The sequence below is a fragment of the Equus caballus genome, chromosome X (assembly GCF_041296265.1).
Source record: "Equus caballus isolate H_3958 breed thoroughbred chromosome X, TB-T2T, whole genome shotgun sequence".
In the NCBI taxonomy this organism is placed as follows: Eukaryota; Metazoa; Chordata; class Mammalia; order Perissodactyla; family Equidae; genus Equus; species Equus caballus.
The window spans coordinates 140,426,085-140,498,173 of NC_091715.1; the positions used below are offsets into that span (position 1 = coordinate 140,426,085).

Sequence of the window (72,089 nt, forward strand, 5' to 3'; positions counted from 1 at the left end):
CACAAATTTACTGTTTCTTTATCCAAAAGGAATAAAAGCTGCCTGCTTTGGTAACTTTGAGGAGCCTTGTACCTTTGGGTCTCCCATACATACAAAATTTACTTTGTCTTACTCCTGTTAATCTGTCTGTCAACTACTTATTAGACCAGACAAAGGACCTAGAGGGAAGAAGGGAAAAGCTTTCCTCCCCTTCACTTTGTTCTTGACCTTAAAGAGAATGCTTCTAAATTTTCTCCATTATGTTTATTTTAGTTTACTTTTATAAGGTTAGGGGAGTTCCCTTCTATTTCTAGCTTGCTAAGATTTAAATCATAAATGGATATTGATATTAATTGCTTTCTTCCGTACCTTTTCAGAAAATCATATAATTTTTCTCCTTCAGCCCACTAATGCAATTATATTCCCATTAATGAAATTATATTCCCAAGTGTTCCTGCACTGAAACATCTCTGTACTCCTGGAACAAGGCTCACTTAACACATTGTTGAATGCAGTACACACGCGTGCACACACACACACACACACACTTGTAGGATTTTTTAAATCTATGTCCTTAAGTTAAAATGGCCTCTAACATCCTTTTCTTGTACTATCTTCTTCTGGTTGTGGTATCCACAGTATACTAGCTTCATAAAAGTGATGGGCAGCTTTTTCTGTTATTCTACTTTCTAGAACAATTTGTGTAAGATTGGGGTTATCGGTTCTTGAAATTTCGGTAATATTCACCTAAAAAAATTGCAGTCTGATGCTGGGGACAATGAAAAGTAAAGAGGGCAACTAGAAGCCGTTACGCTAACCACTCTACCATCTGTATGTCATGGTCATCTCCTACATTTCCCTTCATATATTGACTCTGCCCAAAGGCCTTTGATAGATTTTTAGTCTGACAAATAGAAACGGCAAGCAATAGGATATATTGGAGTAGATGAGGAAGCCATTTGGTGTAAACCTAATTCGGCCTCACTTTGTTTTTCCAAAGGGCCTGACATGGCCATTGAGCATGCATTGTATATATGCTTTAAACATTTACTCTGGCAAGAACAAATGCCCTTAAGATAAAGGTGCAGGGCCGGCCTGTGGCTGAGTGGTTAAGTTCGGGCACTCCGCTTTGGCAGGGCAGCATCCCACATGTCACAACCAGAAGGACCCACAACTAAAATATATACAACTATGTGCTGGGAGGATTTGGGGAGAAAAAGCAATTAAAAAAAAAGATAAAGGTGCAACTTCCCCCCACATTGGCATTTTCTTAAGCATAAGCATCTCTTCCTAGGCTAGGAACTGATTACTGGGCTCACCTCTGACCACCCAGCTCACCTGTGACCACTCAGCTCGAGACAACAGACCTGCCACCCTGCTGTGTTCACCGAGACAGCAGACCTACCTGCTGTGTCCATCAATCGCTGTGCCGACAGAGCAGTCTCGCGACTATTGTAAAAAGGACATTTCAATCATATGTGAAACGTCCTCTTTGGGGGTATATAACCAGTCTGTAGACCCCACTTCTTTGGTGCCCTTTCTTCCTTTGGGAAGAAAGGCCCCAGGCCATGGTCCTTACATTTTAGCTCAGAATAAACTCACCCAAATTTTCATTTATAGATTGGTTATGGGTTATTTTCGTCGACAAGTTAAGTTTGACAACAAGTTCCATTAACTTTCCTATCATTTTTCTGGCATCGGCAAGGGGTGAAGGTGCAGGAGGGATCCATATATAATAACTTGGTTTACGATACATGACAAATATTCCCCAAGGCTGGTTTCATGGGTGTGCAACCTGTGTAGTCACACAGGGCCCAGTTCTTAGAAGGGCCTTGTGCTTGGTTTAAGGTTCTGCTGTTGTCAACTTGAAATTCTTAATAATTTTGAACACGGAGCCCCCTATTTCCATTTTGCACTAGGCCCCACATTCTATATAGCCAGTCCTGCTATTCTTGAATACCTTTCCATTTGAGTTTTGCCTCCTGATGCTCTTCTATCCTGAAGTTATAACCCATGTGGAGGTACGTTTTCTTGGCAAGCCCTCTGCCTGAGATCTGGAGCAGGCAGCAGCTAACCTGGGCGGCCCACATATTATAGCTTGGTCTGAGGCTCTGAATTCAACCTGTCAACCCCACAGTAGGTATTATCAGTTTTCCTACTCCCCTCAAGGGAAAGTTGTACATCATTTAGACCATAAATAGACAAGAAATATTCACAAAATCCCATAATGAATAAAACGTGCCTTTATTACACTGAAGAGAAGACCTTCTTTACTGGAGAGCTTCTATTGTCTGTGACATCCAAGAGAGATCTTTTTCTCATTTTCCAAGTGACTGAACTTTACATCTATCCAGATTCTCTACCAATGTCTGGTTGGCCAGGGGCTAAGGTGGAAGAGCTTTGTTTTTGACCGTTTGGTGATTCTCGGATCAAAGTCTCAATGTGTCTGAGCTGGGGAGAATGTCCATCACCTCTGGTTCTAAAGCACTCTAATCAGTCTAAGTTCAGGTCCCGCATCACAGGTCCTTCTCACTTAGCTAATGTCTCTTCATTTGGAACAGACACAGTAGAGGCTTGAGGGAAATGATTCTGTGACTAAGGTTTGCACGTTAGTGACATACTTATGATCTACCCATCTATCTCTTGCAGGGCTTGATTATCCGTGTCAGACACAATTTAGCAGTGCATTAGACACTGGTGTTGAAGACAGCACTCTGAACAACCTTATTTCCTTCCCACTCTTGAGGTTCCTTTGGCTTTTAATCTTTAATAACAACCACCCTCAATCGCTTCAACTTTTCATCTCTGGTCCAGCATTTATTCTGGATCTCTAATTGTTTGACTGCCACTCTAAGCTCACATTCTTTCCCCTCACTAAGTGGTAATCTTTGTCAGTGCACCCTGCAACTAGCTTCTAATCTCTTAGAGAACACTGTAGATGTTCCTCTCTATTGCTCTCAAAGTATTGCTTCAGACTTATGCTTACCTTCTTCAGAGATTGCAGCTGCTTTTGCTAAAATATCAATTTTATATTCTAAAGCAATTGTTTCCTTATGTAGGTGTTTTATTATTTATTTCTACCCAGATAACTTTTTTGGTTGTTTTCACTTAGTTTCCTTGAATGCAGCTCTAAAAGTTGAGAGCAGCACTATCAGATTCTTAGGGAATAGTTTTAAAAACAACCACTTGTTTACTGAACTCTAGTGGTCATTTGTTGTAGGGTTTGCCTTTTTTTTTTTTGGAGAAAGATTAGCCCTGAGCTAACATCCACTGCCAATCCTCCTCTTTTTGCTGAGGAGGACTGGCCATGAGCTAACATCCATGCCCATTTTCCTCCACTTCATATGTGGGACGCCTGCCACAGCATGGCTTGCTGAGTGGTGCCATGTCCGCACCCGGGATCCGAACCGGCAAACCCAGGGCCACTAAAGTGGAATGCGCAAACTTAACCACTGCGCCACTGGGCCGGCCCACCTTGGAATTGCCCATTCGTCATAACAAAAGTGAAGACCACCATAAAAACTTGTTTCTAATCCAATCATCCAATTGGTATTTTATTTGCTGCACACCTACTATGTGCCAGACACTGTCCTAGGCACTTGGGATACATCATTGAACACCACATATAAAAGTCCCTGCCCTAGGAGAGCTTATATACCGGCAGGCGAAGGTAAATAATAAACAATAAGCATACTAAATAACTAAATTACATAGTATGTTCACAGACGATAAATAAATGCTCTGGCAAACGCAGAGCAGGGTAAGGTGGATATCGGGAGGGCAGGTTGAAACTTCCCTCCATCAATGCTCCTTCTACTCTCCTATCTTGAGAAATTTCTCCCCATTCTATACTACCGTTAGTTCTCTGATTCCCTTCAGAGCCAAACTTCTTCAACAAGTTGTCTACTCTCTCCGCTTTCACTTTCTCACCTCCCAATCACTCTGCAACTCAAAGTTATCTAGTTCCTGCTCCTACCTCTTTACTGAAATCGCTACTGTTAAAGACATCAGCGACTTCTGTGTTACCAAATCGAGTGGAAATGAATCAGAATTTTGATAATGTTGATCACTCCCTCCTCCTTGAAACATGCCATCCTCTTGGGTTTCATTATACTGCTCTCTCCTGCTTTTCTTCATACTTCTCAGTCTCCATGACAGCTACACTACTTAGGACTGTCGACGAAAATAATCCATATCCAATCTATAAATGAAAATTTGGGTGAGTTTATTCTGAGCTTAAATCTGAGGATTATAACCCAGGAGAGTCTTTCCACAAAGGAACAGAGCACTCCAAAGAAGTCGGGGTATAAGGGTGGTTATATACCCTCAAAGAGGATGTTTCACATAGGATTGAAATGTCCCTTTTACAATAGTCGCGAGACTGCTCTGTCGGCACAGCGATTGATGGAAATAGCAGGTAGGTCTGCTGTCTCGGTGAACACAGCAGGGTGGCAGTCTGTTGTCTCCAGCTGGGTGGTCACAGGTGAGCTGGGAGGTGAGTGCAGCAATCAGTTCCTAGCCTAAGGAAAAATGCTTATCCCTAAGGAAATGCTAATGTGGGGGAAAGTTGCACCTTTATCTCAAGGGCCTTTGTTCTGGCCATAGGAAATGTCTAAGTAGATATGCAATGCGTGCTCAATAGCCACAGTCAGGCCCTTTTGAAAAAAAAAAGTCAGGCCCAATTAGGTTTATACCAAATGGCTTCCTCATATACTCCAATATATCCTATTGCTTGCCATTTTTATTTGTCATTTCCCCCTTTTGATCTCTAATCTTTCGATAGAAAGCATTGATGATCAAAATATTGTCCCTCGGCGCCAGGGTGGTTGCTGCCTGCCCTGGGTCCATCATGTCCCTCGGTGCTAGGCTTTTATTTCATTTATTTGCCTAGTTGTCCACGTTGGGGGGAAATAGTGGACAAGCATGGAAGTATATTTATTAACAGAGGAAGCATTTCATATGTTATGTAATTAACTTAGATTATTGCATATGCGCTTTTCTATGAAACCTTGCATTTACATTGTATATGATTATAGAACAAGTACAGTAACGATAATAACAGCATTTTTGAAAGGATTAGTCTGAAATGCATTCTTAGTCATAGTCTCTAGCAGAAAAGGAAATTTGTCCGGGGTTATAAGACAGATCAACCATCTCAAGCCGTCGAGCAATCATTACTCTAGTTTGTATGCTACTCTTACAACACTGAGTAAAGAAAACAACAATTAGTTTGAATATTATGCTAGTACAAGAATTCCAAGAAGTAGTAGAAATAGGAATTCCAATCTGGATTGGAAAAGGGAACTGATACCGGAAGGGAGCTAACCAAACAACTCAAGACTGGGTGTCGGATCGCATAAGGCATCCACTTGCTTCTTCAGAGATGACACAATGGAAGATTCATGACGTATAAAAGCACAGCATTCAGTCTGAATGACTGTCTATGTACCATCTTGGGATGCAGTAAGAATATCTAAAGCCATTCTGTTTTGAATGACAGCCCTTCTCATAAAAGGCATTTCAGTATTTAATGAGACTATTCCTGCTTGACTATCGTTAAGGGCTTCTTGAGTAAATTTAGTCAGATCTTCCATATGTAATAATGACATCTTTTAGCTCCAAAGAAGGAGCAAATATGGCTGCAAATATAGCCATACCAGTGGAGCACTGAACAAGCCCATCCGGCCTTAAAGAGAGGGAGATTGGCGACAGGTTTTAACTCAGCCTGACTCCTTCCCTGCTTTTAAAGGAAACTCGGGGTGCAATGTTTTAGCCATCCAGGCAGTAGCCAAGGCCAAAGATTTGTTCCACATAACCATTGAGTTCCATTAGGAGTCACTCGATAAATTCCTGGCCTTCAAGACCAGTCTGTTCCAAATTAATCACTTTAAGTATGATAGGATTCCAAACAATTATAAAATAGGTATACAGTTTAAGCATAACAAAGGTTTAAATGAGGAGATATAAGGTTGGGAATACAGGCCTGGTCCGGAGTCTTGGGACAGCTGTCTACAACAGATGTTGTCTTCTTCTCCTCCTGGTACTGTCCTTTCCAACAGGGCTGCAAAGAGTCTTATTTGATGTCTCTTTCAATAAATAAATTCTTCAGGTTACAGTCCATGATCCTTAAGTTCTGGGACTTCTCTGTGAAAGAATCAGCTACAAATCTTTCATTTCTTTTAAGCACCACAATAAGACCATGAAAACAATGTAATATATCCCTTAAGCAAACCTGGTTTATATATTTCTTCATTTAATTGCATAGGCTGTTGTATTATTTAAAAAGGAGACAGCCGATGTTTACAAAAAGTATAGATCTAAGATTAAAGAGCACTAGCATAAGAGCTTTTGGCCATGAGAGAGTAAATGTTTCTGAAAGCTTGCCAATTAAGTTTTGGTTGTGCCATTAGTTCCTTTTACCAATACTGAGGATTGAGGACGGTAGGCACAGTAGAAATGCTGCAATATTGGCCAAACATTACAAATAGATTTGAGTTCCCCCAGTCACTGTGTAACTCGGGAGGAACTCCTCAAACAGGAATTTATTCTTTTTGATAATAATTTACCTAAAGCCATCGCTCTTCTGCAAGGAAAGGCCTCAAAACAATGTGAGAACATACAGATCATTACAAGATATGTTTATCCTTGAGATGGTGGCATTTGGACAAAGTCCAATTGTCATACCTCAAAGGGTCCCTTAGGAAGGGAAAGTGGCCTTGTGACCCATGGAGTGGGTTTCTTATTGGGCCCGAACCACATCTGCGAGGGGCTGTCAAAAATTCCCCCTTTTGACTGCCACATCTGTTTCTCTTGTTCTGTGGCAATTTCTTGAGCCTGTAGAAGGAAATCTTTTACTGGGTTAGCAGAGTTAACAGAAAGTAGCAGGCATTCTTGAGGCTAGACAGTGTAACATCCTCACCTACACTTAAGTAAGACTCATTTGTAAACCAAATTAAACAATAGAATGCAGTCGTGGTCTTCTCTCCCTTGTGATGTTGGAAGGTAACAAGGTTAATGGTTGGAGCAAATTATAAATTAGTTCCTGCGTCCAGGGGGCAGGCAGTCAAGAAGACTTCTAGATGTCAGAGTCAAAGCATCTTTTTGCAGCTTGAAATGTCTGATGATGTCATCGGGCATTCAGGTATCTTTTTGAGTGGCTTACAGCTTACACAGCAACAGATAGGAATCTCTCTTAAGTTTCTATCAAGTTGTTCAGCTTCAGTTTGCAAGGTTTCAGGAAAAAGAGCATGATCAATTCTCAATGATTCCAAATGAAAATGAGGGAAAAATTGAAAACATTAGTTTGGAGGTTTGTAACCAGATATTTCAGTAGAAGAATTCAGGATGCAGTTCACTTCACAGGTAGAAAAAGCCTCAAAGACAATTAACAGAACTAGGATCTAATATCCACAAATGCGTATTATAATTTTTCACTGAAACAATTCTTCTCTCTAAAATCACCCTCATTTTTACCAAAGACAGTCAAGTTAAGACTAATTGGTTTGCCAAAATAAGTTTAGTTTCAAGAAACTTGGCCCAATTATTTACATAAGTGCAGCAAGAATAGCAATTGATCATATAGGTTCTTAAATCTGCTTTGCTGGAATTTTTCATGAGGAATCTCAGATTGAACTTTAAAGACTTCTTGAGGCCAGAAAAGCCAAGCCAAGGATTTGTGCCATGAGGCCTTGCCTGCAATACCTTAGATTTGGGTGACTTCTCTCCTTTCTTGAGATTCCCCAGAATATTTCGAGGTTCATTGCACCTGCCAGATAAGCAAGCTTCCTTACTTACCAGGTAAGATTGCTGGAATCTCTCTCTGTAAAGCAAGGTACCAGGCCCATATTTCCAAGTGGCTTTATTTCCAGAAAGTCAACCTTATTCCTCAAAGGCAGTATTGTCATATCTGAGTCTGTATCTTTCTCTCAAACATGACATTCCAGTCAAAGTTTTGGTAAGATAACAAATGTATACTGTTACAAGGAGAACAGATTCTTATTGAACTTATGCAAATAACTATATTGCCAAGAAATAGCCATACTCACTCACAAAGAGTTTCCAAATTCTGGAGGGATCAGGTAGGGAGAAAAAGACAAATGTTTCAGTTTTGCTCACAAAGGTATAATTTCACTGATTGCTATAAGACATGGTTGGCATAAGAGAAAAGATTTCCTTAAATCCGAGAAAACAAAACAACACATCAAAAACAATATTCCAAACAAAAGTTGCAAAAAAAAATTATAATCATCCTCAGTTCATTCAGTCCTGTATAACTGGTTCTTGATCTTAATCTGTTAGCAGTTTTGTTTTTTAACATTAAAACTCATTTGCTTAATTGGATTTACTTTAATCTCAGTCTATGTGACCAGGCATAAAACTCCTTTCAGAATTTCTCCTTCACAAACCTTCTACAACTTTCTTTTTGCCTTCAGAATTTGTCCCATGCTTTCTTTCTTCTCTTCTAGTACATTAGGACAAATTTATCTTTCTTAACCAACCAAACAAAAATATTTCCATTCTTTATACCTTCTTTACTGAAAACTTACATTTTAACTTTCCTTGAATGCAGAGCTGTTTTCCTTATTAATTTCCAATGGCTTTAATTACATATGTTAATTAGAACTTTTAACCATTAACAGACCCAAGTAAACACTAAAAGGTAAGCAATTACAAATTGTCTTTTATATCAGCATTCTAAACACTTCATAATTTCTAGGAACACATCACTTTACAGTAAAAGACCCATAGACTTTAGCATCTCTGCAATAAAAACCAAAAGCAGATAAACTTAGATGTTTAGCAACGTTTGTTCTATCCAATCCAAAAATTACCCAGATATTCAGATTTTTATCATTTAACTTGACTTGGCAAAACCAAAAAGAATTTCAAAGGTGTTTTTTTTTTCCTTCTTCCAAGTATACAGACCATAAAACAGTTATTGTACCCACTTTTATCTATTTAAACCGTTTGTTTCCAACACTTATGTTCAGATTACCTATGAAAACCTCATGAGACATGAGACAAAACTGGTCCTCATTTAAAGCTATTATTTTGCTGACGAATTTCTAACAGACAACATGAACTTATTTGACTAGTAAACCCAGGCTGCATGCCTGCATCGTTATGCAAATACCGACAACTCTGACAACAAGACTATTTTCAATCAAACCAACAAACTTAAACAAGCTTTCATTTACCAAAGGTTAATTCACAAGACGTTAACTTTGAAAGATACTGGGTTAATTTCTACTACATTTAGAATTTATGTAAGCACTTACTTTATGCCAAAACTCTTGATTTCTCAGAAACTGGGTTTTAACTCAAATTACATTCCAGGTTGATCTACCTGTCCAACTGCATCACAAAGGCACAGAGAAACCCAAGTTTTCGATTTTACAGAAGGTCCAGGTTCTGGTCAGGTCCAGCCTGAACTTTAACCTTGACTTGGTGACAACAAAGGAGGTGATGAGCAACACAGACAAAGAAAGGAAAAGAAGAGATCAGACCTCGCCCTCTTGGCCTCTTCCAGAGGGTTATCAAGATAAGAGTCACACAACAGGTCCCGTGCTGGGGCACACTACCCTAGCACGACAGTTCACAGAATAAATCACAGGTCTCCTACCCTTATAACTGACTCAGTAGGTGACTAAAATGAGTCAACTGTCAAGAGAGGGCACCCCACTTAGGGTTACTGAGGTGATCAGGCCCATAAACCCAAAGTTGGGGCTCCCAGGGGTGGAGCCTTTTACTCCTTAAAGATTTCTTTGTTTCCAGGTTGCAAAGCTCAAAAGGAGGCGAAAATGGCCAGTGTAACTCTAAGAGAGATGAAGACATTTGGGTTAGTTCTATTCAGAAAAACTTTTTGTAAGCGCTTACTTTAAGTCAATGGAATAGAGCTCTTTAGAAAAGAAGGAGATGAGCTCTGAGATTCCAAAGGCAGCTGCAGAGGAGATGGAAGGGATAAACGGGGTGGGACAGTTTCTGGCTTCTTATCCTTTTTAAATTCAGATACAGTCTCTGCCAATTTACGGTTAGTCTCCTGTAAAGAATTCACTTTATCATTTTTACGTTTTGAAGCCTCTAAATGCCAATCATAATAAGCTTCCCATTCTTTTGCTTTAGTTTTAGAGCCGGCTCTTTCTACTTGTGTGCACAAATACAGTAGCTTTGAGATATCGAACGTTCCCCACTTTGGCCACTTAAGTCATTCTTAGTTAATCCTTCCCATTTTGTTAGATACTTGCAAGCATTGTTTCCATACAGCAAACCAGCTGGAGTTCCATTGGGAGGTCGTCCATCCGGGAGCTGGCCGGCTTTAAAAAGCACGGTTTTCCCATTTTCTTTTTGCTTGTCTGTTTTTGTTTTTGTTTTTTTTTTTAAATAAAGTCTGAACAACTTCTAAGGACAGTGTAGTGGGTCAGAAGTGTGCTGCTTCTGAGTGTTACTCCCCATAGAAAGGTCGTAAACACTCTCTTACGTGCCTCGGTTTTTCCCTCCGGCCGCCTAATACTGCCTTGGGAGCTCGGAGCGCGGGTGACCAGCCCTTATGTGCGCGTCCCCGGACGAGCCTGTAATTAATTACCGTGAATGAGAGTGGAGTTCCCAATGGGACCGCTGCACGTCGCGAGGATTGATCCTCTGACACTCCCGCTGAGGTCCTTAGTCACCTAAGGGCGCCTTTTGGTAAAGGCCGGGAGGAGCAAGTGTCCCTTTTCTTCGGAGCTGAAGACATTCAGTCTCTCTTTTCTCTATCAAGCAGTTTGTTCAGACTTTATAAATACAATTCTTTCCAATTCAAAGCCAAATTAAAAGGACAACCAACCCAGCTCACTCCAAGCTCCTCTAAGCCCCTGAGGCTTAGGAATTCTCTCTAGGTTTTTCTCCACCTAGGAACTGTACCGGTACCCCTCAAAACCTCTAGTCTTAAGACCTTACCCAGCTCATATAAACTCTTGGACCATCGACTTAAAATAAGGAGGTCCGGGTTTCAGGAGAACTCACCAAGGTCACCTGAAGAATGCAGTGATCCGGGGGGCTCAATGGGCCCTTACTGGTACCAAATGCTGGTTCAGCGTAGATTCCAGGTGGCCTCCGGTGGGTTTCTCTGAAATCCTCCCGCGACTACACCAAGAACTGTCGACGAAAATAATCCATATCCAATCTATAAATGAAAATTTGGGTGAGTTTATTCTGAGCTTAAATCTGAGGATTATAACCCGGGAGAGTCTTTCCACAAAGGAACAGAGCACTCCAAAGAAGTCGGGGTATAAGGGTGGTTATATACCCTCAAAGAGGATGTTTCACATAGGATTGAAATGTCCCTTTTACAATAGTCGCGAGACTGCTCTGTCGGCACAGCGATTGATGGAAATAGCAGGTAGGTCTGCTGTCTCGGTGAACACAGCAGGGTGGCAGTCTGTTGTCTCCAGCTGGGTGGTCACAGGTGAGCTGGGAGGTGAGTGCAGCAATCAGTTCCTAGCCTAAGGAAAAATGCTTATCCCTAAGGAAATGCTAATGTGGGGGAAAGTTGCACCTTTATCTCAAGGGCCTTTGTTCTGGCCATAGGAAATGTCTAAGTAGATATGCAATGCGTGCTCAATAGCCACAGTCAGGCCCTTTTGAAAAAAAAAAGTCAGGCCCAATTAGGTTTATACCAAATGGCTTCCTCATATACTCCAATATATCCTATTGCTTGCCATTTTTATTTGTCATTTCCCCCTTTTGATCTCTAATCTTTCGATAGAAAGCATTGATGATCAAAATATTGTCCCTCGGCGCCAGGGTGGTTGCTGCCTGCCCTGGGTCCATCATGTCCCTCGGTGCTAGGCTTTTATTTCATTTATTTGCCTAGTTGTCCACGTTGGGGGGAAATAGTGGACAAGCATGGAAGTATATTTATTAACAGAGGAAGCATTTCATATGTTATGTAATTAACTTAGATTATTGCATATGCGCTTTTCTATGAAACCTTGCATTTACATTGTATATGATTATAGAACAAGTACAGTAACGATAATAACAGCATTTTTGAAAGGATTAGTCTGAAATGCATTCTTAGTCATAGTCTCTAGCAGAAAAGGAAATTTGTCCGGGGTTATAAGACAGATCAACCATCTCAAGCCGTCGAGCAATCATTACTCTAGTTTGTATGCTACTCTTACAACACTGAGTAAAGAAAACAACAATTAGTTTGAATATTATGCTAGTACAAGAATTCCAAGAAGTAGTAGAAATAGGAATTCCAATCTGGATTGGAAAAGGGAACTGATACCGGAAGGGAGCTAACCAAACAACTCAAGACTGGGTGTCGGATCGCATAAGGCATCCACTTGCTTCTTCAGAGATGACACAATGGAAGATTCATGACGTATAAAAGCACAGCATTCAGTCTGAATGACTGTCTATGTACCATCTTGGGATGCAGTAAGAATATCTAAAGCCATTCTGTTTTGAATGACAGCCCTTCTCATAAAAGGCATTTCAGTATTTAATGAGACTATTCCTGCTTGACTATCGTTAAGGGCTTCTTGAGTAAATTTAGTCAGATCTTCCATATGTAATAATGACATCTTTTAGCTCCAAAGAAGGAGCAAATATGGCTGCAAATATAGCCATACCAGTGGAGCACTGAACAAGCCCATCCGGCCTTAAAGAGAGGGAGATTGGCGACAGGTTTTAACTCAGCCTGACTCCTTCCCTGCTTTTAAAGGAAACTCGGGGTGCAATGTTTTAGCCATCCAGGCAGTAGCCAAGGCCAAAGATTTGTTCCACATAACCATTGAGTTCCATTAGGAGTCACTCGATAAATTCCTGGCCTTCAAGACCAGTCTGTTCCAAATTAATCACTTTAAGTATGATAGGATTCCAAACAATTATAAAATAGGTATACAGTTTAAGCATAACAAAGGTTTAAATGAGGAGATATAAGGTTGGGAATACAGGCCTGGTCCGGAGTCTTGGGACAGCTGTCTACAACAGATGTTGTCTTCTTCTCCTCCTGGTACTGTCCTTTCCAACAGGGCTGCAAAGAGTCTTATTTGATGTCTCTTTCAATAAATAAATTCTTCAGGTTACAGTCCATGATCCTTAAGTTCTGGGACTTCTCTGTGAAAGAATCAGCTACAAATCTTTCATTTCTTTTAAGCACCACAATAAGACCATGAAAACAATGTAATATATCCCTTAAGCAAACCTGGTTTATATATTTCTTCATTTAATTGCATAGGCTGTTGTATTATTTAAAAAGGAGACAGCCGATGTTTACAAAAAGTATAGATCTAAGATTAAAGAGCACTAGCATAAGAGCTTTTGGCCATGAGAGAGTAAATGTTTCTGAAAGCTTGCCAATTAAGTTTTGGTTGTGCCATTAGTTCCTTTTACCAATACTGAGGATTGAGGACGGTAGGCACAGTAGAAATGCTGCAATATTGGCCAAACATTACAAATAGATTTGAGTTCCCCCAGTCACTGTGTAACTCGGGAGGAACTCCTCAAACAGGAATTTATTCTTTTTGATAATAATTTACCTAAAGCCATCGCTCTTCTGCAAGGAAAGGCCTCAAAACAATGTGAGAACATACAGATCATTACAAGATATGTTTATCCTTGAGATGGTGGCATTTGGACAAAGTCCAATTGTCATACCTCAAAGGGTCCCTTAGGAAGGGAAAGTGGCCTTGTGACCCATGGAGTGGGTTTCTTATTGGGCCCGAACCACATCTGCGAGGGGCTGTCAAAAATTCCCCCTTTTGACTGCCACATCTGTTTCTCTTGTTCTGTGGCAATTTCTTGAGCCTGTAGAAGGAAATCTTTTACTGGGTTAGCAGAGTTAACAGAAAGTAGCAGGCATTCTTGAGGCTAGACAGTGTAACATCCTCACCTACACTTAAGTAAGACTCATTTGTAAACCAAATTAAACAATAGAATGCAGTCGTGGTCTTCTCTCCCTTGTGATGTTGGAAGGTAACAAGGTTAATGGTTGGAGCAAATTATAAATTAGTTCCTGCGTCCAGGGGGCAGGCAGTCAAGAAGACTTCTAGATGTCAGAGTCAAAGCATCTTTTTGCAGCTTGAAATGTCTGATGATGTCATCGGGCATTCAGGTATCTTTTTGAGTGGCTTACAGCTTACACAGCAACAGATAGGAATCTCTCTTAAGTTTCTATCAAGTTGTTCAGCTTCAGTTTGCAAGGTTTCAGGAAAAAGAGCATGATCAATTCTCAATGATTCCAAATGAAAATGAGGGAAAAATTGAAAACATTAGTTTGGAGGTTTGTAACCAGATATTTCAGTAGAAGAATTCAGGATGCAGTTCACTTCACAGGTAGAAAAAGCCTCAAAGACAATTAACAGAACTAGGATCTAATATCCACAAATGCGTATTATAATTTTTCACTGAAACAATTCTTCTCTCTAAAATCACCCTCATTTTTACCAAAGACAGTCAAGTTAAGACTAATTGGTTTGCCAAAATAAGTTTAGTTTCAAGAAACTTGGCCCAATTATTTACATAAGTGCAGCAAGAATAGCAATTGATCATATAGGTTCTTAAATCTGCTTTGCTGGAATTTTTCATGAGGAATCTCAGATTGAACTTTAAAGACTTCTTGAGGCCAGAAAAGCCAAGCCAAGGATTTGTGCCATGAGGCCTTGCCTGCAATACCTTAGATTTGGGTGACTTCTCTCCTTTCTTGAGATTCCCCAGAATATTTCGAGGTTCATTGCACCTGCCAGATAAGCAAGCTTCCTTACTTACCAGGTAAGATTGCTGGAATCTCTCTCTGTAAAGCAAGGTACCAGGCCCATATTTCCAAGTGGCTTTATTTCCAGAAAGTCAACCTTATTCCTCAAAGGCAGTATTGTCATATCTGAGTCTGTATCTTTCTCTCAAACATGACATTCCAGTCAAAGTTTTGGTAAGATAACAAATGTATACTGTTACAAGGAGAACAGATTCTTATTGAACTTATGCAAATAACTATATTGCCAAGAAATAGCCATACTCACTCACAAAGAGTTTCCAAATTCTGGAGGGATCAGGTAGGGAGAAAAAGACAAATGTTTCAGTTTTGCTCACAAAGGTATAATTTCACTGATTGCTATAAGACATGGTTGGCATAAGAGAAAAGATTTCCTTAAATCCGAGAAAACAAAACAACACATCAAAAACAATATTCCAAACAAAAGTTGCAAAAAAAAATTATAATCATCCTCAGTTCATTCAGTCCTGTATAACTGGTTCTTGATCTTAATCTGTTAGCAGTTTTGTTTTTTAACATTAAAACTCATTTGCTTAATTGGATTTACTTTAATCTCAGTCTATGTGACCAGGCATAAAACTCCTTTCAGAATTTCTCCTTCACAAACCTTCTACAACTTTCTTTTTGCCTTCAGAATTTGTCCCATGCTTTCTTTCTTCTCTTCTAGTACATTAGGACAAATTTATCTTTCTTAACCAACCAAACAAAAATATTTCCATTCTTTATACCTTCTTTACTGAAAACTTACATTTTAACTTTCCTTGAATGCAGAGCTGTTTTCCTTATTAATTTCCAATGGCTTTAATTACATATGTTAATTAGAACTTTTAACCATTAACAGACCCAAGTAAACACTAAAAGGTAAGCAATTACAAATTGTCTTTTATATCAGCATTCTAAACACTTCATAATTTCTAGGAACACATCACTTTACAGTAAAAGACCCATAGACTTTAGCATCTCTGCAATAAAAACCAAAAGCAGATAAACTTAGATGTTTAGCAACGTTTGTTCTATCCAATCCAAAAATTACCCAGATATTCAGATTTTTATCATTTAACTTGACTTGGCAAAACCAAAAAGAATTTCAAAGGTGTTTTTTTTTTCCTTCTTCCAAGTATACAGACCATAAAACAGTTATTGTACCCACTTTTATCTATTTAAACCGTTTGTTTCCAACACTTATGTTCAGATTACCTATGAAAACCTCATGAGACATGAGACAAAACTGGTCCTCATTTAAAGCTATTATTTTGCTGACGAATTTCTAACAGACAACATGAACTTATTTGACTAGTAAACCCAGGCTGCATGCCTGCATCGTTATGCAAATACCGACAACTCTGACAACAAGACTATTTTCAATCAAACCAACAAACTTAAACAAGCTTTCATTTACCAAAGGTTAATTCACAAGACGTTAACTTTGAAAGATACTGGGTTAATTTCTACTACATTTAGAATTTATGTAAGCACTTACTTTATGCCAAAACTCTTGATTTCTCAGAAACTGGGTTTTAACTCAAATTACATTCCAGGTTGATCTACCTGTCCAACTGCATCACAAAGGCACAGAGAAACCCAAGTTTTCGATTTTACAGAAGGTCCAGGTTCTGGTCAGGTCCAGCCTGAACTTTAACCTTGACTTGGTGACAACAAAGGAGGTGATGAGCAACACAGACAAAGAAAGGAAAAGAAGAGATCAGACCTCGCCCTCTTGGCCTCTTCCAGAGGGTTATCAAGATAAGAGTCACACAACAGGTCCCGTGCTGGGGCACACTACCCTAGCACGACAGTTCACAGAATAAATCACAGGTCTCCTACCCTTATAACTGACTCAGTAGGTGACTAAAATGAGTCAACTGTCAAGAGAGGGCACCCCACTTAGGGTTACTGAGGTGATCAGGCCCATAAACCCAAAGTTGGGGCTCCCAGGGGTGGAGCCTTTTACTCCTTAAAGATTTCTTTGTTTCCAGGTTGCAAAGCTCAAAAGGAGGCGAAAATGGCCAGTGTAACTCTAAGAGAGATGAAGACATTTGGGTTAGTTCTATTCAGAAAAACTTTTTGTAAGCGCTTACTTTAAGTCAATGGAATAGAGCTCTTTAGAAAAGAAGGAGATGAGCTCTGAGATTCCAAAGGCAGCTGCAGAGGAGATGGAAGGGATAAACGGGGTGGGACAGTTTCTGGCTTCTTATCCTTTTTAAATTCAGATACAGTCTCTGCCAATTTACGGTTAGTCTCCTGTAAAGAATTCACTTTATCATTTTTACGTTTTGAAGCCTCTAAATGCCAATCATAATAAGCTTCCCATTCTTTTGCTTTAGTTTTAGAGCCGGCTCTTTCTACTTGTGTGCACAAATACAGTAGCTTTGAGATATCGAACGTTCCCCACTTTGGCCACTTAAGTCATTCTTAGTTAATCCTTCCCATTTTGTTAGATACTTGCAAGCATTGTTTCCATACAGCAAACCAGCTGGAGTTCCATTGGGAGGTCGTCCATCCGGGAGCTGGCCGGCTTTAAAAAGCACGGTTTTCCCATTTTCTTTTTGCTTGTCTGTTTTTGTTTTTGTTTTTTTTTTTAAATAAAGTCTGAACAACTTCTAAGGACAGTGTAGTGGGTCAGAAGTGTGCTGCTTCTGAGTGTTACTCCCCATAGAAAGGTCGTAAACACTCTCTTACGTGCCTCGGTTTTTCCCTCCGGCCGCCTAATACTGCCTTGGGAGCTCGGAGCGCGGGTGACCAGCCCTTATGTGCGCGTCCCCGGACGAGCCTGTAATTAATTACCGTGAATGAGAGTGGAGTTCCCAATGGGACCGCTGCACGTCGCGAGGATTGATCCTCTGACACTCCCGCTGAGGTCCTTAGTCACCTAAGGGCGCCTTTTGGTAAAGGCCGGGAGGAGCAAGTGTCCCTTTTCTTCGGAGCTGAAGACATTCAGTCTCTCTTTTCTCTATCAAGCAGTTTGTTCAGACTTTATAAATACAATTCTTTCCAATTCAAAGCCAAATTAAAAGGACAACCAACCCAGCTCACTCCAAGCTCCTCTAAGCCCCTGAGGCTTAGGAATTCTCTCTAGGTTTTTCTCCACCTAGGAACTGTACCGGTACCCCTCAAAACCTCTAGTCTTAAGACCTTACCCAGCTCATATAAACTCTTGGACCATCGACTTAAAATAAGGAGGTCCGGGTTTCAGGAGAACTCACCAAGGTCACCTGAAGAATGCAGTGATCCGGGGGGCTCAATGGGCCCTTACTGGTACCAAATGCTGGTTCAGCGTAGATTCCAGGTGGCCTCCGGTGGGTTTCTCTGAAATCCTCCCGCGACTACACCAAGAACTGTCGACGAAAATAATCCATATCCAATCTATAAATGAAAATTTGGGTGAGTTTATTCTGAGCTTAAATCTGAGGATTATAACCCGGGAGAGTCTTTCCACAAAGGAACAGAGCACTCCAAAGAAGTCGGGGTATAAGGGTGGTTATATACCCTCAAAGAGGATGTTTCACATAGGATTGAAATGTCCCTTTTACAATAGTCGCGAGACTGCTCTGTCGGCACAGCGATTGATGGAAATAGCAGGTAGGTCTGCTGTCTCGGTGAACACAGCAGGGTGGCAGTCTGTTGTCTCCAGCTGGGTGGTCACAGGTGAGCTGGGAGGTGAGTGCAGCAATCAGTTCCTAGCCTAAGGAAAAATGCTTATCCCTAAGGAAATGCTAATGTGGGGGAAAGTTGCACCTTTATCTCAAGGGCCTTTGTTCTGGCCATAGGAAATGTCTAAGTAGATATGCAATGCGTGCTCAATAGCCACAGTCAGGCCCTTTTGAAAAAAAAAAGTCAGGCCCAATTAGGTTTATACCAAATGGCTTCCTCATATACTCCAATATATCCTATTGCTTGCCATTTTTATTTGTCAGGACCATCCTTTAAATGCTGTGTTTCTCTGAATTCTATTCCAGTCCCTTCTTTCTTTCTTATTCTTCTTGGTTGAAATCATTCACTGTGACTTCAATTATCATCTATATATTGATGACTCCTAAACTTCTCTATCTAGCCAGATCTTTCTCCTGAGCTCCAAACCCATATATCTAACTGCCTACTAGTCATCTCTACCTGGATGGCCCACAGGCACTTCACACAGCCTACCCAAAAATGACTCACCTTCACCTGCCAAACCTGCCCTTCTTCTCATTGTCCCACCTCAGTGAATAGTACCACTATCTTTCCAGTCGGCCCGTCATTTAGAAACCTGAAACTCATACTCCCCTTTCAACTTCTCATTTCTTCCCACATACACATTAATCACCAAGTCCTATTGATGCTACACGCTAAAAAGCTCTCAAATCTATTTACCTGTATCCACAGTGCCACTACGCTAGTCCAGGACACCGTATTTTCTCATCCATATTAATATAACCACCTCATAACTGGCTCCCTTGACTCTAGTGTCGCTCACGTTCAATTCTCACACAATTGCCAGAGTGACCTCCCAGGATGTAAATCTAACAATATCCTTCCTTTGATTAAAACCCTTCATTGGTTCCTTTCTGTCCACAGGATAATATCTGACTCTTTCATGTGGGTTATAAAATTCTTCCGATCTAACATCGAAGTTGAAGTTGCTGCCATCTTGAACTACTTGCAGTGCTCCAAATACTCCATGCCTTTGGGCCTTCACATTCTGAAACACTTCTCCCACCACGCAGTGATGACATGGCAAGTGTCTGTTGATCCTTCTTACCTTTCATTTTATGTCTCTTCCTGAAGTCTGGGCTAGATGCCCCTGCTATGTGCTCCCATAGAACGTGGTACTCCTCCTAACACAGTCCTGTCATTACCTCTTTATCTGGCTTCCTCCCCAGCTGGACTGTGAACTCCATGAGGGAAAGGCCAAGTCTATCTTGCTTGTGACTATATCCCTAGTCCATAGAAAGTGCATGGCCCATAGCAGAGACTCAATCAATACTGAATGAATGAGCAACAAGCCCAGGTAAACTTGAGCCCCATACATTTCAAAAGAGTAAAGTGAATCATACAGAAAGATATAACTTTAAAGAAAATCAGTTATGTAGTCACAGAACATAATTGTTTTCTTTAAAAAGTAAAGAAAACATGAGATAACAGTGTTCAGTTCTGTTGTCGAGGTAGTGGGATTATGGTTTACTTTTTTTCTTCTAATAACCTTATTTAGCAAATTTTCTATTATGAGTCTGTCTTTTATGGTAGAAAAAATAATGTTATAAATTATAAAATAAAAAGTAGAACCCTACTACAAAATGTTATTAGCTCTTTTTCTCAAAATGAATAGAGTATCATATACAGTAAAATATGATCACTGGGTTTTTGCCCCCACTTTTTTAGAAGGTGAATAACAACACAAAATCTCTGCCTTATTTAACACCAACAGAAGTATACGTTGATAACATAACCCAAGTTGCAAAAATCTCGTCACTATCTAGGGCCTGAAACACCACCAGTGCCTGTCATATGGCATTTAAAATTCTATAGAAATTATTTTTAATAAAAAGAATCAGGATTCTGGTTTGATGCACAAAAACAAAACTATCAACTTTATTTTATATTTGGAAGTAAACATGACAAAAATAAGAACTAATTTTTGTCTTTCAAAAACGCTCCATCAGGTTTAGATGACTGGGACAGTCTGCTGTGCTCTGAATGGTTTGCGTTCTTCTCACTGGGAAAGTAATGCTACAGGAGAAAAGTAAAATGGAGTTAAACAACTTAGAAAGACTAGTATACATACATCACACTTTGTAATAAAAGGAAATGACTGCAACAAAGTTCTCAAACCCTATATATTGAATGCTATGACTAACATGTATTTTCAGTTTGCCAGTGTATCATCATCTTATTTTACTGTGAGGCATACAGACAAAATACACTATAGCAAATACCATTGCAATGACAGTTTCTGAATAACAAAATTAACTTCTATGCCCCAATGAATGTCCCACAGAAATCAAGTTTTGTTTGTCTAGTTATAATGTCACATATGTGTACGTGTGTGTGCATGCATACATATGCACATGTATGTACTGCATTAAACTTACACAAAGTAATACATAGGTATGTATAATAATATACATGTATGATTATTATTATATACACTTACGTATCAGCTTATATAAGAAATATGTTATATACACACACATATAATACTATATAAGGATTTTCTTTTGTTTCTCCTGAGATAAGTCACTTTTCTTATTCATCTGGTCCAAACTTCTCCTTTTGCAGCTTGGTGAACTGAGGCCCAGGAAAATTAAGGGATTTTCCCAAGCCCCCACTGTAAACAATGGCAGAACTGGGACTAAAGCCAGAGTCTCCTGAGCCTAAGTTCAATGGTCTGTTCTTCTAATCTCCGCTTCTCTGTAACTGAGGCTAGAAATTAACACATTAAATTTGAGTAACGCATTGCAATTTTCAAAGCATTTTCATAGACGTTATATTGTTTAAGCTACACAAAAAAATCTCAGCTGATGGTATCAAGGAGCTGAAAGGTTAAGTTACTTGCCCATGGAAACACCACTAGTTAATAGCCTGAATCTCCTGACTCCCAGTCCAGTACTCTGAAATATACCTCTTTTCTCACCAACCATTTTATTCTTGCTCAGCCCTTCACAATTATTTTGAAAAGCAGAGGCTCAAGCCAAGGCTAGGGTATCTGTAAGCCTGTGCAAGTGAGGCCTGGGAGTTCTTAGTGTTTGATTCTGGGATCCCCTCTCTCAACCTCTTCTAATACTGCATTGTGTAAGTTTGGAGAGCAGGTAGCTGAAATTAACCGCTAGGATCCAGGATTCAATCACAGAGCTGTCAGACTCCTGAGGCTATTCTCCGTCTCCTGGATATGTAGTGTGGTCAACACATATGGGGGACTATGGCCATTATTATTTATCAAGGGTGTCTATCATAGAGCCTCAGAGTCAGAGTAGGCAGATTCCATTTCTTTGTTTCCCCTGCAGGGCTGAACTACATACACCAAATAATGTGGTACCCAAACAACTTGGCACATTTTTGTCCGCCTTCCTACCATCCAAATATCCCTAGTGATAATATCATTTCAGAAGCTGATACTCCTGTGGTCCAAACATTTGTGGGGTAAAACATAAGCATCACTCAAACCAAGATGATGGCAACAAGAATCAAATATTAAATACTCCAACTTTATACCTTATGGTCAATTACCTTTAGACTCCTGCTCCTTGCCATCATCTAGTCCTTTCTCATCTTCCATTGTTGCCCCTACTACTTCAGTATCCTTCTTTAGTTTGTTTCTTTGTTTCTTCCAATCCTTTAAAACTCTGTTAACTTTCCTTCGTAAATGATTGGTCCATTTGCTGTAATATTAAAAGTTCAAAGTGAAACCTTATTTCAGTGATAGAACAATAACAATGGTAAATTAGAAGGAAAAGGTTATTTGCCTACATAACTCTTTACACATTTCCACCTGATTGTTTAACTCACCAGATTTAATAAATCTGATAGGAAGTATTACATCTGGCTCACTCATATTTATTATTGTAATCACTATTGTCACTCTATATACAGTCATTTTGATCATTTGATCCATCACAACAGGAGTGCTGTCTTACTTCCCTCTGCTGACATCAATGTTACCCACCCTTTAAGACCCAGCTTCTATTATCTTGTCTAAGAAGCCTTCCCTTTCACTCCTAGCCTATAGGGATACCTCTCTCCTATGAACTTCAAAACTAAATAGTAATAGTTTACATTATATTAGCATCTACAATTTAACAATTTTGGACTTCCCCTATTACCATCATTTGGTATTCAATCCTGTACTTCCTTGTATTTGCGTGGACAGTGGGTGAAGGGCGGCACTTGAGAACCTATCATAGGACAAGAACTTGGCCAGGTGCTTTACATACTTTATCTCATTTAATTCTCACAACCATCCTAAAAGGTGGATATTGTGTTTCCTATTTTGCAAATGATTAAATTGGGGCTTAGAAAGGTAAGATAACTCACTCAAGGTCATACACAGCCAGTAAACGGAGATGCTGGCATTTGTACCTAGGTCTGTCTGACTCTAAAGTATAGACTCTTTCCATTAGACCACATTGCAGCATTAGCTAATAATGACTAATAACGACAATCATGATAGACTTCCTATGTGTCAAGGCCTGGATATAAGCACTTCATGTACATGATCTCATTTAGTCTTCATGATGACTTGATGAGGCAGGCACTATTTCTATCATTTCCATTTTTCAGATGGGGAAACTGAGGCACTGAGGAGGAAAGCAACTTTCCCAAAGCCACCAGACTACTCAGTAGTGAAGCCAGGATTCAAATCCAAATCTGCCTAAGTCTAAAGTTCAATCTCTATCCACTATGCTCACCTGTCTCTTTTTTCCCTCTGAGCTTGGAAATAACTTCAGGCTAAAAATTTACCTCTTAACTTTTTATACTCCACAGGGCCTGGTACCCAATGGGTGTTCAGGAAATGTTAGCTGATTTTTATGTTTATAGAGCTTTCACTTTCTAAAGACCTAAACACAAGCCAAGGAGAAAAACATAGAAATGCTCAAGGCAGAGGTAAAGATGGAAACCAAAGAGAAAGAAAGAAAGATTTGCATTCAATATGATGAATAGGTGACAGATACATATTCCTATCCTCAGCTCAATGCTAGGTAGCACACAGAAGAGGACACCTGACCCCTGACAGTGCTACGTAGCTATACTGAGCAACCAGATTCTGAGCATGTGGGGCCCAGAGATAGACAAGCCTGCCTTTCAAATGATGACTTTGAAGGCAATACTCACTTTTCTCCCCTAAAACTGCATTACTGAGTTGTCACTGAGCTCTACTAGGTAAGACAGATGTGGAGCAAATAAACACCTTTTTCTCAATTAATCATAAAAAGATCTCCAGGCATAAATGAAATAGTGGGTGAAGGCCAAAAATATATTTCTATGATTTACCTATGGCCTCTTTATGTCACGGTGTTTTTTAACTGCAGTCTCAAAAAAAATAATAACTGAAACAACTACATAGTTCTCAGTCCCTTGGGGCCAGATGTGTTTCAGAATGCAGAATATTTCGGATTTTAGAAAGGTAATATGGCATGACATACTGAATATTACATGATACTGTCATGGGGTCTGGGGTAGCATCTCATAAGCAAACACAGCAATATTTCTGCAACAAAATAAATGAATACTTACTATAAGCATTAAATAATGACTAGAAAGAGTGTCAGGTCAGGTTCAGTTCTGTTGCCAAATGAGTTAGGAAAAAAGCTTTAGGTTTGCAGAACTTTCTGAATTTCAGAATTTTAGATAAGAAATGAAGGACATATTTTCTAATGCTGTGACTTCAATATATCTTACTTTAAACAATTAAAATGACTCTGTTTTCTTTATCCATAGATTTTATTTTAAATGTAATAGTGTACATTGCACCTCAATTTACAAAGAAAAATGTAACACAGCCTTATTACTTTCAAAAGCCAGTGCACTGCTCTAGGCTGCAGAGGACTTGGTTTTAGGCCCAGCCTTCTAACATTCTGAGATGCAAAGTTAGATATGCCACCCAATATATAATGAGGATGCCTAAGGGGAAAAAGGGTTGAAATGATTTGTCTAGTGTCCTAGAAGTGATTTTCTTCTTTTCATATAAAATGTCATATATTGTGGCCAGCATACTCACACTTGAAATGTACAGACCCAGTTACCCCATATTCATTCACGGACTGACACAATAGCTCGTTTATGAAATAAATACTATTCTAAATACTAGAGACATAAAGATGAATAAGACATGGGACCTGCCCTCAAGGAGCTTAAAATTTAGAAGAGAAGACAGATATAAGGCTGATAATTACATCACACTGAAATAAGTCCAAGTAGAAGTAAGCAGAGATTGGCAGGAGACAAAGACCCAGACTTACTAAATTAGAATCGCTTGGGTACAGCCCAAGAATCTGTATTGTCAAATATTCCCAAGATTACTTCCATAGAAGCCATCTACAGACCAGAGTTTGAGAAATACTGGTCTAGTGGGCTGATTTTTTCATGTTTCTTAACAATCTCTAATTCATTAATATAAACATAAATTCTTTAAGATAATTTAAAAAACATAACATCAATTTTATACATAGAAAATTGTATAAGTTTAACTTATCATTGGCAGTCACAAAGATAGTCAGAAAATCCAGAGAAATGACTAACTAGATTATTTCAATCATTATATATCGAATTGCCTACTACACGGCCTAGACACTAGTGGTTCCCAAACCTGAGTGTACATGAGAATCACTTGTTGTGCTTGTTAAAACACCAATTGCTGGGCTCTAAGCCCAGAGTTTCTGATTCAGTAGGTGGGGTGGGGGCTGAGAACATGCATTTCTTACATGCTCCCAGGGATGATGATGATAATGGTCAGGGACTCCATTTTGGGAAACATAGTCCTGGACTCAAAGAAATATGAAGCTTGGTCCCTTGTCCTTATGAAAGTTACAATTTAACCAGAGAAAGAAAACTAACAACAGGAAACAAAGGATAATTATGTGTTAGAAAGAATACAAGTGCAGAAAGAGGTCCTGAGAAAAGAGAAAATATTGGGACCTGGAGCAGTTGCAAAACACTTCATGGAAGAGTTGAGGCAGTTGCAACTTAGAAAGAATTCAAATAAGTGAAGAGGATGAAGAAGAACAATCCCAAGGCCTGGGAGCAACATGGGCAAAAGAACAGAGGTAAGAAGAAAGCCTGGCGTATGCCAAGAAAACTAAAGATAGCACCCTGGCTGGAGCAAAAGATACAGAGTGTTACAAGAAATAATATTGGAGTTATAGAATGAGTCCGGTATAGATGACTTTGAAAGCCACAGCACTTTGAGTGGACTTGCAGTAACAAGATGCCATTGTGTTTTTATCTACATTTTTTTCTTCCTATTTCCTATAGTAGAAACAGCAAGTAACTCGGAAGAGAGATTGGAGTCCTTGCCTTACCACTATGTAAATCTTAAGCAAGAAGTCAAGCCTCCCTGTACCTCTCTGTTTTAGAGATCAAATAAGACAATGTATGTGAGAAAACTATATAAACCGGAAAAAAACAAACATTCTTATTGTTTTATCTGTAGCTTTTTTATAGAGTGTGACTTTTCACCTTGGATACTTGTACAGATCCCTCATTAGACTATATGTCCCCTGAGAGCAGACAGCATGATCTGCCTCACTTTTTTTGTCCTTCACAGCACCTAGCACACGGCCTAGAATCCAGATATTCTTGAATACATTAGAAGTTCTTGATTGATATAATGAAACGAACTAATAGTATTTTCAGAAGATAAGTCTGTCAGGACATTACAAGATGGATTAGAAGGAACAGATTAGGAGCCCAGGTATATGTACAAATCGGCCTAGCAAGCATCCTTACTCAATTCCCTCCTTCCTAAGGGCACAGCCATACATTCCTACTGAAGTGCCAAGAAACTTGTCCAGGACTCAACTCCCAGCCATCTTCCAAATCCCACTTGCAGTCCCATTCCAGTTATTATCTCTCTTGTATGAACTCTTTGGATTGGACATATTATGATGCCTTCCTCAGTTCCCAATCCTGCCTTTGCCTTTGGATGCTAGCTAGCCTTGTGTTATGGACTGAATGTTTGTGTCCCTAAAATCCATATACTAAAGCCATAACACCCAGTGTGGCTATATTTGGAGATGGGGGTTCTAAGGAAGTATTTAAGGGTAAATGAGGTCATAAGGGTGGGGTCTCGGTTGGTAAAACTAGAGTCACTATAAAAAGAGACACCAGGGAGCTTGTTCTTTCTCTCTCTTCCCACTTTCATTGCATCAAAGAAAGGCCATGTGAGTACACAGCAGAAAGATCCCTATCTGCAAGCTAGGAAGAGAGACCTCACCAGAAATCAAATTAGCTGGCATCTTGATCATGGACTTCTGGCCTGCAGAACTGTGAGAAAACAAATGTCTACTGGTTAATCCATCCAGTCTGTGGGATATTGTTATGGCAGCCCTTGAAGATTACTAGATCTTGGTTCCCTTTTGCTTCTCTCCTGAAACCACTTACCCAGCAGAGTAGCTGACAGCATACGAGGCCTGGACTAAGCTGTGACTATAAAATGAGAGAAGAGACAAATCCCAGACTCATTCCAAAGGAAACTAAAAAATGACAGGGTGACTAAGAGAACAGATTATATATTGAGGATAAAGGAAAGTAAACAGTCAGAAATAATTCCAAGGTTCCTAGCCTGGGAGACCAATGAAACCACTGACAGAAATGGACAAGTGTCAAGGGGAAACGACTTGGGAGAAAAAGAAGATAAGTTCAGTTTTGCACATGTTGCATTTAAGGTGCTGACAGAACATCTAATTCATGAGAGCGGTTGGAAATATGGAAGAGGCAGAGGTGAGGATTTCAGGATTCAGATTTAGGAATCATTCATGCAGAATCGCCCAGAATATTATGGTCAGAAAGAACCCTAGAAATTATTTAATTCATTATTTACTCTAATATTATGAGAAAAGCAATACCAAAAGAAGTTAGGCTCACCATAAAACTGGTGGCAAAGGCAGAACTAGAACTCAGGTCTTTTTAAATGTTCTTTCTGCTACAAACTTGTAATATTCTCCGGTAGATGAGAATAAGGCTTTGGGAAACAACCACAGCTGGGAGAAGAAAGAAAAGCAAACTGAGATGGATCAGAATGGTAAGAAGAACAATAAAATCCAAGGAAGGAAAGATTCGAGACAGGAGCAGTCAACAGTGTACTACGTGACAAAAAGGTCAAGTTGGATGGGAACTGAAAAAAGGTCACTGCGTTTTGCAATGAAGTTATTAGTTACTTGGCAACAAACTGTTCTTTTTAATCGTATCGACTATTCCAGAATTCTCTAAAATGCTGCCCTTGGAGTCCTTGCAATGGGAACACCTCAGACATATAATCCACATATAATGAGGTTCTCTTATTAGTTCAGCAGCTAAATTACCTTGAACAGGGTCCAAGAAGAACCAGTTCTACGTGAATTTCAAATCTACAGTGACTCATGTTAGAGCAGGGTTCCAGTTTGCTCACATTCTCATCTGATCATATTTTCTCAAAGTTCTTAGAGCCTAGCCATACTTTTAAAATTTATAGATTTTATTTCCTTTCTCTGAATTCATATGTATATAATCCTAGGAACTTCAAACCTTTCAGCAGTTGGCTAATTACTGCATAACGCTTTTCAAAATAACATTACTAATTATACTGTACAGTATAATGAAACACACAAACATGGGGATTTGAAAATGTAAATGCCTATTTTTGAAATTCAATGGGTGATGATTTTTAGGCAATTTTTGACACATTTATTCCCAATTCTTTACTTCCCATTCTAAGAAAGTAAGTGGTATTAAGACTATCTGCATAATGAAAACCACATTATAATACAGAGAATCACGCAGCAAGATTTGTCTAAATGTAGAAATTTTCAGTAACAGCCATCTGGCAAGTAGCAACGTTGAAAGTGTATGGGGGATGTGCTATTTACATCATCTGTGTATCAGATGATCTACAACCTTAAAAAAAGCATGGCTTTTTATTAAGTGAAAGGAAACATAGTTTTGTCATTTTCAGACTGAGTTCTGAATTTTTTCTTAATTCAGAGTTACAAATTCAATCTGATAGGAAGAAAAAGAATATGAAAATGCACTTCATCTGAGTTTAATAGGCATGGTATTATAATGTTTGAATTTTCCACCTTACCAAAGCTATGTACACACTCAAGTATCCTATCACTATATAACACACAGATGTTTAACTGGCATATGCATACAGATTAAACTTTATCTAAAAACCAATGAAGATTAGACACTGAATTTGGCACTTCAGACTACTGTTATTAGCACTCTATTACTGTAATGGGCATAATTCAGCCACCCGCCTTTCCTTCTCTTCCCCGAGAGCCCCTACCCTGCTTCCTTTTGTCCCTATCCACCTGATCTTTTTCTTCCTTCAGCTCTATGTAAGTCTTAAGCCTACCAGTGACACTTAAACCTAATGAGCCTTCTGATCCTTATTAATGAGAATAAAAATAAATCTTACATAACCTTGAGGACGTAATGAATTTCAAAACACATCTTATACGTGAGTTACTAAGGCTATTAGTAGTAGCAAATTCTTAGAAAGCTTTTTACTAATGCTCTCTGCTCTCTTTTGTATACGTGCAACCAGTTCAAGCTGGTTCTCAGTGTACCTGATTCATAACACACCTGAGTTCAAGTCGAATAGAAGTAAACTAGAGGTTCAGTTATAGATTATTCCAGGTGGCATTTCAGCCAGTTCTGCTTAGAAATGACAAGCAGTTAAGGGGTCTATAGCAAGGAGACCCCATCGAGATATAATGAATTCTGTGGAAGGGCCCCCTCTGCACCTAACCCAAATGTTGTCCTCCCTTCAAAACTAAGCTCAAATAGCACCTCCACAGTGGAGCTGACCCTGCTCTCTCTCAACCATCTTGACGTCCATTGCCTCAGAACTTTTGTAAGTTATTGCCACTGCTCATTGTAGTCCTAATTATATTTCATCTTATATTGTTATTTAATATGTCATGCTTGGGATATATTTTAAGGTAGATTTAAGCTCCTTAAAAGTCGGGCCTATGGTCTTAGACGTCTCTATACCCTCCACAATACCTAGCACAAGCAAATAGTGACTGAATATGGTCAATTATGGAAAGCATGAACTAGGCACCAAAAGAATGAAATATATTTGGCTCTGGAAAGTGATTATCCTCTTCATCTAAACTGGTTTCATTTCTCCCACCTGCTCATATTACTTCTCATTTTTCATCCCTCCAGCCCTTGCTAGTTGTCAGCTCCTTAGGTGATCTGTAATAAAAGGAACTGTCCAAACTGCAGGAGCTGGGAAATGTCAAAACATCATTTCTTTTTTCTTATGACTGAAGGCAGAGAGGAGAGCTATAACGGCATTTTCCTGAAGGAATGTATACTTAATATATAGGACAGGACCCAGCAGGAGGAGGAGCTGAAGAGCATCTTCCAATGCCTCAAGACTCCTTCCAACAAAGAGGCCCAGACACTGTTACTGCCGATCTGCATTTGGCTTTTAGCCCCTCTGATTTAGACAAGCAACTGTGTTTGGCTTCTTTTCTTTTTCAAATGACTACATACTGATTTTACTGCTGAATCTATTTTCCTCTTATGAGGCCATTTATTTTATCTACTATAATATTTTATCTCTCTCTTTATTCTTTGAAATGAAGAACAGGAAATGACTTAAAAGGATAGTGCTAAAGAGAGCTCTTGCTCCCAAAAAGGGGAGTTTAGCACACTTTGGTCTCCATATAAGCGCCTTGTTTGGTATCAAGGATAGAATCTTCATTCTAACACAATTATTCCCCTTCCTTCTAAAATCAGCTTACCAGGAAAAGCTGACAGTGCCCCATCCACCCTTAACCATCCGTTGTTCCTGGAAATTCAGCTAAGCAGCAAGCTGAAACTGACACCTGCTCTAGAGTTAGGACAAGCCAGCCCTGGTGGTCTAGTGGTTAAGATTCAGTGCTCTGCCACAGCCTGGGTTCATTTCCCGATCAGGGAACCACAGCACCCATCTGCTGGTTGTCATACTGTGGTGGCGGTGCATTGCTGTGATGCTGAAAGCTACTCCAGTGGTTTTTCTCAGGGCTAATCTTCCTCAAATAAAGAAGACCTGATGGTAGATGACCATATACTAGATGGAGACTAATACTTCTGGGAATCCCTTGAGTTGTAGTCAATAATCAGCTACACTTCATGCACCCCCAGCTCACTGATTTATTTTTCCTTCCAATTGAGATTTTGCTTGATGAGGGAATGTACAGACTATGCAAGAGGATGTCTTAAATTTACAGAAAAATAAAACATGTCTTTTAAAAATATTATGGTAACTGTACTTTTACATTTTTCCTGAGATACCCTCTTTTAAACAAAAAGGACCCAAACATAATCCCTGTGTTTCTGGAGCATATGAATAAACGTGTCTACACAGAAATATCCAAGTATACTCAGCAACCAGCAAATAAAAGTTTATGTTTGCCTACCTCCTCCGGCAAAGAGAGCAGCAATAAATGGGCAGACATCCCAGGATGATCATGCTGATCACACCAAGCCCAAACATCCGCAACATCTGTGTTGGCTCTGTCAGTTTAATTATATCCTGTTACTTTTATGACTTAAGCAAGAGAAGCAAATCTGAGTTCTTTCATAAAGTCATTATAAAAAAACTATCAGTTAATAAAGTAAAATATGGAGGTATTCTTATATGACAGGTAAATATCCTTGCTACTCTATAAGTAGTAGGAGTTTATCAAGTGTTCTTGAAATATAACTAAAGACTACACTTTAAATACATGGCCCCCAGCAATGAAAGCCTTAAGAAAATGATCCTACTGTTTTTGCTAACAGATTATTACAACTCGTATTGTATATTTCTTAAGAAATATACAGGCCTAAGCCTGTTTTTTCTTTTGCCATGTGCTACACACCTTAGAGCACTCGAGGAGTGAATTAATCTATGACTAGTTAACTTGATGAAGGAACGGCTTCTTAAATGTTTACTTCCAAATTATAAAACATTAAATTAAACAAGAAATCAAGAATTTGCAGGTAAATAAGCATATTTTATTCTTCTACCCATTCGGAAACACATTCTAATATGATTGGGGAATTGTAAGTCACGGTTCAATTTTTCCCTCTACAAGAACCAAATGTCTCTTCACACATAATATAAAGACTAAACTGATGAATGAATTATAAACATCATGTGACAGTGTTAAAAGTGAAATACTGTATTCATGATCAGGTTTCAGTTTCCATTATTAATACTAGATATTCAACAAAGAGCTGTAAATTGAATAGGGACTATATTAACCTAAGACATTGTTTTGCGTGCATCCTTTTTGTAGTACTTGTTAGTGTTTAATCATATCAAATACATCCATCATGGGACCAAACTGGTAATATATGCCCACTATCCAAATGAAGGAACAAAAACAGATGGTCTAGTTCTCAAAACTTCGTAAAGAAAAAAAAAATCTTAAGAGAAGAACCTAATTCAAAAACAATAGAACAAGGAGAAACTAATAAACAGACCTTAACAAGAAACATTCAAGTCTACTGTTACATACTGAGATGTTGAAGACAAGATAAATGGGAAGAATTCTATTCAAGAAAAGAAGGTGGGAAGAGGAAAGTAAGCTAAGGCATGCCCAAGAGGCATCTTCTGCCAGGTATTGAGGGTTACATCTCATATAGCCTGGAATCTTTAGGACAAGACAGAGAGTGACTAAAGCAAAATGTATCACATCTAAGGGCTAAGCAGAAACTGCTCACAAATAAAGACCGGACCACCTCAGGACCTTTTGGGACAATATTGCTCTAGGGCTGGGAGTCCCCTTTAAGTGTTAAGCTGGGAGATCCAAATATAAATTTATGCAATTGTGACTTATTTCTTGATTTTTAAAAATAGAAATATAATAAATGTAAGAGGATGAACTTACTATCTTTCAATGGGGCAAAACAAGTGAAGTTACTGGTCCCGAGAGAATAACAGCATCTGTGTGCCAAACATGCACTCTGGTTAAGATCTTGCAGGTCATCCTTGCAGGCCTTCAGCACCTGATTCTCCTTTGGAATGCACGCTTTCGGAAAAAACATTCAAGAAAGAGAATTCAGCATGGTTATCAAGCACTTTCCCTAATTAAATAATTACTGCAAGACAAAAAAGAAAAAGAAACATTTAAAAAAGAAAAAGAAACATTTAACCAGGTATATTTAAAGAAAAGATTGAATGACATATACAAATAGTGATGAATGCTGAAAAAATAAGAGTTAATTTAAAAGTTACCATAAAGTTATTTAACATGACATTTTCAATTCTAGATGAACTGCAGAAAAATAGAAATTGTTAACAGGTAATTGGTAAGGTAGTTTTAAAAGGACGACAAACCATAAGCCGAGTAGCAGTGATATAAATATAACGCAGAAGGAGCTAAATAACAAGAACAGACCAAATGCCCTTAAAACTAACACCTTGTTAAAATAATACCACAGATATCCTCTCACTCAATTTTACTAAGCTACAGAAACTCACTGAATGCATCAATAAGAATGAATGTAAGTAAAATTCACACAGTTTACTGCTAAGAGTAAAGCAAGTGATACTATTAGTATTGACCTACTTTCTGTGAACACCTCATATTGGCACTACAGTATGTTTTACGAGTCTTCCTTTTGACCTTAAGTTATGACTCCATAATTTTGAATAGGCAATGATTTATGGCGTGAACACCAAGATTCATGCAACTGCAATAAATTCACACATATTTGAATCTATAAGACTCACAAGCTCAAATAGCTGACTTTTTCTAACATCCTGCCTTAAATAAGAGAAACAACTTTAGAAAGGCAGATATCAGATTTTTATTCAAAAAGAAAACCTCTACAGTATGGCTTAAAAAGCCAGCATAGATTCAGTTCAATCTCCAACACCGTCAACAACTACAGACTTAGAAAAGTAATAACTGATGTTTTATGATCATTCCAAAATACTTCAACATCAGCAAAGAGCAATATAATAATTATAAGTATATTTTTACCTTTTGGTATATTTTATTATAGTCCTCTTCCTTAAAGACTGGCAATTCCTAAAGCTAAGGTAAAAATAACAATGGCTATCATTCACTACACACCTATTTGTGCCAGGTACCTTGCTTTACACACATTATTTCTAATCTTCACAACAAACTTTCAAAACGAGTTTTACAACCTCTATTTTAAAAATAAAGAAATAAAAGATCAAAGTAACTTGTGCAAGGTTACAAAATTAATGCATTACCAGTTGCCCTGGATATTCATTTCCCAAACATTTTAGACATATGAGAGTTTAGCTTACTCTGTTGTTATATACTCTAAGCAATCTGTTCTTCAATCCTGCCAGGCCCAGAGTGACTCTCCTCCCCAGGCTGGACTGCATCTGAAATACCACGTTCAGTCCTAGGCATCATACACCCAGAAAAGGGTGACAGTAGTCAGGGCCTGCTCAGAGCTGGGATAGACTTGCTGTGTGCTGAGTTCCTCACTACTGGCATTGTTCAAAGACGACTTTCCAGGAATGGAAATCATAGAGATTTTAAATCACAGAAGAGACTGGAGTAGATCTCTAAAGTCCCTTCTAAGGCTGAGCTTCTCTTATTTTATGCTTAAATTGCATCTGATGGGATTTATACTAGATGCTAAAATTAACTTTCAGACTCAAATTACTAAGAGATATTTGTAATTTTAAAGAAAAGGGTAGAACAATTTTTACCAGGTTTACGCATTCAAGCATATAATTTTGTCCAAAGGGAGAAGGATCATGCGACCTCTCAAGCTTCCCTGCCAGTCTGTCTCTAGGTTATCATTTTAATCTGCAAGAGATCAATCTTTTACAAACAACAGCCTAATGACAAAATGATATACTTTTTTCTTTTTAGTGCTTAAGTGGGAAGAGTGTTGTTCATTTTCAATTATACAGAGGAAGAAATAAATTGGTTAAAAATATTTTACATCTTATGAACTTGTAGTTATTCTTCTCAAAGAAGACAATATACACATTTTATAAATATTTAATCACTGTTCTGAAATATTTGAATAAACCTAAGCCAGAAATTTCTCTTAAAATGGAACAGTTTGACTTTGTGGGGCAAAAACGTTCTCTCCCACAATTGATTTTGACTCAACTGACTGCACCAGGTTGGAGGAGTATTGGGGATGTAGGTATCTTATTTAGACTATTTTTAAAGGTGGCTTCAGTGTTCGTATAATGTAGTTACTATAAGTAATCATGGGACCGTTTACATCTGCTATTTTCATAAGATCTAAAGCTTAAATCATTTGCTGTTGTTTATGACCAACTTTGGCACTTACTAAACCATTCTTCTGGCTTCACAACATACTACCTTTTCTTTCTCAGATTTCTCTTTCTCCACTCAATTTGACCATGGCAGCATTTTTAATTCATTTAAGGATCTCATCTATTTTGCTATGCTCAGTGGTATTAGGTGTCATAATGCCTGTTTTGTATAGAGAAACATGAAGAGACTTATGCAAGGACACAGAAGAATTAGTGGTAGAGTCTGGAATGAAACAATGGATATAATTTTGTGTTTATATATGTACATCAAATTTTGTTAGAATAAATTCTGCAGGATTTTTAATAAAAGCTTCATCTTTGTAATTCACATTATGCCAATTTATTTTAATCTTCTCCTTGAAAGGGTACCACATGCTGAACAAAATGAAATGTGTTATTTGTGGTTAATAATTCTCACGGGTCACCATGTACCTGATAAACACATTATATACAGAATCACAAAAAGACGATGTGACTTGAAACCTGAACTTTTTATCACTAAAACAGATGGGAAAACATCTGGTGTATTCCATAACATTAGAGCCACAAAGTACCTTGATTAATGCCACAGAAGACATCGATTTCACAATACTGGGTCAGTTATTAAATTTCAGGCAATGCCATTAAGGTAATTTGTGAAAGGTTTAGATATTTGTGAAGGAAAAGCATTTTACAAAGAGTAACAAATATTTATGGAATGCCTTAAAAACACTGTCTCAGTTCATCCTCACAATTCTCTGTGGTAAATATCTTCATTTTAAACATGAGTACACTGAGGTTCAAAGGTTATCTTGCCTAAGGTAAAGGGCAAAGTCAGGATTAACACTCAGGTCTGTCCCACCCCAATGCCAATTGACTACACTGCCTCCTAAACATTTAACTACTATTTTCAAAACAAGGAGACGGGAGGGAAAAAACAACAAACAAGAACTTACTTGTTGGAAAGAAAAAACTTAACAGAGCTTCCCATGCAGAGGTGTTTTCCAGAGATGGCCCACTAGCATTTCCATTGCTCCACGGAATATACTGGCTTGGAGACACAGAATTCGAGAATCCTTAAGAAAAAGTGAAATTATTAATCCTAACATATAAAGCATTTATCACTTTCTATGACCCATTAATAGTAATCACCTTTGCTTAAATTAATTATGGAAAGTATAAGAGCTAACAAATATTGTACTTTCATCTCATAACAGCTCAGATATTATTAATTATCAGAACATGATTCTGCTGTGAAACTGAAAAACTATTAAATCTAAAAATGCTTAAGCTATAGGCCAACACATCCCATTGCTGTGCTATACAATAGTGAACTTGCCTCTGACAAACAGCATTGACATTCAAAGGCCCAATCAATTAACAACTTGGAAACTATGTATTCCAACTAAATCATAAATCAGATCCCATCACAGAAACTCTTGGCAAATATGCTGGCTTCTTTACTAACTGATAAAAATCAAGGCCTTAGACACTGTAAAAGGTTGCTTATCCTTCTTCCTTGCTTCTTCAAACATCTTTTAGTTTTATTTGCATGATCCTCTCCTATATTAAGAGGAAAGGATACCCATCTTCACTCCCATAGCATGGATTTGTCCATATCATTAAATATTTCCCAATATTATCTTTAATAACTTCACAGTATTCCATTATAAGGCTCTATAATAAGTGAGTTAACCATTTCCCCATAGAAAGACATTTAGGTTGTTCACAATTTATTGATATTATAAAGGATACTGCATAGAACTCACAGATACAGAGAACAGACTGGTGGTTGCCAGAGGCAGGGGGTGAAAGGTGGGTGAAATGGGTGAAGGTAGTCAAAAGGTACAAACTTCCAGTTACAAAATAAGTCAGTCATGGGGATATAACGTACAGCATGGTGACTATAGTTAATACAGTATTGTATATTTGAAAGTTCCTGAGAGAGTAGATCTTAAAAGTTTTCATCACAAGAAAAAAAAATTTCTATGTTTGGTGATGGATGTTAACTAGACTTATTGTGGTGATCATTTCACAAGATATACTGATATCAAATCATTACGCTATACACCTGAAACTAATATAATGTTACATGCCAATTATACCTCAATAAATAAAAGAAAAAAACAAAAAATGAAGAACACTGCACTGATTATCACTGGAACTATATATCTGCAGATATTCATGAAAAATTCCTTAGGATAAACTCTTAAGGAATGGTGGGTGACCTTGGCCATACAACCCTCCAGCAAGGCTCTCCCAAGGTACAGTCCTACCAGCAGTGCAGGCAACTGCCAGTTTTCGTGCATCCTCACCTTTTTGTTGTTGTTGTTTGCCAATTTAATGGCCAAAATAATGGTGTTTCTTTTGCTTTAATTTGCACCTTTAGTCGTCAGTGAGCTTACGTCTTTCATACATTTGTTGGATAGTAGAGAACTTAACCGTTAATCTGCCACATATGTTGAAAATATTTTTCAAGGTAGTTGGCTACCTTTATATTTTTAAAGGTACTTTGGGAAGTTCAAAAGTTTAAAGTGTTTTTTGTTATCAATTCTATCAATCTCTTCCTTTACTGTTTCTGCCTTTCAGGTCATGTCTAGAAAGACACTCTACACTCTAATGTTCCCTTCTAGCACTTTTATAATTTCATTTTTAAATTTAAATCTTTAATCCACTTGGGATATATTTTGGAGTATGTTATGAAGTAGGGATACTTTTTTTTCAGTTGTCCTAATACCATTTATTAAATCCATCCTTTCCTACTTATAATATCACCATCATATTCTAAGTACTTAATAGTCATAGATCTGTTTCTTGACTTTCTATTCTGTTTCACTAATCTACCTGTTTGTGCACCAATACCATCGTTAAAATTTGTCTCATATTGTCATATGTTTTAATAATTGATCTGGCAATCCTTTCATTAATCTTCATTATCAAAATTTTATTCTCAACTCTGAATAATTTTTTAAATGAACCTTAGAATTATCTTGTCAAGTCAAAAACTCCTAATAATATTTTTTTTGTAATTATGTTCAATTATTTAACATTCACTCAAAAACCATTTATTGTGTGCTAGGCATGAATTCAGTTAAATGTAGACTTATTTGGAAAGAACTGATAAGTATAAAATTTTATTACCCAAGAATAGGTTTGTTTCTCCACTCATTCAAGTGTCTTTGTACATCCCTGTGTAAGGTTTATAGCTGCATTCATACAGCTCTTGAATCTTTCTTATTATGTTTATTCTCATATACCATATTAATCTTGTTCTTAGGGGAATATGATCTATTTCACCACATTTTCTAGCTGATTACTGCTAATATGTAAGAGAGCTATTGATTTTGGTTCATTGGTTTTATATTTCAACACTATGCAAAAATGTTCACTCATTATAGTTTTATCTTCACTGTATATTACATGTCTTGACAACATTAAAAATAACCCATTTTGTCCTTTTTGCTTTCTCCTAACTCCTACTCATTCAACAAATATCTATTTAATGTCTACTATATTTTAGGTTTTGGCGATACATCAATGAAAAAATCAGATGAGATCCCTGCCCCTCATGGAGCTTACAGTATGGTGGAGCAAACAGACAAAAAAGAAGTAAACGAACAAATTTAATAACTACAAATTGTAATGAATGCAATGAAGTAAGTGGATACCAATGCAGCATAAGGTAGGAGACCTACTTTAAATAGGGGCTGGCCTCTCTTGAGACGATATTTAAGCTAAAAAAAAAATAAGAAACTGGCTACACAAAGGGCCTGGAAGAGTGCTTCCAGCACAGGGGACAAAAAATGAGATTAATATTGCCAGGGAAATGATACAGCAAAGAAACTACAGTTGGAAGCAGCTTCAACAGGACCTATATTCTGTACTGCCACTTGTTCACTCAGTGCCCACCTTCCCCAGCTGACTGCCTCTGTTGCCACTGGACTCAACACACCATCTGAAGGAAGTGTTGGCTGGCAGTAGCACACAGTGGCCTGAGTCTCCACTCTAGGATATCTTCCCCAGATGGTATGCTCTCTGGAGTCTCTCCAGGATGGAGACTGATCCCCAGCTCAGAGTACCCTAGCCTCCAGCCCCTCCCAGACAGGCTTGGCCTTAGGCTGAGGTGAAACACAGGTTGCGGCAACTTCTCTCAGTAGTGTCTGGCCCGGCTTCATTCTATCTTTCTGATATCTCTCCAAATTTCTGGCATATTGATGGCAGATGGCACTCTTCTGGGTTCTCTGGGTTTTCAACCATCATAGATCTTTTTGTCCTTTCAATGAGCATTTGAAATGGAGGAGGCAATTAAATATTTACTCAGATAGGTATCATCAGTGGCAGCCTGAACCAAAAGCCTCCAGAGTGTTTAACCTGTTCTCCCTATACCACTGGTTTCTTGCCGACTCTGACAGACAATTACTTACAAATTAACGAGTAGTATTTCCCAAAGTGTGGTATGAGTACCATCAGCATTACATGAGTTGATTTTAGGTGAAACACACTTGAATATTTACGGATATATCTCATCTTTGCTATTTATTTACTTTAAAAGTGTAGGAAAAACTCTATGACCGGCATATCAAAACTATTATAACACCAAACAAGGTTGATATCACTCACCATATGGCAAACCTTTATAAAATTCCTTTTAACCACCCTGTTCTTTCCTCCCTGGGAGCAACTGCCCTTTCCTCTCTCCAAAATCTCCCATCAGCCAGTGCCCAGGTCTTCTCAGATCTTCCTCTCCACCCTGTTAGGCTCTAGCCTCTTTCCCCTCCCCATCACTTTTCATATGCAGAATAATTTCATCCTTTATGCCTCTAATTTGCATCTGTACACTCATTAATATGCTCAAACAAAAGATTAGGAGCCAGCTTCCTTAAATGGCAGCAAGAAACAGTAAAGAACCAATTAGGTTGCCCCGTCACAAAGAATTTTTATTTTTTAATTTCTCTGCTGCAAAAAAAGACTGAAAATCTAACCACATTTCAAAGGAAAAAAAACTAAACTCAAAGCTGTGAGCATCATGGGCATGCAACCTGTGCAATCTACAGTCTAGCTCTTAGAAGGACCCCACGCTTGGTTTAATGCTCTATCATCTTGAAGTTCATAAGAAATTTTGAAGTAGGGATGCTGCATTTTCATTTTGCAAACTACGTTGCCAGCCCTGCTATGCAGTGAAGTCTCTCAGATGAGGAACTGGATTAAAGGGTGAGAAGACAGAAAGGGAACAGTGGCTAATGTTATCAGCTTGGAAGGATTCTCCTGGGGCTGTAGTAAATTGAGGGTCTCCCTATGCAGCAGTCTTTCTGGGCCTTGGCCTCAAACAGACCTGAATTTGCACCCTGGCTCTGTCACATACTAGTTGGTACACTTGGCCAAGTCAGTAACTTCTCTTTGCCTCAGTTTACTCATCTGCAAAATGGATTTTGAAGGATATTCTGAAGGATTATAAGGATTAAATGAAGTCATGCTTAGTACAATGTAAAATGAATAAATATTTTGTCATGTCTTTCATTATTTATTTTTATTGTTTATAATTTTAAAAACAGTATTTTGGTTGTGGGATATTTATTTTTATAAATAATTCTCTTAATAACAAATATGACCAGTTTTCCATTTATAACTGTGCTACACTTTCCTTTTAAAATAAACATATTTATGTAAAAAAGTGAGACTTTTTAAAGGAAAAGAGGAAGATCTGATAGTATTAAGATAACCAAGAGCTGTGAAGGTGTTACACAAACTACTGAGGCAAAAGCAACACCCATAGCAAAATCTCCTCAACTTTTAGACAAGGTAATTGAAGGGTAAAAGAGGTAAAGCGACCCATCAAAGGTCACAAAGCAAGTCAGTGGCAGAATCAAGACAACTTGGGTCTCCTAATTCGTAATTCAGGACTCCTCCAACTATACCACATGCACACATGGTTAAAGCAAGAGCAAGCCTCGTGCTTAATGAGGTGCATGGCAGGCAGCCAGATCCTCTATCTATGTGCACTGCCTCATTTACTCCCCGTGAAGAATGGATAAATGAAGTATTCTAATATAATGATACAGAAACTAGTCACATGGTTGTGTCCATGAAGCTAAAGCATTCTGAAAATATTACCTATTAGTCAATCTTTATTTCTCCTTTTTTTTTTAATCTCCCATTAAACGCTGTGCAATAAGAATTAATCCAATAGGTTACAGAGAATTGGTGGAGAAGCTGGGATCAAACTCCCAGTCCCCAATCTCCTAGTCTCCTCATCCTGTATGCCACTAGTCTACATGCCTTCCATAAAAATACAACCTGAGAAGCAATGCAGTTTGGGAGTCCAAACGACAATACAAACTGGAGATATCCCAGAGGTACCTCACATCCAGCAACCTCAATTCCCTTTGGTGGCATTAAATCTAAGAGAACTCGGAAGGGTCTGTCTAGGAAGGAGAAGGGGAATTTTAGTTCTAGAATTACGTGCCCTCCTTTCACCATAATACTCCAGGGCCATGGCCAAATTACTTTACCTCTCAGTGTGTATTACTTTGCTAGAGTCATTGTAACAAAGTGTCATAAACTAGGCGGCTTAAAAACAACAGAAATTTATTGTCTCACAGTTCTGGAGGTTAGAAGTCCAAAATCAAGATGTCTGTTCCTTCTGAGGGCTGTGAGGGAAGGCCTCTCTCCTTGGCTTGAAGACCACTGTTTTCTCCCTATTTCTATTCATATACAGTCACGCATTGTTTAATGACAGAGATACGTTCTGAGAAATGCATTGTTAGGCGATTTTGTCATGTGAACACCATAGAGTGTACTTACACAAACCTAGGTGTTATAGCCTACTACACACCTAGGCTATGTGGCACTAATCTTATGGGACTACCACTGTACGTGCAATATGTTGTTGACCAAAATGTCATTAATGTGGCATTTAGTCTTTTCTCTATGAACGTCTACCTCTGTGTCCAACAAGTCATACTGGATTGGGCTCACATTTTAATTTGATTACCTCTATAAAGACCTTATCTCCAAATAAGGTCACATCCTGAGGTACTGGGAATTAAAATTCCGACAATCTTTTTTTGTCGAGGGTGGGGGAACACAATTAACCAATAACACAGTACAATTCATTATATTAAGTTATTTTAAATGTAAAATAATATTTAATCCATCCAGTCACATATTACCTCCCAGGAACCTGGGAAATCTGACAGTACAAAGAATGAATCATGAATTATTTCAGGAGAAAATATGTTAAATCTATACTGGAAAAAGTCTTCATGGAAATAAAGAAATCACACTGAATAACAGTATTCTTTTTTTGTAAGAGTTCTACTCAAAATAGAAATAGAAAACGAAGAACTCATGGACTAAGAAAAAATAATGTACAATTTATAGTTTTGTTTTTTAACTTACATTTTCAGAAAATGAAAAAGCACTGTTTGTAAAGCTCTCAGTCATATTTGTAACCAGTGTTTATAAGGACAGCAAACTAATTCAGAAATACTTTGGTATTTTAGATGAACAGTAGGAAAAATAAGTATGAATAATTTGAAGTAATATGATTTATAAACGATCATTTAAAAAGTATCCTAAAATATTTCCATAAAGCAGAAATCATATATTCTAACTTAATTAAAGTAGTTGGTATAAGGATGCCTAACATATACTTTATTTAACTTTGAATTTCACCCCTCATAAAAAGTTATAAAGCCATGCAGTTCTGACATAGTACACAGAAGTCTCTGTTCCTTTTACTTACAATGCCTCTGCTAAATTTTTGCCTCCTCCTTTGCCTGTGGGAGGACCTTGGTTGGGGGTGGTCATAGAAGGCCTCTGCGGAGGGCAGGGAGAGAGAAGTCACTGAGATTAGAGGTGAGGATGGAAGACTGTCTTTAGGCTTGAGGTTGGAGCTTGAGGGAAAGAGGAAGACTGTGGGAAAGCCAAGGCCTTTATGCAGATGTGGAGATGGAACATCACTGTGAGGGGCTCGGGAGGGAGGGCAGGCCATGGGAGGTAAGGTAGAGAATGCCATTTTGAGAAGGCCATCTTGGAGCTAAGGAGAGAAAGCTATGGGGAAAGGAAAAGTATTTGAGCAAGGGGTAAGAAGGATTTGAAGGAGGAGATGGGAAAGACTTTGAGTCAGGAAAGTGAGGCAGCATGACCATTAAAGAAGGAGGAGGAAAAAGACTTTGGGGGAAGAAGGAGAGAGTACCTTTGGGGGATGAGGGAGAGGAAATTCATGAGTGGGGAGAAGGGAAGGCTTTGGAGGGCTGAAATAGGCATCAGAGAGGAGGGTGAGTAAAGGTCTGGAGGAGGGTAGGTAAATGAGGAGGAAACGGAAGGAATTTGACTGAGGGAGGGAAGGTCTTTGTGAAGACAGGTTAGAGAGAGAAAGACAACATGAGGTAAGAGAATGAAGGCATTTTAAAAGGGAGGTGAGAAATTGAAGACCTTGAGTGAGGGGAGGAAAGGGCTTTGTGAGATTAAGAAGAAAGGCTACTGAGTGAGGGAGAGAAGGTGAGCAAAAGAAAGATATTGTGGGGATATTGGAGAACGAAAAGACCTTGATTGAAGGTTAAGAAGAACTTTTGGAGTGGTGATGAGGGAGGGAAGGCATTTGTGAGGGTAAAAGAAAGCAGGCATTTGTGAAGTGAGGTGGCAGAGGGATGGCCTTTGTGAGCATAAGCAGAGGAGGGAAATTCTTTGAGAAAGCAGGTGAAGGAGTTTAATATAGTCATGCACCACATAATGACATTTTGGTCAATGATGGACCACATATATGACGGTGGTCCCATAAGATAAGTACCAGATAGCCTAGTTGTGTAGTAGGCTATACCATCTAGGTTTATGTAACTATATTCTATGATGTTCACAAAACAAAACCGCCTAATGACACATTTCTCAGACTGCATCCCCATCATTAAATGACAGATGACTATACTATATGAGGAGAGGAAAGTTCCTACTTTGAGAGGACTTGAGAGAAGGAGGCCTTTGAGGTGAGAGGTGAAGGAGAGAAGTCAATTATAAGGATAGAGGAGGCAGAGATGGCAATCATGAAAGAAGGGAAGGCCTTGGTGAAGGGAAATGAACAAGGAAAGGTCTTTGTGAAGGGAGATAATGGAGGAAGGCATTTGAGTGGTGAGGTAAGGGGGGGTTAGTAAGGTGAGGTTAGAGGTGGAACAGCTTTAAGAGAAGAGGTGGTGAAGGTTAATACTTGGAATGCTGAGATGACAGAGGTTAGTACTATATGATAGGAGGTAATGAAAAGAAGGTCTAAGGAGAAATGAAGGAGGGAAGCCATTCATAAGGGAAAGAAAGGTATTTGTGAGAGTTGGTGAGGGGATTCAGTCATTTGTGAAAGGAGGTTAGGTAAAGAAGACCTTTCACAGAAGAACTATAACATGTAAAGAGACTGAAACACTAATCAAAACCAACCAGGGTCACATCAGCATCACGGCAGAGTGAGTTCTCCCCATAAGCTCTCCCCTCAAAGATACAATGAAAAGAACATTTATATTCCAACAGAGGACATCCACACAACAGAAATGATGTCTGAGAGACCCATGCAGCCGTATGTCAGAAAGTGGAGGTGCTGGAGCCTCCACCGAGGTAGTGGAAGGAGGTAAGATAACGTGTCTCTTCCTCCCTGAAGGACAGAGACACAGGAATTGTGTGCAGCCTCTGGGAGGAAAGCAGGGAGGGAGTGGCGGCCCTCCGTGGGAACACCATAGATCTCTGAGGTGCCTCACAGCCCGGGGGAAAGCCCCCCATAGAGGTGACTGCTATCACCAGGGTATCTTCATCAAGCCAATACTGCAGGAGAGCTGACAGCGAGGGGAGAGTGAGAAGTCCCCGAGATCTCCCAGGAGAAAGAAAGCTTCCCTCACCCTGGCCCAGCACCCCAGCCCAGCACCTGGGAGCTGTCCCATGGATCACAGTGTGTTCAGAATATGCAGCTCTTGAACCCCACCCAGTGGTGACAGGTGGAAGTAGCAATCAGCTACTACCAAAATGCAGAAGCACAAATTCATGGCATCTAGCAGTATGAAGAAATATGTTAAATCTCCAGACCAAAAGGAAAAGGACAAGTACCCAGAAATCAATCGTGAAGACACAGAAATCTATAACCTAAATGACAGATAATTCCAAATAGCTATCATTAAAAAACTGAACGAGTTAAAAGAGAATGCAGATAGACAATTCAATGGGTTCAAGAACTACTTCACAAATGAGGTTGAAACTATAAAGAAGAATGAAACAGAAATATTCAAGATGAAAAACACAATGGATGAGATAAAGTAGAATGTGGATTCCCTGAACGGCAGAGCTGATATCATTGAGGAGAGAATCAGTAACAGTGAAAACAGAAATATAGAAATGCTTCAGAAGGAGGAGGAGAGACAACTAAGACTAAGAAGAAATGAAGAAAGTCTCTGAGAAATATCCAACTTAATCAGGAAATGCAACATAAGGATTATAGGTATTTCAGAGGAAGAAAAGAAGGAGAATGGAACAGAAAGCTTGTTCAAAGAATAACAACAGAGAACTTCCCAAACCTGGAGAAGGAGATGGAAATTCACATGAAAGAAGCCACTAGATCTCCTAACTATATAAATGTAAAAAGGCCTACTGCAAGGCATATAGTAGTAAAGCTGGTAACAATATATGACAAAAAAAAAATACTAAGGGCAGCAAGGCAGAAGAAAATAACTTACAAAGGAACCCCTATTAGGCTTTCAGTGGATTTCTCAGCAGAAACCTTACAAGGTAGGGGAGGGTGGAATGATATATTCAAATCTTTGAAAACCAGAAATTTTCAGCCAAGAATACTCTATCCAGTGAAAATATCCTTCAGATATGATGGAGAAATAAAAACTTTCACAGATAAACAAAGCTGAGGGAGTTCATTGCCACAAGACTCCCCTGACAAGAAATGCTCAAGAAGGCCCTCATACTTGAAAAAAGAGAAGGGGCTACAAAGCCCTGAGTAAGAATATAAACAGGTAGACAATATCAGAAAATTGTAGCTATCCATTAGAACACATTAGCAAATACTCAAGTAAAACATTAAAGATAAAGGGAAGGAAAACACCAAAAAACAAAGATAATCTTGTCATTTAAACTAGACAGATAGAATAAAATGTGACAAAAACAATGTAGGAGGGGAAGAGGAAAGGAACTGAATGAGCTTAGCCTAAGGAAATAAGAGGTCATCAGAAAACGGACTATCCTATCAACAAGATATTTCATACAAAACTCAAGGTAACTACTAAACAAAAAAGCAGAACAGAGACACAAATAATAAATAAGGAGAAAACTAAGAAATCCAGCATAAAAAACTACCTAACCAAATTGGTAGTCTAAAATACATGGGATGATAAACAATGGAAATGCAGGAGAACCAGAAAACAAGCAATAAAATGGCAGCATTAAGCCCTCATATATCAATAATCACTCGAAATGTAAATGGATTGAATTCTCCAATAAAAAGACACAGAATGGCAAGATGGATTACAGAACAAGACCCAACAATATGCTGGCTCCAGGAAACACATCTCAGCTCCAACAACAAACACAGGCTCAGAGTGAAGGGATGGAAGATGATATTCCAAGCTAATGGCAAATAAAAGAGAGCAGGTGTTGCCATACTTACATCAGACAAAGTAGACTTTAAGATAAGACAGGTAAAGAGAGACAAAGGGGAGCAGTATACAATGATCAAAGGGACACTCCACCAAGAAGACATAACACTTAGAAATACATATGCACTCAACACAGGAGCACCAAAGAACATAGAGCAACTATTAACAAACCTAAAAGGAGATATTAACAACAAGACAATAATAGTAAGGGACCTCACACTCCACTCACATCAATGGATAGACCATCCAGACAGAAAGTCAACAAGGAAACAGTGGAATTTAATGAAAAACTAGACCAGATAGACTTAACAGATATATATAGAACACATCATCCAAAAACAGCAGAATACACATTCTTCTCAAGTGCACATGGAACATTCTCAAGGATAGAATATATGTTGGGAAACAAGGCAAGCCTCAATAAATTTAAGAAGATTGACATTCTATCAAGCATCTTTTCCAAGGACAATGATAAGAAACTAGAAATTAACTACAAGAAAAAAGCTGAGAAAGGGGGAAATATGTGGAGACTAAACAACATGCTACTGAACAACCAATGGATCATAGAAGAAATTAAAGGAGAAGTCAGAAAATATCTGGAGACAAATGAAAACGAAAACATACCATACCAACTCATATGGGATGCAGCAAAAGCAGTCCTAAAAGGGAAATTCATTGCAACACAGGCTCACCTTAATAAATAAGAAAAATCCAAAATAAGAAATCTCAAACTACACCTAACCGAATTAGAAAAAGAACAAACAAAGCCCAAAGGCAGCAGAAGGAAGGAAATAATAAAAATCAGAGCAGAAATAAATGCAAGTGAAACAAAAAAGACAACAGAAAGGATCAATGAAACAAAGAGCTGGCTCTTTGAGAAGATAAACAAAATTGATAAACCTCAAGCCAGACTTAAAAAGAAAAAAAGAGAGAAAGCTCAGATAAATAAAATTAGAAAAGAGAAAGGAAAAATTACAATGGATACCAGAGAAATACAAATGATTATAAGAGAACACTATGAAAAGCTGTATGTCAACAAATTAGACAATCTAGAAGAAACGGATAAATTCTTAGACTCTTACAACCTCCAAAAGCTGAATCAATAAGAAATAGATAATCTGAATAGACCAATCACAAGTAAAGACATTGAAACAGTAATTAAAAATCTCCCAAAAAATAAAAGTCAAGGACCAGAAGGCTTCCCTGGTGAATTCTACCAAACATTCAAAGAGGATTTAATACCCATACTTAGTAAACTATTCCAAAAAATTAGGGAAGACAGAACACTTCCTGACACATTCTACAAGGCCAACATCACCCTGATACCAAAGCCTGACAAGGACAACACAAAAAAGGAAAACTATAGGCCAATTTCAGTGATGAACATAGATGCAAAAATCCTCAACAAAATATTGCCACCCTGATTAGAGCAATACATCAAAAAGATCATACATCATGGTCAAGTAGGATTTCTATGAGGGACACAGGGATGGTTCAATGTCCATAAATCAATCAACATGATACACCATATTAACAAAATGAGTAATAAAAACCACATGATCCTCTCAATAGACACAGAGAAAGCATGTGACAAGATCCAACATCCATTTACGATAAAAACTCTTAACAAAATGGGGACCAAAGGAAAGTACCTCAACATAATAAAGGCCATATGTGACAAACCCACAGCCAACATCATACTCAATGGGGAAAAGTTGAACGCCATCCCTCAGACAACAGGAACAAGACAAGGGTGCCCACTCTCTCTATTCTTATTTGACATTGTCCTGGAGGTAATAGCCAGAGAAATTAAGCAAGAAAAAGGAATAAAAGTAATCCAAATAGGAAGTGAAAAAGTGAAACTCTCTATTTTCAGTTGACATGATTTTATATATAGAAAACCGTGAAGAATCAATCAGAAAACTACTAGAAATAATCAACAACTAATGTAAAGTTTCAGGGTACAAAATCAACTTACAAAAATAAGTTGCATTTCTATACTCTAATAATGAACAGAAAGAGAACTCAAGAATACAATCCCATTTACAATCATGACAAAAAGAATAAAATATCCAGGAAGAAATTTAACCAAAGAGGTGAAAGACCTATGCAATGAAAACTACAAGACATTGTGGAAAGAAATAAATGATGACATAAAGAAATGGAAAGATACTCCATGCACATGGATCAGAAGAATAAACACAGTTAAAGTGTTCATAATACCCAAAGCAATCTAGAGACTCAACACAATCCCAATCAGAATCCCAATGACATTCTCCACAGAAAAAGAACAAAGAATCCTAAAATTCATATGGGGCAACAAAAGACCCTGAATAGCTAAAGCAATCCCAAGAAAAAAGAACAAAGCTGGAGACATCACAATCCCTGACTTCAAAATGTACTACAGAAACCTCACTCTAGATGAAAATGGGCACTGTTGTTAATGATGTCCAGAAATTGTTAATGTGTCAATATATATTGAGACACAGATTATGCTTCCATCACAGTACACGTATTGCAGTGGTGACAATGAGACCTGTAACATTTTTTGCTAGGCTAATAAGTAAAAGTTGGATGGAACAAGAATTTTCAATATTAGAAATGATTAGGAATAATATATCTTAGATCATTTGCTAAAATAGCAGTCAACTTCCTACAATTTAACTCCTAGGCCCTAAAGTAAATTGGTTGAAAAAATTGGATCCTAAAGATTACAGGTGGAGAATTTTTTTTTTTTTTGAGGAAGATTAGCCCTAAGCTAACATCTGCTGCCGATCCTCCTCTTTTTGCTAAGGAACACTGGCCCTGAGCTAACATCCATGCCCATTTTCCTCTACTTTATATGTGGGATGCCTACCACAGCATGGCTTGACAAGCGGTGCCATGTCCTCACCCCGGAGCTGAACCGGCGAACCCTGGGCCGTTGAAGTGGAATATGTGAACTTAACTACTGAGCCACCAGGCCAGCTCCAACAGGTGGAGAATTTTTAAAGTATGTCCTTATTCAAGTGGAGATCAAAGAACCCCAACTGAAAGAATTGTGAACTGACTGACATGACAACCATGGACTGGACAAAATTCCTTTTTAAAAGAGCTATCTTGAAGATTATGACAAACTTTGGAGGAATTAAGGTGACTGGAAGGAATCACAACATGCGAAATTACTTCAATAATAATTTATTGACTTAAAAAAATGTACTACAAAGCTATAGTATGGTACTGGTACAAAAACAGGCACACAGATCAATGGAACACAATTGAAAGCCAAGAAATAAAATCACACATCTACAGACAGCTAATCTTCGACAAAGGTGCTAAGAACATACAATGGAGAAAGGATGGTCTCTTCAATAAATGGTGTTGGGAAAACGTGACAGCCACATGCAAAAGAATGAAAGTAGACCATTATCTTAAGCCACACACAAAAATAAACTCAAAATGGATCAAAGACTTGAAGGTAAGACCTGAAACCATAAAACATCTGTAAGAAAATACAGGTAGTACACTCTTGGACATCGATCTTAAAAGGATCTTTTCAAATACCATGTCTTCTTGGACAAGGGAAACGAGAAAAAATAAACAAGTGGGACTTCATCAGACTAAAGAGCTTCTGCAAGGCAAAGGAAACCAGGATCAAAACAAAAGACAATCCACCAATTGGGAGAAAACATTTGCAAATAATATAGCTGACAAGGGGTTAATCTCCATAATATATAAAGAACTCACACAACTGAACGACAAAAAATCAACCCGATCAAAAAATGGGCAGAGAATATGAACAGACATTTTCCCAAAGAAGATATAGAGATGGATGGCCAACAGGCACATGAAAAGACGAACATCACTAATCATCAGGGAAATGCAAATCAAAACTACACTAAGATATCACCTTACACCCATTAAAATGGCTATAATCACCAAGACAAAAAATAACAAATGTTGGAGAGGGTGTGGAGAAAAGGGAACCCTCTTACACTGCTGGTGGAAGTGCAAACTGGTGCAGCCACTGTGGTAAACAGTATGCAGATTTCTCAAAAAACTAAAAATAGAAATACCAGCTATCACACTACTGGGTATTTATCCAAAGAACTAGAAATCAACAGTTCGAGGAGACTCATGCACCCCTATGTTCATTGCAGCATTATTCACAATAGCTAGGATGTGGAAGCAACCCTAATGCCCATGGACTGATGACTGGATAAAGAAAATGTGGTATATAGATAGACTACAATACTACTCAGTCATAAAAAAGACAAAATCATCCCATTCACAACAATGTGGATGGACCTGGAGGGTATCATGTTAAATGAAATAACCCACACAGAGAAAAATAAACACCATGTGATTTCACTCCTATGTAGAAGAAAAACTAACACACGGACAAAGAGAACAGTTCAGTGGCTACTGGGGCAGGGGGTTGGGGGGTATGCACAGGGGGTTAAGAAGAGCACTTATATCGTGACAGACAAGTAATAATGTACAACTGAAATTTCTAAATGTTGTAAACTATTATGAACTCAATTAAAAAGAAAACACCCAAGAAGGAAAAGTCTAGGAGCAGATGGTTTCACTGGTGATTTCTACCAAATATTTAAAGAAGAATTAACACCAAACTTTCTCAAAGTCTTTCAAAAAATAGAAGAACACTTCTTAATTCATTTTATGATGCCATTACTAACCTGATACCAAAGCCAGACAAAGACACCATAAGAAAACTACAAACCAATATCACATATGAATATAGATGCAAATAAATAGATGCCCCAACAAAATACTAACAAACCAACTGCAATAGCACATCAAAAAAAGTATATACAATGACCAAGTGGGGCTCAATCCAGGAATACAAGGGTGGTTCAACGTAAGAAAACCAATGAAATATGCCACATTAACAGAATGAAGGGAAAATGCCTCAATTGATGCAGGAAAAGCATTTGACAAAATGCCACACCTTTCATGATAAAATCATTCAGCAAACTATGTATAGAAGGGATTTTGGGGGGCTGGCCCCATGGCTGAGTGGTTAAGTTCATGCGCTCCACTTTGGCGGCCCAGGGTTTTGCCGGTTCAGATCCTGGGCGCGGACATGGTACCGCTCATCAGGCCATGCTGAGGCAACGTCCCACATGTCACAACTAGAAGGGCCCACAACTAAAATATACAACTATGTACTGGGGGGATTTGGGGAGAAAAAGCAGAAAAAAAAAGAAGATTGCTAACAGTTGATAGTTCAGGTGCCAACCTGTAAAAAAAAAAAAAAAGGATTTTTCTCATTATGATAAAGAATATTTATGAAAAACCAAGAATTAACATAATAATTGATAGTGAAAGACTGAAAGCTTCCCCGCTAAGATCAGGAACACGGCAAGGATGCCCATTTTTACCACTGCTATTCAGCATTGTACTGGAAGTTCTAGCCAGAGCAATTAGGACAAAAAATAAAAGGCATCCAAATTGCAAAGGAAGGAGTAAAACTACTCGCAGATAACATGATTCTATATATAGAATATTCCAAAAAAAGTCTACAAAAACCTATTAGAGCTCATAAACAAATTTAGCAAAGTTGCAGGATACAAGATCAACATGCAAAAATCAGTTGTGCTTCTAGACATCAGCAAGAACAATCCAAAAGGAAATTAAGAAAACAACTCCATTTACAATAGCATCCAAAAGAATAAAATATCTTGGGATAAACTTAACCAAGGAGGTCAAAGACCTGTACATTGAAAACTACGAAACATTGCTAAAATAAATTAAAGAAGACGAATGGAAAGACAACCCGTGTTCATGGATTTAAAGCCTTAATATTGTTAAGATGGTAATACTGCCCAAAGTGATCTACAGATTCAACACAATCGCTATCAAAACTCCAATGGCCTTTTTGCATAAATGGAAAAGCAGAACCTCAGATTTATATGGAATTGTAAGGGGTTTTGAATACTTAAAACAATATGAATAAAGAACAAAGTTGGAGGACTCATGTCCCAGTTTCTCAACTTGCTACAAAGCTACAATAATCAAAAGAGTATGGTACTGGCATAGGGACAGACACATAGACCAACAGAATATAACTTGAGTCCAGAAATAAACACATAAATCTATGATGAACTGATTTTCAAAAATAGTGCCAAGACCATTCAATGGGGAATAAATAGCCTCTTCAACAAATGATGCTGAGACAACTGGATCGCCACAGGCAAAAGAATAAAGTCAGACTCCTAATAGATACCATATACAAAAATTATTTCAAAATGGATCAACAACCTAAGTATAAAGGCTAAAATCACAATACTCTTAAAAGAAAACATAGGAATAAATCTTCATGACTTTACATTTGGCCATGGATTTTTAGATATGACACCAAAAGCACAAGTGACAAAATTAAAAATAAATTGAACTTCCTCACATTTAAAAACGTTGGTGCATCAAAAAATAAATTATCAAAAAAGTGAAAAGACAACCTACAGAATGAGAGAAAACATTTACATATCATATATCCAGTATATATAAAGAACTCTTACAACTCAATAACAAAACCATAAACAATCCAGTTAAAAACGGTCAAAGGACTTGAATAGACATTTCTCCGAAGAAGATATACAAATGCCAAAAAGCATATGAAAAGATGTTCAACATCATTTGTCATTACAGAAACACTAATGAAAACCATAATAAGATATCATTTCTCACACACTAGGATGGCAATAACCAAAAAGGGGGGGAGGTAACAATTGCCGAAATTAGGGACGCTCGTGCATTGTCAGTGGGAAAGTAAAATGGTTCAGCCACTTTGTGTAACAGTTCAGAACTTCCTCAAAAACTTCAACACGCAATTCCTATAAAACTCAGCAATTCCACTCCTAGGCATATGCCCGAGAACCGAACACGTGTTGACAAAAAAACTTGTACTTGAATATTCACAGCAGCGTTATTCATAATAGCCAACAACAGGAAACAACCCAAATGCTCATCAACTGATAAATGAATAAACCAAATGCAGCATATTCATCCAACAGAATATTATTTGGCCATAAAAAGGAATGAAGTACTGATAATACTACCACATGCATAAATCTCGAAAACATGATGCTAAGTAAAATGAGCTGGACACAACAGGGCAAATACTGTACGTCACCGTGACACGAACCATGAGAAAGGAAACCCACGGAGGCCGAGAGCCGGCTGGCGGCTGCCGGGGCTGGGGGCTGGGGCTGGGGAGTGACGGCGCGAGGCATGGGTGCGGGCTCTAACTGGGGCTGAGGGAAGTATTTCGGGGAACTAGACAGAGGGGGTGGCTGCGCAGCGTTTGAACATACTAGATGTCACGAAATTGTTCACTAGAAAGCCGGTCACTCGGCGTGAAGCGAATCTCACGCCAATCTTTTTCGGAAGGAGGGGAGAGCGGCTCTTCAGGAGGGGCGCTCGGAGGGCCCGGGGCGGGGAGAAGCCGCGGTCAGGCGTGGGGAGCGGGCCAGGGAGGGTAGGCCTGTGAGGCGGAGGGGAAGGGAGGGCGGGCGTGTGGCCGCAGCAGGCGGCCGCGCCCTGTCGCCCCTGCCCTGGCGTCCCGGGGCCCCCGGCCAGGAGCGGCCACTCACCGGTAGTCAGGAAGTAGAACAGCAGCATCAGGGCCCAGCTGGCGAGCACGAGGAGCCCAAAGTGCTTGCGGGCCCAAGCCTTCACCGCAAAGTAGCGCGGCCCAGCCTGAGGGAGGCCAAGCAGAGGCGTGCGCCAGGTGGGCTGACGCATGGCAGCCACGGCAGCCTGGAGTCCCGGACTGTCGTTCTCCGGAGGAGGCCCCAGCGCCGGCTCCTCCGCCTCAATGGCTCTCACCCTCGCGCGCACTTGCCACAGCGCCCTGGATTTCGACCGGTTCCTCCGCCCGTGCATCAAGCTCCTCTCAGCAGGCATGGCTCTCGGTTCCCGCCTCGCTGAGGTACCGCCTCGGTGCCGGCGACCGTTGACCCACAAGCCCCTGCGGCAGTGACGCTTACGTGGCCCCCCGCGGCGGCACGTGCCAGGCCTCGCTGCAGGCCCCGCCCCTTTTTAACGGCCGCCAGGCTGTGTGCATGCCCCCTCCGCGACTCCAGGCCCCCTGCTGCCCGTGCGGGGTCAATGGCTTTGAAGGAGCGCCCCTGCTCATCCCTGGCCCACAGGAAGGATGCCGACGGCAGCCTTGCGCTAATTCTCCTCAGAGCCAGTCCGATGACGCACACTGCACCCTTTACGGCCACTGCAGTTAGGCACTGTCGTATTTGCTACGGTGGCTGCTAGGCAAGTGTGGCTGTTTAAATGTCAATTTTAATTAATTAAAATTAAACAGAGTTAAGAAATTATTTCTTCAGTCACAGTAGTCACATATCAAGTGCTCAGGAGCCACACTTAGCTAATGGTAACCGTACTGGACAGTGCGAATACGGAACGTTTCCATCAGGGCAGAATGCTGTGATGGGCAGCGCTAGGTGTGCGCGGTGACTATAGTGAATATGGTCGATGTTCAAGAGGTCGTTAAACTGAGTAGGAGCTTTCAAGTGGAGCAAAATGGTATTTGCCTTTGGAAACCTTAAGGTTGAGTTACAAATAGATGAAACAATAAGAAACATGAGAACAAAGAGGCTGTGAGGAACGCTAGTGACTCAGGAACACTTCCATATCATTCCCATCATTTGCCACCAATGAATTGGGTGGCCTTAGGTGCCTTCCTCCTGCTGGGCCTCAGTGTTATGTGTGTAAAATGAGAGAGTTAGCATTGTCTCTAAGCCCCCTTCTTGCTCTAAAGTCTGACCCTCGAGCAAAGTCCCGTTATCCTCGCTTGGTTTGGGCACACCTGCGAATGGACCATGTAGGTGATGCTGGCTTGCTTCTTAGCCTATCTCATTCTAGTTTTCGAGGGATGTCAAAACTACCCTTCTCAACTGCATTTCCATCCTTATTCTCACTATGTTTTACTCTGGCTTTCCAATGGTTTTCTGCTAGTTTTATTCTATTGTTATTTCCAATGTTAATAGGCATTCCACAGGAGTAAGGAGTGGGGAAGGCCTCCTATGCAAATAATTCTTGAAATTTAGCACATTCCACCCCACCCACCCTCACATCCAGGAGCAATGCATAACGTTCTTTATTAAAGGATCTGAAGAGAGAAGAAACTGCTTTCCTTTCCTTTCATCTTTAAAAAAATTTGTTTTTGCCTCAGCTTTTCCAAGACTAATTGACCAGAAGACACCTGTCCCACAAAACACTTATTAACATCTTCTGAAACTACTGCTTGCACTTGTGAGGAACTGTGAAGTGTCAGTGTTTACTCCACTTGTGAGTAACAAGGTAGCCTGCCACAGTTTCATAGATACTGGCAGAAGCTGCAACACTTCTGGGTCGGAGACAAAGGACAGATGCTCTACTGAGACATGCAGAGACTCGAGAGACTCATGAACAATTGCCTTCCTACAGCAACCCTGTTCATGTTATAGCACACATGGAAAATGATCATATGACCAGACACCACACAGCCGCCCTGAGGGCTCAGGGGATTAAGCTAGAGCACATGGGTTGGGAACTCAGCTCTCGACCACTTCATGGCTTGTGCTCTCTGAGCCTTAGTTTCCCCTTCTGCAAATTTTGGGCTGTGGTCAGGCTGATTGTGAAGATTCCTTCCAGCTCTGGCTTGCTATGGCTCATACTTGACTGTAGTGTTTGGGTTTGCTGTAAACAAGCAAGACGTGGCAGTTCTACAACAGTGCAATACTCCTGAGCAATCCACATTATACCACTAGAAACCCAAATTACTAACAAGAACTCGGGGACAAAATCCCTAGGATTATGCCTGAGCATCCCCTGGTTTACACAATACTAATTCAAGATCGGGGCGGCAAAAAGCCATGTGGAAGTATCCATTTTGTAGATTGTCAGATGTAGATTTAAAATCTTGCACAGACTTTCCTCTTTCCTCCTATATCCTTGTGGGAGCTAAATTTGATACTGGCCAACTCAGACCTAATTAGGGAATAAAAACTGTTGCATGGGCATGAATACAAGAACTGCTTCGTGAGACGGTACATACCATTGCTCAGAATGTAACTACTGCACTTGTGGAAAATTGAGAATTGACACTATTTTTTAAATATCACTACAGACAGACATGAAAAGATGCTCAATCTCAGGTAATCAGGGGAATGCAAATTAATTAACAATGAGGTATAATTTTATGCTCATCAGATTGGCAAACATTAACAAATATTCACAAGAATATTGTGAATGCTTAACTAGGAATTCAGTCATTGCCGGTGGAGGTGCAAATGGGTACAACCACTCTGGAGAGCAATTTGATAACACTTTGTAAGGTTAAATATCCACATAGTCTGTGACCCACAAATCCCACTGTTGGGTATCTATCCTGTCACTCATGTGTACAAGGAGACATGTACAAAGACGTTCATTGTTGGGCCGGCCTGGTGGAGCAGCGGTTAAGTTCTCACATTCTGCTTCCGCAGCCCGGGGTTTGCCAGTTCGGATCCCGGGTGCGGACATGGCACCGCCAGGCAAGCCACGCTATTGTAGGTGTCCCACATATAAAGTAGAGGAAGATGGGCACGGATGTGAGTTCAGGGCCAGTCTTCCTCAGCAAAAAAAAAAAAAGAGGAGGATTGGCAGCAGATGTTAGCTCAGGGCTAATCTTCCTCAAAAAAAAAAGATGTTCATTGTTATAGTGAAAGCAATGTAAAGGATGTCTCAGTAGGGAAATGAAACAGACTGTAGTTCATTCCTATAATGTACTAATACATAGTACCTAATGATGATCAGGATCTATCAACCTCACCACATAGTAATTCATTTTTTGCTGATTTGCCTAGTGGCATGAGGTGGCACTGCAGTCTCAGCTTCTAATTCAGTGGAACCATTGTTGTATTCCCTGAAAGAAACAATTCCCCTCTTGGATAATAAGCTTCTAAAACAGCAGAAACCAGAGTTGTTGGAATGAGAAGCAAAGTGTAAACATTGTTGCAAGTAGTTCACTAGGTATCATTTTCACCATCACCCCTTAGATCTTAGCCCCGTGTATGCTGGTTATTGGAAAAACAGCACCTTATGGTGATTTCACTTCTGGTTCAGAGTGCACAACGCATCCTCCAAAACAATACCCCAGACTCACAGAATGTTTTCTCTGAGGTGGACTTCAGCAGGTGATTTCATTATTCTATTAGGCTAACTTCTTTTTTAATCTTGATTGACATGTAATTGACAAATAAGTTTGTAAGATATTTAAGGTGTACAATGGGGCGATTTGATATACACTGTGAAAGTATTCCCACTATCTGGTTAATTAAGCTATCCATCACCTCACGTATTTCTCTCTCTCTCTTTTTTTTTTGTTGAGAACATTTTTCTACTCTCTTAGCAAACTTCAACTATATAATGCAGTGTTATCAACTATAATCACATGTTTTACATTAGATCCTCAGACCTTACTCATCTTATAACTGAAAGTTTGTACCCTTTTACCAACTCTCCTTATTTCTCCCACCCCCAGCCCCTAGCAACCACTTTTCTACCCTCTGTTTCTGTGAGTTCTACTTTGTTTTTCAGATTCCGAGTATAATTGATACCACGTAGTATTTGTCTTTTCTCTGTTGGCTTATTTCACTTAGCATAATGCCCTCAAGTTCCATCTATGTTGTTGCAAATGGCAAGATTTCCTTTTTTCTCATTGCTGAATAATATTCCATTGTATGTATATATATATATATATATATATGCTACATCTTCTTTATCTATTTGTCTGTTGATGGACATGGATGCTTAGGTTGTTTCCGTTTCTTGGCTGTTGTGAATAATGCTTTAATAAACATGGGAGTTGCAGATGTCCCTTCGAGATCCTATTTTCATTTCCTTTGGCTATATACCCAGAAGTGGGATGGCTGGATCAGATGGTAGTTTTATGTAGGCCAGTTTCTTCTAGGTGATGTGGCACATGTTAAATACAGTGAAGCCAAATGGCCTCAGTCCATTGCTACACTTCTATTAGGGTAATGTGAGTTCCTTTGATGCAGGCAATGTTGTGTGAGATACAGTGGTGGTATATACGGTATTCAATAAACCTATGGATAGTAGGACTAGCAGAAGTGTGGTGGGCAGGGAAGCAAATCCAATCTGGAGGGAGAATCTATTGAAGTGAAGGAAAAAGTCATTGCCCACTCCATAACAGAAGAGTCCAAAGAGATGAACTTGTCTTAAGGTTTCTGGATGGTACACACAGGATATGACACCATATCAGGGGTCCAGGGTTGATGGCTCCGGCTTGCAAGTTGGGCATTCAAGCAGCAGTAATAGTCAGTCTTGGTGAGAAGAAATCCATGTTATTGAGCCATATGTAACTTTCATCCCTGCCCCCACAGCCACTTTGTGTATGAGCCCATCAATCAAGCACAGGATGATGGGGAAAGAGTCTGACTGACCTCCACTGCATGGGCATTAAGTCCACCTGATGATTTAGCACCTCTTCTACAAAGAGAAACTTTTCATGAATATTAATATGCAAGACAAATAGTATCACACTCTAAGTCTATTTTAGGTCAATTTACATACCTCTTTCCCAAATTTCCTTGCCGTAAATCCTTCAAACTTGCTTCTTCCAAGACCTTGATCATCTAGCAGCAACATTAGGCTCTGCCGTGAATCAACATAGATCTTTGCTACAGCCCTTCTTTCCTTCCAGGCAAATGGGACAACTTCCAGGCAAAGGGGACAATCTGATACACTGCTCAAAGTTCTGCCCACCGGGAAGATGTCCTATCCCCTTCCTACTGATCACCTGTTGAGTGGAGCTGTAATGCCATAGCAGTCCACTTACTCCAAAGAGATAAATATTCTCTCCTTTTCTTCTGATCGTTGTTGTCTCTGGATCGGCTGCAGCCATCTTGCTATCAATATAAAGATGAAGTCAACATGGAGGATGGCAGAAGAGAAGCACAGGAAGAACCTGGATCCCCAGTGACATCAGTGAGCCGACTCACAACTTAACCCATCTTGAAACTTCCAATTATGTGAGAAAATTATTTTTCTAATAGTTTCAACGACTTTGAGTTAGTGTTTCTGCTTCTGGTAGCCAAATGCTTCCTAACTAATACAGTTGTTCAACCTGTCTCACTAGGAAGGGTAACACGACATGCACTATTTGATCACATAGCCCAAAGTCAATGCTATTAATGGAAAATATCCCACATTTGAACACCACATAGATATAACTATATATACAGAGATCTATGTTAAGTATTTGTTCAATGAATGAATGAACAAATGGATAAATAAATGTTTTCAATAGCTATTGCTCTAAGCATAAATCTCTATTCCTTATTATCTGTATCAGTCAGGGTTTAGTTGCAGACAATTAGAAACCATCCTAGTTAGTTTAAGTAAAAAGGAATTTAATACAGAGAAAGAGGTGATTACAAATTTGTAGGAAGGGCTGGAGGAGGAGGCTCTTAGCTGGGCCTCCAGGGAAAATTCTAGAACAACACTGTAAACTGACTCCCTGAGGGAACCAGTGGCATACCAATGCCAGAGCAGTAAGACCAGACTACTCTGGGTGTAGGCACTGAGGGAGTGCGGCATCTCTAGGAAAGTAAAAATAATAATAAAACCAATTAAAAGTTTGTCTGCTTTTTTATTGTCATCATATGTCAACAATTCTAAATAATGTCAGTGATAAAACACTCTTCTCTGAAAAAAAATCATTTCTTTGGCTATGTTCGAAACAAATTACTGTGACTACTGTTGAGTTGTAATAATATATGCAAGCTTCAATCCAGCATATTTCAATTACATATCCTTTAATCAACATTGTATTTACATGGAAGTTAATTTGGAGAACTTCCAGTTACACAGGCTATCCCCAACACCTATGGAACCAACAACATATGTTAATTTTGAAAATAAATTCACCAGAGTTTAAAATCATTCAAGTTCAATTCAAGTACAGTTCATGTCTCCAACACTTGCAGTGCTACACATTCCTGTATTTAAAAAATGACAGCATGGGGGGCCAGCCCGGTCCCACAGCGGTTAAGTGCGTATGTTCTGCTTCAGTGGCCTGGAGTTCGCCAGTTCGGATCCCGGGTGCAGACATGGCACTGCTTGGCAAGCCATGCTGTGGTAGGCGTCCCACATATAAAGTAGAGGAAGATGGGCACGGATGTTAGCTCAGGGCCAGGCTTCCTCAGCAAAAAGAGGAGGATTGGCAGCAGATGATAGCTCAGGGCTAATCTTCCACAAAAAATAAATAAATTACTTAATTTTAAAAAATGACAGCACAGTGATTGTAAAGACGAAGACACAGAACTTGAGTTTCTTCAGTTCTGTCATTTATGATACCACTTGAAGTTTTTAATTGTGTTTACAATTTACAAAACTGAGACAGAATGTCAACTGTAAAGTATGATGTGGTTATTTAGTAAGTGTAAATGTTAGCTTATACATTAAATAATATTTCATTCATGAACCATTTTACCGAACTTAAAAATTTTCAAAATTGAGATTGATCCTTCTCTGTACCTTACTATTCTTCTTATTTTTTATTGAATTTTTATTAAACTGGAATGTTATTATTCATTATTGCAACTGATCAATATATAGAAATGTTTGTTACCCCTTGTTTCCAAAATATTTATTAATTTAATTAAGGAGTATTAACCCATTACATTTTTCTCTTTTTTGCACAGTAATATTTATTTTATTATTTATTGATTTTTATTATATGATTATATACGAAGTTTAATAAAAGAAATTTTCACAATGCCTGCAGCTCTTTTCTGGCCATGTATTTTTATTCTTTTCATTTAATGATTATTACTGAAAATAATTATGTCACATAGAAGAAAGAGGTGTTAAAAAATGATCGACTCCATTAAACTTCCTCACACTACTCTATGGCAGCCCAGGTTCGTGGGTTCGGATCTGGGGTGTGGACCTTCTCCACTCATCAGCCATGCTGTGGAAGCACCCCGCTTACAAAGTAGAGGAAGATTGGCACAGACACTAGCTCAGGGTTAATCTTCTTCAAGTAAAGAAAGAGGAGAATTGGCAATGGATGGTAGCCCAGGGCGAATCTTCCCCACCAGAAAAAAAAAAAAACCTGATACACTCCAGTGTATCCGATGTGAGATATGTTTGGCATCCAGTGAGAAAAACAGCTACCTTTCTATAGCTGAGATGCTGGGTATCAGGAAGTCACTTCCAGAACTGTTAATTCTAGGAAACCACTACTTAAGCTGGGATCTGGGGATCAGGAATTTGCTGCTGGAACTGCTGGCACCGGATCCTCACCAGCAAAATGGATGCCTTGCATCCCTCTTTACTCCATTTGGTTCAGTTTGGAATTCAATCATAATGAAATTGCATCTGATTGGCTATACCTTTAGGTGATTTATCACATCCAAAAGCCTGTGTGCAAGGGAATCTGGGAAATGTAGTTTTTAGCTTTCTAGCTTCTGCAGTATAGGAAGGCATACTCAAAAAAGTTGGATGCTGAGCAAGCCACTACAATCTTCAATAGCCTCACACCCATCCAGATCAGGGCTACTATCACACAGGCACACTCTACTTCTCACTGTCACTCTACCAGCTCCTTCCACCGTGCCTTTTAAAATCTCCATCCTGATGTGAAGAAACTACTCTATATCCTCCCTTTTCCTTTTCCCTGATTTCCTTTGCCTGAATTAGCTGAATTTTAGCTTCCTACTGATTAACACTTCCTGCATTCATTACTACCCTGGAAACTGCCTTCAATGAATGCTGCTCCTCCTTCTAATTCTAGGTAAAGAGAAGGAGTCAGTAAACTCCTCAGACTCCTTTGCTACCCCAGAATATGACTTGAATACTTCTGGTCAATCTCCTCTCTTTTGGAGCTCACATTATCTGATTATACCACCTGCTCCATTTTCTGCATCTCAAAGGCCTACTAAATCCTATTTTCTACTTTTGTATTTTAGTACCTGAATCACTGACTTTCTTTCCATCACAACTTTTGGCCATTATCCTTGGAATGAAACTGGCTACATGGTTCCTTCACCTTCCAATTTTCAAATCCAGAGGCCACTGAACTATATATCCTCCTCAAACTCTTTGAAACTGTTAACTTTCCTCTTTCCCTGAGGAAGCTATGTGTCCCTACTGGAATATAAGTTTTACGAGAACAAGGATCTTGTTGTTGTTTGTGTTGTTTATTGATGTATTTTTAGTGCCTAAACAGTGAGTTGCACATAAAATCCACCAAATAAATATATTTTAATGAATAATTGTTATGACAAAGCACAGTTCTCAGGTAAAATCTCATCCTCATCCCATTGGCTAAAGGTAGGCATTCCCCAAGATTTAGCCCACTACCACCTATTCTTTGTGCTCTCTAACTTTTTTCCTGAGTGATATATTTACTTCCAGTTCTTCAGAAATCACCTCTATGTCAATAATGCTTTCATCTCTATATATCTAGCCTCACCCCTGTCCTGAGCTACAAGCTGGAGATCAACCAAGCAAGTTCAATGTTCTTGCTTCTAGGAGAACCAGATGGAATAAGTCAGAGATCCTGGGCTCTGAGAGTTTCAGTCTAGTGTGGGAAGCAGCCATGTAAAATACAATTATAACAGAAAGTGATGAATACTCTTAAAAACAGAGGTAGGGAGTGATATCAGAATCATGGTGGAGTGAGCTTTTCCCTTAGTCTCTTCTCCCAAAGATACAATGAAAAGGACATTCATAAACCAGCAGTGGACATTCACACAACACAAAAGACATCTGAGAGACCCATGCAGCCATACTTCTGAAGGGGGAGGTGCTGGACCTCCCAGGATGAAGGGGAAGGAGGTTAGGGGATCTCCTGTTCATCCCTGGCAGAGATCTAGGATATAGGACTGTGTGCAGCTCTGAGAAGAGAGGGGGGAGGGGTGGCTTTCCATGAGAATGCCTTCGTTCTCCAAGTTCCCTCACAGCTGTGGGAAAGCTCCACACAGAAGAGGCTAAGATATTGAAGAGGTGTCTTCATCAAGCCAGCACCTCAGGAGGTCAGATAGTGAAGGCAGAGTGAGAATGCCACCAGGATTACTCACACGAAAGTAAGCACCCCTCCCCTTCCCTTGCCCAGTGCACCAGCTTGGCCGGTTGGCCAGAGCAAGTGACCCCTGCCAGAGTGACTGTGCATATGTTAGTAAAACAGGAGCTTTGAGCTGGCAGTCACAGACAGGCCCTGTCATCATAGATTCCAAAAGACAGGCACAGATGCCAGGGATGATGGCAGGCTCAGAATACACAGCTCCTGACCCCACCCCCCAATGATGGCAAGTGGAATCTGCACCCAGATACTATCACTTATGGGAAGGCACAAATCAACCTCATCAAATAGCATGAAGAAATATGTTACTACTCCAGAACAGAAGGAAAATGACAAGCACCCAGAAACCAATCCTGAAGGCACAGAAATTTACAAGCTAAATGACACAGAATTCAAACTAGCTATCAGAAAAAAAACTCAATGAGGAGAGTGGGCGGAGCAAAATGGCAGGGTGAGCTGACCCGGGATTCTCTCCCCTCCAAAATACAACGAAAGATTGGAAGAACTGAATTTCAGAGAATAAACATAATGCCAGCTCGTTAGAGACCTACTATACCAAGAACGTGGAGATCATAAACCTTGCTTACACCCTCGGAGGTGCTGGAATGGTAGGAGAGAACATCGCTCCCTCCCCTAGAGTCTGCGATCGCTGCAGTGCGGGTCGGGAAGGAGCGGGGTAGGGGCCGCGCGACCGGGGGATCATCCAGGACTCCTGCCGCTGATTCAGTGGAGACCCGCTGACGGGGGGAAAGCTTCCAGCCGCGGGGACCCTATAAATCAAGGGCCTTGGGAGACCAGAGAACAGAACTGATCTGAACCCAGATCAGCGCGTGTGAGTAACAGCCCCTCCCCCCTAACAAAGCCAGTGGGCGCAGCCATCTTGCCCCAAGGCGGAGAGCTAACATGCCGCTCTCGACCCCCATCTAGTGGCGACAGGCTGTAACTGCAACTGAATTCTACCACCATGGGAAAAAACCGCTCCTCTACCATCCAGCAATTTATAAAAGCCCCACACCAGAAGGAAAACAATAAAAACACAGAATTAAGTCCTGAGGACTTGGAATTAGGTAAACTAAGTGATAATGAATTCAGAGCAGCTATAATCAAAAAACTCAATGAGGTAGAGAGAAAGATAGAGAAACAAGCCGAGTTCTGGAGTTACTTCACAAAAGAGATTGAAATCGTAAAGAAGAATCAAACAGAATTACTTGAGATGAAAAACACAATGGACCAGATAAAACAGAATACGGGTTCCCTGAATGCCCGTGTAGACAACCTAGAGGAGCAAATCAGCATAATCGAGGACAGACAGGCTGAATGGCACCAGACAGAGGAAGAAAGAGAACTAAGAATAAAAAAAAATGAGGAAAATCTCCGAGAGATAATGGATTCAATGAGGAGTAAGAACATAAGGATCATAGGAATTCCCGAGAATATAGAAAAGGAAAATGGAGCAGAAAGTGTGCTTAACGAAATTATTGAAGAGAACTTCCCAAATCTAGGGATCAACGGAGAAATGTGTGTAGAGGAGGGTTTTAGATCTCCTAGATTTGTCAATGTAAAAAGACCCACCGCAAGGCACATAATAGTAAAGTTGGCAAATAGGAATGATAAGGAAAGAATACTCAGGGAAGTAAGAAAAAAAAAGAGAATAACCTATAAAGGAGCCCCTATCAGACTGTCAGCGGATTTCTCTACAGAAACCCTACAAGCTAGGAGAGAATGGAGTGATATATTCAAAGCTTTAAAGGATAAAAACCTTCAGCCAAGAATACTCTATCCAGCAAGAATTTCCTTCAGATATGAGGGAGAAATTAAATCTTTTCCAGACAAACAAAAGTTAAGGGAGTTTGTAACTAAAAGCCCTCCATTACAAGAAATCCTCAAGAAGGCTCTCATACTTGAAAAAAGAAAAAAGGGAGAAAGGGGACACAAGCCACAGACTAGGGAGACCGATGGATAGAACCAGAACAGGATAGCAAATATTCAACTATAGCATTAGGGTAAAAATAAGGAAACTACCAAAACAAGGACGATCTTAGCACTCTAACTACAAATTAATAAGAGGAGTTGGAATAAAAAACGAAAATAATTATTTAGGAGGGGAAGAGCAAAGGGTCTAAATCAGTATTGGTCGAGTAAGTAAGAGACCACCAGAGAATAGACTATATTATACACGAGATTCTAAATACAAACTTCAAGGTAGACACTAAAATAAAGTACAGAACAGAGTCACAAATCATAGATAAGGAAAAATCTAAGAAACCCAGCATAAGAAATTGCAGTATTAAATGGGTAGTCTAAAGCACACAGGAAAAGAAAGACAGGAAAACAAGATAATGAGCGACAGATTGACAGCATTAAGTCCACATGCATCAATAATCACTCTCAATGTGAACGGATTGAACTCTCCAATAAAAAGACACAGAGTGGCAAAATGGATTAAAGAACAAGATCCAACAATTTGTTGCCTCCCGGAAACACACCTCAGCCCTAAGGACAAGCACAGACTCAGGGTGAAGGGGTGGAGGACAATACTTCAAGCAAACAGCAAGGAAAAAAAGGCAGGTGTTGCAATTCTCATATCAGACCAAGTGGATTTCAAAATAAGACAGGTAAAGAGAGACACAGAGGGACAATATATAATGATCAAAGGGACACTTCATCAAGAAGAAATAACGCTTATAAATATCTATGCACCCAACACAGGAGCACCAAGATTCATAAAGCAACTATTAACAGACCTAAAGGAAGATGTTAAAAACAACACAATAATACTAGGGGATCTCAACACCCCACTCATATCAATGGACAGATCATCCAGACAGAAAATCAACAAGGAAATAGTGGAGCTGAATGAAAAACTAAAACAATTGGACTTAATAGACATATATAGATCACTCCACCCTGAAGGAGCTGAATACACATTCTTCTCAAGTGCACATGGAACATTCTCTAGGATAGACCATATGTTGGGAAACAAGGCACGCCTCTACAAATTTAAAAAAATTGAAATAATAACAAGCATCTTCTCAGATCATAGTGCTATAAGGCTAGAAATTAATTACAAGAAAAAAGCTGAGAAAGGCACAAAGATGTGGAGACTAAACAATACACTAGTGACCAAGCAATGGATCATTGAAGAAATTAAAGAAGAAATCAAAAAATACCTGGAAACAAATGAAAATGATAGCATGCCATACCAACTCATATGGGATACAGCAAAAGCTGTATTAAGAGGAAAATTCATCGCAATGCAGGCACATCTTAACAAACAAGAAAAATCCCAAATAAGCAACCTTAAAGCACACCTAACTGAACTAGAGAAAAAAGAACAAATGAAGCCCAAAGTCAGCAGAAGGAGAGAAATAATAAAAATCAGAGCAGAAATAAATACTATTGAAACGAAAAAGGCAGTAGAAAGGATCAATGAGACAAAGAGCTGGTTTTTTGAGAAGATAAATAAAATTGACAAACCACTAGCCAGACTTACAAAGAAAAAAGGGAGAAAGCTCAAATAAACAAAATCAGAAATGAGCGAGGAGAAATAACAACAGACTCTGCAGAAATACAACAGATTATAAGAGAATACTACAAAAAACTATATGCCAACAGAATGGATAACCTAGAGGAAATGGATAAATTCCTGGACTCCTACAATCTCCCAAAGCTCACTCAAGAAGAGGCAGACAATTTGAACAGACCAATCACAAGGAAAGAGATTGAAACAGCAATCAAAAACATCCCAAAGAATAAAACCCCAGGACCAGATGGCTTTCGGCTTTCCTGGGGAATTCTACCAAACTTGCAGAGAGGATTTAATACCTATCATTTTCAAGCTATTCCAAAAAATTAGGGAAGATGGAACACGTCCTAACACATTCTATGAGGCCAACATCACGCTGATACCAAAACCTGACAAGGACACCACGAAAAAAGAGAACTACAGGCCAATATCACTGATGAACATAGATGCAAAAATTCTAAACAAAATTTTGGCAACCAGAATTCAGAAATTCATCAAAAGAATCATACATCAGGATCAAGTCGGATTCATACGAGGGACACAGGGATGGTTCAACATCCGCAAATCAATCAACGTGATACACCACGTCAGCAAACTGAGGAATAAAAACCACATGATCATCTCAATAGATGCAGAGAAGGCATTTGACAAGATCCAACAGCCATTTATGATAAAAACTCTGAACAAAATGGGCATAGAAGGAAACTACCTCAACATAATAAAGGCCATATACGACAAACCCATAGCCAACATCATACTCAATGGGCAAAAACTGAACCCCCATCCCCCTGAAAACAGGAACAAGACAAGGATGCCCTCTATCACCACTCTTATTTAACATAGTACTGGAGGTCCTGGCCAGAGCAATCAGGCAAGAAAAAGGAATAAAAGGAATCCAAATAGGGAGGGAAGAAGTGAAACTCTCGCTGTTTGCAGATGACATGATCTTATATATAGAAAACCCCAAAGAATCCATTGGAAAACTGTTAGAAGTAATCAACAACTACAGCAAAGTTGCAGGGTATAAAATCAATTTGCATAAATCAGTAGCATTTCTATACTCCAGTAATGAACCAACAGAAAAAGAACTCAAGAATACAATACCATTCACAATCGCAACAAAAAGAATAAAATACCTTGGGGTAAATTTAACTAAGGAAGTGAAGGACCTATATAATGAAAATTAGAAGGCCTTTCTGAGAGAATTGGATGACGACATAAGGAGATGTAAAGACATTCCATGTACATGGATTGGAAGAATAAACATAGTTAAAATGTCCATTCTACCTAAAGCAATCTGCAGATTCAACGCCATCCCAATCAGAATCCCAATGACATTCTTTACAGAATTAGAACAAAGAATCCTAAAATTCATATGGGGCAACAAAAGACCCCGAATTGCTAAAGCAATCCTGAGAAAAAAGAACAAAACGGGAGGCATCACAATCCCTGACTTCAAAACATACTACAAAGCTACAGTAATCAAAACAGCATGGTACTGGTACAAAAACAGGTGCACAGATCAATGGAACAAAATTGAAAGCCCAGAAATAAAACCACACATCTATGGACAGCTTATCTTCGACAAAGGAGCTGAGGGCATGCAATGGAGAAAAGAAAGTCTTTTCAACAAATGGTGCTGGGAAAACTGGAAAGCCATACGTAAAAGAATGAAAATTGACCATTCTTTTTCACCATTCACCAAAATAAACTCAAAATGGATTAAAGACCTAAAGGTGAGACCTGAAACCATAAGGCTTCTGGAAGAAAACGTAGGCAGTACACTCTTTGACATCAGTATTAAAAGGATCTTTTCGGACACCATGCCTTCTCAGAGAAGGGAAACAATAGAAAGAATAAACAAATGGGACCTCATCAGATTAAAGAGCTTCTTCAAGGCAAATGAAAACAGGATTGAAACAAAAAAACAACCCACTAACTGGGAAAAAATATTTGCAAGTCATATATCTGACAAAGGCTTAATATCCTTAATATATAAAGAACTCTCGCAACTCAACCACAAAACATCAAACAACCCAATCAAAAAATGGGCTGGAGACATGAACAGACATTTCTCCAAAGAAGATATACTGATGACCAATAGGCACATGAAAAGATGCTCATCATCGCTGATCATCAGGGAAATGCAAATCAAAACTACGCTAAGATATCACCTTACACACGTTAGAATGACAAAAATATCTAAAACTAATAGCAACAAATGTTGGAGAGGTTGCAGAGAAAAAGGAACCCTCATACACTGCTGGTGGGAATGCAAACTGGTGCAGCCACTATGGAAAACAGTATGGAGATTCCTCAAAAAACTAAAAATAGAACTACCATACGATCCAGCCATCCCACTACTGGGTATTTATCCAAAGAGCCTGAAGTCAGCAATCCCAAAAGTCCTGTGCACCCCAATGTCTATTGCAGCACTGTTTACAATAGCCAAGACGTGGAAGCAACCTAAGTGCCCATCAACAGACGAATGGATAAAGAAGATGTGGTACACATATACAATGGAATACTACTCAGCTGCAAAACAGAACAAAATCATTCCATTTGCAATAACATGGATGGACCTTGAGAGAATTATGTTAAGTGAAATAAGCCAGCGAGAGAAAGATAATCTGTGTATGACTCCACTCATATGAGGAATTTAAAACTATGGACCAAGAACAGTTTAGTGGATACCAGGGGAAAGGTGGGGTGGGGGGTGGGCACAAAGGGTGAAGTGGTGCACCTGCAACATGACTGACAAACATTAATGTACAATTGAAATTTCACAAGATTGTAACCTATAAATAACTCAATAAAAAAATAAATAAATCGAAATACCTTTCAGTTTCTTTGAGACAAGAAACTAAAGGCAGACAAATCTACGTTTAGTAATCAACTTTTAATATTTTATCCTATGTGTAAATGACCTAGATACCCAATAAAATGTTATTATTTAACTTAACTTAGTAAAGCTATAAAGTTTGTTCCCAAAAAGATTTGGAAGGTGTTTTTTAAGTATATAGACCATAAAACATAATTATTGTACTTAAAAATTCTTACTAGTTTTAGCAATTATGTTTCAGTTGCTCTTAAAAACTTCATGTGACATTAAAGCAGTTAAGCATCATCTTAAGTTGTTTTAAGTACATACATTGTGACACATAATTATTATTAAAAAGTTTCTCCAAAAACATTTCTTCTTTTACATTTATTCAGTTTACCTGTTCTCATCAATTATATTTAGATCATCTATGAAAACCTCATGAGACATTAAACAAAATCAGCTATTATTCCAAGTTATTACTCTTGTTGACAAATTTTGTAACAGAGATAACATGAGCTCCTTTGACCACTAAACCCAAGCTGTATGTTTGCATCATATCCGATGCTGAGAACTCTGAGGACATGCCTACTTTAAATCAAACCAGAAAAATTAAAGAGGCTTTTACTTACCAAAGATCATTTTATATCATGTTAAATAACTTTGTCTTTTAGAAACTCTGCACATTAGTCAAAGACTGCATTCCATTATGAAAGATTTTGAATCCTCTCTTTTTAATGGTGACACTTAAGGTGGATTCATCTGCAACAGAGGTTCCCCAGAATGGCCATTACGATTCCAAATTGTCTCAAAAGTTTACTTATTTTCTCTTGTTTAATTTTAGATCAGGAATTTGTAGGGAGTTGAAGTGTCGAATCTCAACGAGAGGAGAGAGAAGCAGCAGCTTTGGCTTTGGCTGCTGGCATGTTTAATTTTTTTTTGGAGGCCATAAAGTATTTCTGATTTCATATAGAAGCCTCAAAAGATTAAAACAGGCTTCCTGTTGTCGTAGTTGACTTTTCCCAAATTGCATACATCAGTTTGGGTAAACTGAAGTTGCCTCATTTTGGCCATTTTAAAGAGAGATCTCCCTTAACATGTTTAATTAACATAGCCTGAAGGGTGGATTTATATGCTCTTACAATATCAGGCAGGGGAGACGTTCCCCAGTGAAACAGAATGTTTATCCTCACAACATAATCTATAATACAATCAGGCAAAAGAGATACAATTATTTTACATAAAGCCCATTTAAATATGCCAATTTTTACAAACCTTTATCTTAATTTTTCCAACTTTTATGCTTTTAATTATAACGTATATTAGAATTCCATTAACAAGTTTTGGTATTATAATATTATGTGGGGAAAGCATTCCCAGCTAGACACAACATTTATCCCCCCAAAAATATTCAGGCAAAGTTGACATAACCTCTTCATATAATATTAGCTTAAACACTTTAATCTATAAAGTCTTACCAACTTTAGCAGCCTAACTGTTGCCCCAAACAATTGTTGGTCAGGTTTCTCAGTGTGATTTTTGGGTCCTGACCTTTTAAATTTTTTAAACTGAAATGAATAGAACAGGCCTGTTTGATGTCCTTTAATGCTGGGGGGGGCGGCCAATCAGGGATCTTTTTAGTCCATCCAACCTTAGGCAGTGTTTTAGTAAAAGCTTTCATTTTAACTTTATTTATGTCTGTTCTACTGATCGCATTTCCCTTTTTTTAATAACTAGTTAAGGATTTCCATCTTGTTGGGATGAGTTCTGTGACTCTGCCCTTTCTGATTTCTCTTTGTTTTTTTCCCCCCTTTGATATTTGTCTTATTTACCTTAACTTTATTATTTTTTATTTTTTTTTATTAACTTTATTTATTATCGCTTTTGCCAAGCGGTGCCATATCCGCACCCGGGATACAGAGCGGCAAACCCCGGGCTGCTGAGAAGCGGAACATGTGAACTTAACCCCTGTGCCACCGGGCCGGCCCCATGCCACCTCTTTTATAAGGCAAATAAAAGCTGTCTCCTTGCAGTTCCCTCTTTATCCTACCACTGATCCCACCAAAGTACCAGCATTCTCTGCCCTCTTTTTTCTTACAAGGGACCAAGCTTCCCGGCACCTAAGTCTCTAGAGCCCACTCTTTCTCAGGGAATTTTCTCTTAAAATTATCTCCATTTCCACTTCATCAGCTAATGCTTGATCTTTACTGGATCATTCACAACTAGATACAATGTAACTTAATTTCAACTTTGAAAAAAAGGTCTCCCTTAACCTCACATTGCCCTTCTATTCCATGTCTCACTCCAATATTTAGTAAAATTCTTTGTAAAATTGTCTACATACTCCCCTCCAAATGCTCTGTTAGTC

The 72,089-nt window shown here is 39.1% G+C and overlaps 1 protein-coding gene and 1 non-coding gene across 2 annotated transcripts; one reads left to right on the forward strand and one right to left on the reverse strand.

The window, feature by feature from the left end:
* Window positions 1-20,270: 20,270 nt before the first annotated feature.
* Window positions 20,271-54,269, reverse strand: LOC111772241 (FMR1 neighbor protein-like). The gene is made up of 6 exons (XM_070256797.1): window positions 53,878-54,269; window positions 35,609-35,728; window positions 32,281-32,421; window positions 30,823-30,919; window positions 21,941-22,092; window positions 20,271-20,443 (listed from the first exon to the last, which is right to left on the reverse strand). The coding sequence occupies exons 1-6, from the start codon at window positions 54,188-54,190 to the stop codon at window positions 20,427-20,429; spliced, it is 840 nt and encodes a 279-aa protein (XP_070112898.1). The 5' UTR covers window positions 54,191-54,269; the 3' UTR covers window positions 20,271-20,426.
* LOC111771697 (small nucleolar RNA SNORA1) lies at window positions 48,691-48,829 on the forward strand. Its single transcript, XR_002805624.2, has one exon. It is a non-coding gene; the product is annotated as a small nucleolar RNA SNORA1 (small nucleolar RNA).
* Window positions 54,270-72,089: the final 17,820 nt, after the last annotated feature.

What these genes read in the sequence shown, in the direction of transcription:
- LOC111772241 (XM_070256797.1), bottom strand. Translation starts at nt 54,190, where the DNA reads ATGCCTGCTGAGAGGAGCTTGATGCACGGGCGGAGGAACCGGTCGAAA. An exon ending in GTTCTACTTCCTGACTACCG is followed by an intron (nt 35,729 to 53,877) that starts GTGAGTGGCCGC and finishes CTTTTTCTTAAG; the next exon opens with GATTCTCGAATTCTGTGTCT. An exon ending in TGCTCTCTTTGCCGGAGGAG is followed by an intron (nt 22,093 to 30,822) that starts GTAGGCAAACAT and finishes TTAATATTACAG; the next exon opens with CAAATGGACCAATCATTTAC.